Consider the following 71,695-nt stretch of genomic DNA (forward strand, 5'->3'; position numbering starts at 1 on the left):
TTACTATATATGTGTGGACGTTACAAACACACACATGCTCAAAAATAAAAGTACGTTTAAATTCTTGGATGTCAAAGTCTTCTTCCTCCTACATCCACCGACGACAAGTCGTGAGCATAGCTCGATGTCACCTATGGCCTTCCGCCTCGGCGGAGCAAACTGAGCAAACTTTTCAAACTCGGGAGTTGTAGAAGCGGCAGCCGTGAAGTCGTAGTCGATACAGACCATGAGACGCCGCCGACCAATCGAACTATTCCATTCCACTGTTGAATGACGGAAACAAAAGCTTTTTCTTACCGATGGACTGATCCTAGGAGTTCAGACTGACGATTAGATGGTTGTTCGGTTGTGTTCTTATTTTCCTTCCCCACTCAAAACAAGAGCAAATCGCCACCCCGGAGAAGATAACACCGATAGGGGGTGAGGGAGTCCTGAATTAGGGGGTGTCCGGATGGCCGGACTATACCTTCAGCCGGACTCCTGGACTATGAAGATACAAGATTGAAGACTTCGTCCCGTGTCCGGAAGGGACTTTCCTTGGCATGGAAGGCAAGCTTGGCGATACGGATATGTAGATCTCCTACCATTGTAACCGACTTTGTGTAACCCTAACCCTCTCCGGTGTCTATATAAACTGGAGGGTTTTAGTCCGTAGGACAACATACAGAACAACAATCATACCATAGGCTAGCTTCTAGGGTTTAGCCTCTCCGATCTCGTGGTAGATCTACTCTTGTACTACCATATCATCAATATTAATCAAGCAGGACGTAGGGTTTTACCTCCATCAAGAGGGCCCGAACCTGGGTAAAACTTCGTGTCCCTTGCCTCATGTTACCATCCGGCATAGACGCACCGTTCGGGACCCCCTACCCGAGATCCGCCGGTTTTGACACCGACATTGGTGCTTTCATTGAGAGTTCCTCTGTGTCGTCGCCATCAGGAAGGATGCCTCGCCCCGTCTTTAAAGACGGCACCGTTGCTAAGGGAGCTTTGGGTGTCGGCCAAACCCTCCGGCTAGGTGGTTTTCTTATGACCGCCTGTTCGGCTTTTGCGCCGACGATGACCTCTCGAGCCATCGAAAACAATCTTCATGTCAGCTCGGAACTCGCCGAGCAGTTAGATCCAATGGAGCTCTCCTCCATAAACGAGCTCTTGGATCACATCGCCGCCCTGGGAGTCGCTACAGATTATGACCATATTGGGCCTAAACCCGATCTGAGAGAGGTTAACTCTCCCCAAGTCACCCATCACGTTTCTGTGGTAGAGGGACAGTGCGGCGACCCTTCATCTATCTTAAGGATGAGCTACGTCCTGATTCCCGATCCCTCCAAGCCGGATACCCGCGGAGGGGAGGATATCACTCAAGACCTGAACTTAGAGTCGGGCGACGGGCTGGATTCATTGGACAACATCCAGGAATCCAAATTTTCGAGTTCGGAAATTCCTCGGCCTCTGAGCCTCAGATTGGGTGAGGCTTCGGATTTAATTCCACCCACCCACCCGAACATAAGCGATCCATCCCTAATCAGGCAAGAGCCCGATGAAACAGTACATCATTACTGGGCCAGATTCCTCCTGGTTAGGAACAGGATAAGGGACTGCTGCGAGGAAGACGCAATCTCAATCTTCTGCAATAATTGCACGGACAAGGGAATCCTCAATGCCATAAGTCGCCGTGATATTACACGCTTCGCTGACTTAGCGTCCATTGTACGAAAGTACTATGCGATGGAAAGCGCCTGGAAAACCGAAATAAAATTTTGGGACGATCCGGCCCTGAATACAAACTCAGTCCGAAATAAAAGGGTGCATCATTGCCAGACACCCGGGTCAAACACCAAAAAGCAAAAACCCTCTACAGGGCATGGAACCGTACTGGAAGGATGGCTTAATGGACCCTATAAAATTCACAGTACAGAGGATGCCACACCAACTCACAGCCTTAGAGCATGTTGGATACTCCGGCAGGTGGCCAAAATTGGCGAAGATCTCCTAATTCCGGAGGCCACAGAAAGCCACCCCATAGACACCAATACGGTATTAACAGTCTTCGAGACTTTCGCATCAAATAATATGCGAAAAAAGACACTCCGCAGCCTTGCCGAAGTCTACCAAGTAGCAACAATAAACCCATGGAGTGACACGGCTATTACCTTTAACGCCAGTGATGAACCTAAATTCCGAACAGCCCGAGCACCAGCTGCATTGGTCCTCAGTCCAATAGTGGACGGCTTTCGTCTTACCAAGGTACTCATGGAAGCTCAAGATGCCCGGGCCTAACGGGATCATCACTCTCGCTAGTGATCCGGACATAGCACTCCGCGCCGAAAACAAGACAGCCGCACTGGCCCTCGAGGCACTATCCGAAGCCCTAGCAGCTGAGGAACTGACTGCGCTGCGCTCCATGGTGAATAGGGACGATGTGGTACTCGACAAAAGATCCAAGTCCACCTCCTTTAAACCAGCGGACGAAATAGTCAAATTCCAGGTCCATCCAACGGACCCCAATAAAACAGCTTCCATCGGGGCACAGTTAAACCCTGATGTAGACGCCGCACTGCGAGAGTTCCTACGAGAGAACTGGGACATTTTTGCCTGGCACCCTTCAGACATGCCAGGAATCCCACACAGGCTGGCCAAGCACAGCTTAAATATCCTAAAAGGATTCAAACCTGTCAAACAAGCTCTTCAGCGTTTTCCGAACCTAAGAGACAGGCCATGGGAGAGGAGCTAGCAAAGCTATTGGAGGCCGGATTCATCAGAGATATAAAACATCCGGACTAGCTAGCAAACCTAGTGATGGTACCAAAGAAGGACAAATCATGGCGCCTGTGCGTTGATTTTAAAGACCTTAACAAGGCTTGCCCCAAGGATCCCTTCCCCCTCCCCCGCATCGATCAAATTATCGACGCTACCGCAGGACACGATTCATTGTGTTTCCTCGATGCATATTCCGGCTACCATCAAATCAAGATGGCAGAATCAGACCAAGCCGCAATGGCATTTATCACACCATACGGCCCATTCTGCTTCAACACAATGCCCTTCGGGCTCAAAAACGCCGACGCAACATATCAGCGCATGATTCAGACATGTCTGGCAAACCAGATCGGCAAAACAGTGGAGGCATATGTAGATGATGTGGTCGTCAAAATAAGACATGTCGAATCTCTAGTAGACGACTTGAGGCTCACATTTGATAACCTCCGAACATACGATATCAAGCTCAACCCGGAAAAATGCATTTTCGGCGTCCCAGCCGGAAAGCTCTTGGGCTTCATTGTATCCGGTAGAGGAATTGAAGCAAATCCAGCCAAGATCCGAGCTCTGTCACAATTGGATATCCCAAAGGACCTCAAACAAATACAAAAGTTAACCGGATGCGTGGCGGCTCTAAGCCGCTTTATCTCCCGCTTGGGAGAAAAGGCCCTACCCCTTTACCGCCTCCTTCGGTGCACTGAACACTTCGAATGGACGGATGCAGCCACCGCCGGACTCGACGAAATAAAAGCCATATTGGCAACAAACCCGGTCCTGGCCGCGCCAAACATTGGCGAACCAATGCTATTCTACATTGCAACAACACATCAGGTTGTAAGCGCAGTGCTCGTCGTCGAACGAGAAACGGACAGACACAAATTCCCCCTTCAAAAGCCGGTCTATTATGTGTCCACTGTCCTCACTCCGTGCAAATCACGGTACCCGCATTATCAAAAGATTGCTTAAGCGGTATTCATGTCATCCGGGAAGCTACGACACTACTTTCAAGAGTGTTCAATAACAGTAGCCTCGGAAGTACCACTTCACGATATTATAAACAACCGTGACGCAACGGGCCGGATTGCAAAATGGGCCATTGAGCTCCTCCCGTTCGACATAACTTATAAGCCACGGCGAGCCATCAAGTCGCAAGTTTTGGCCGACTTCGTCGCAGAATGGACGGAAGCTGAACTCCCTAAGGAGTACGGCACATATTCAAATTGGATCATGCATTTTGATGGCTCCAAGATGTTGGCCGGACTAGGGGTTGGCGTCGTTTTGACGTCCCCCACAGGAGACACAGTTCAATACGTACTCCAGATTATGTACACAGACTCCAACAATGCAGCCGAATAGGAGGCCCTTTTACATGGTCTCCGGATGGCAGTATCCATGGGCATTCAACGCCTAGAGGTGCGCGGGGACTCGAACCTCGCAATATCCCAAACAAATGGAGATTTCGATGCCAAGGATCCAAAAATGGCAGCTTACCGCAACGCCGTCCTAAAAATGTCGGCTCGGTTCGAAGGGCTTGAATTTCACCATATAGCCCGGGAAAATAATCAGGCGGCAGATGTCCTGGCACGCATCGGTGCAAAACGCGATGTAGTCCCCCCAACATCTTCTTGGAAAGGCTGTTCAAGCCATCCGTAGTATGGGAAGGGGAGCCGAACAATAACAGCCCAGACCCAACCGCACTGCCCGACACCGAACATTCTGACACAATCGGAGGCTCTGCCAATGAAATAACACCTTCAGCCCACGTAATAATGGTCGTCATCGCCCCGTGGACAGAATCATTCCTCGCCTACCTTACTAGGCAGGAACTCCCCGAGGACCAAAATGAGGCACGCTGCATAGTGCGGCGATCCAAAGCCTACAAAGTCCACGAGGGAGAGCTTTATAAGAAAAGCACTACCGGAGTCCTTCAAAGGTGCATCTCCGAAGAGGAAGGGCGGAACCTCCTGGATGAAATTCATGCCGGACTCGGCGGTCATCACGCTGCAGCTCAGTCCCTTGTAAGCAAGGCCTTCCGTACAGGCTTTTATTGGCCGACGGCCCAGGCAGACACCCAGGACTTAGTCCAACGATGCGTCGGTTGCCAGCTCTTTGCAAACCAAAGCCATATGCCACCCACCGCCCTCCAAACTATCCCCATCACTTGGCCCTTCGCGGTCTGGGGGCTTGACATGGTTGGACCCCTTAAAGGCGGAACCCACAAGCAAAAATACTTACTGGTCATGGTGGATAAGTTCACCAAATGGATAGAAGCCAAGCCTGTTAAGACGGCCGAATCCGGACCGGTGATAGACTATATAGCCGGGGTTGTACACCGTTACGGCGTCCCCCACAACATCATCACTGATAACGGCACGAACTTTACGGCCGACGAGGTAAAACTCTGGTGCAAAAACATGGGCATCAAGCTCGATTATGCTTCCGTCTATCACCCACAAACTAATGGCCAGGTCGAACGTGCAAATGGTCTTATCATGAGCGGCATCAAACCCAGATTAGTGCGGTCCCTCAAGGAATCTAACATGCACTGGGTAGAGGAGCTTGACTCCGTACTCTGGGGGTTGTGGACCACGCTGAATCGCACCACCGGATACACACCATTCTTTATGGTGTACGGCGCAGAGGCAGTTTTGCCTTGCGACATAATTCATGACTCACCTCGAGTGCGCATGTACGAAGAAAGAGAAGCCGAGCTCGATCGGCAGGACAGTTTGGACGCATTGGAGGAGGAGAATGACGTGGAAAAATCCCGTTCCGCATTCTATCAACAGCGGGCTCGAAGATACCAAAGCAGAGAAGTACGGGCCAAAAATTACAACATTGGCGAATTAGTTCTATGCCTGCCGGACAAGAAAAAAGACAAACTCAAGCCCAAGTGGGAAGGTCCCTTTATAATTGACCAAGTCCTGACTGGTGGAGCGTACCGCCTGCGAGATGCATCGGATAACCGACTCGAGCCGAACCCATCGAACGCAGCCCGTCTCCGAAGATTCTATGCCTAGCGCCGGACTCTGTGTTCGTCTCCTTCCTCTGTCCATTTTTTATATAATGTATGTCTTACATTTCTCTCCTTCTCCCCTTCCTTTCTCTCATAGCCTTTAAAGGCTCATCAAATGACGTGCTATTCGCACTCATTAAACCTGGGGGCTTCTTTTAACAGAAGCTTATTTATATGGGCTTCATGCCCAACACATGTGTTACACTTCCGCATGTACCTTTTATTTCACCATTATATGCATCGATATGACTTAAGTTTTGACCAAGCTGGGTTGCCTGGCTCCTGTGCTTACCCCTACGTTCCCGATTATTCGGCTAGGCGGTAAAGGGAGCACCTCTGCGATTGTTACTGCCGGATCAGCCGGATGTGTACCTCAGACTGGGTGAAGCCGAAAGCTAGCGTTCTTAAGGGAATATTCGGTCGGTGACCTAAAAGATGATCTTTTCACTTATTTATTTATGCGCCCCCAGATGCTTTTTCCCGCGTCTTTTTCGCAGAATGGGCATGCACTTTAGGGCATGCCTCCCAGGGAAAGGAACCCCTAACAGAACTATTCTCCCTGAAAGATGTTTCTTACTAACCATGTAATATAACATAACTAGTCGGGCACTTGTCTGTTCACGCACTAATGACCCCTACGCCTGGTCTCCATGCATTCCCCGGTTCTTATATAACCGCATGGGAATTCGGACACACTCCGGACCGTCAGGTCCCGAGGCTGAAGCGAAAAGGTCGGCCATGACAAATGATCTACAATCCGGCTAGAAGGCATTATAAATGTCAATTAAATTACATAGTCATTCTGACTGATTGTATTCCTCTTCAATACCATCTAACAGGCTGTCTAATTTACAGTCCTGCTGGGAATACTTTGCGGCCAATTCTACTTGGCCGTATACTAAGCTTACAGGGATCTCCTTCCCATCGGGCCCCACAGGACCGAGCTCGGCCATGTGGTTGGGGTCAGCCTTTGTGTACCGCGTCTTCACCATGGCCCAGGCCTCCCTAGCGCCTTGACGGCAGGCCGATATCTTCTACAATCGGAAGCGTCGTCGTGCTCCCTTTAGCTTCTCCGCAAGCTCTCCTAGACCTTCGGGCATGGAGATGGATGGCCACAAGGCCTGGGCGACGCCTAGCATCGCCTGCCAAACTCGCTCGAGCAGTTGCGAGAGCTCGGGAAGAAGGTCACCCGTAGAACCGGGCATTTCCTTTGCAGGACGACCTATTAGCACACCTACAGACATTACTCTGTTAGTCGACTTCCCCGCCAAACTTTTTTTCAAAGGTTCGTTCAAGCACTTACTAAATATGCCGCGCCGAAGCCGCTGATTCTCCTTAACGGAGTCTAACAGCTGGGCACGAACATATTTTAGGTCGACGCCCAGCTTGGTGTTGGCATCTTGGAGATTGTTCTTCTCCCGCCTCACCTTTGCCAGCACCTTCTCACCAGCCTTCAGCTGGCGTAGGAGTTGTTGCCTTTCCGGACTCAATCCAGCGCCATCTGCAATTTCATTTGTCAGATTCGCACCCATGCCGTGCTTCGCAAAATACTTATCTTTTGAAGTGTATATTACCAGAGGGGGTCTCCTTGGGCTCCCCTGCCGCGGCTAGTGCGGCCTCAAGTTGGGCTTTGCACTCTTCCAGCTCGTGGGACAGTAGGTAATTTTTTTCTGTAAGAACCTGCATAACAAATGATCCTTAAATCAGTTATTCTAACTGTTTCAAGTCTCGGGGGCTACTGGTATATATATATATATAATTACCAAAATTTTCTTACCAGTATGTCTTTTACATATTGCTCCGTGGCTCTGGTTAGACCCTTTTGAGCGGCACGGAGGTACGCATCTCCCGAATTGAAGGCATCTAATGCCTCTAGGGAGAAACAAGCGTCGCGAAGAATTGTCCGGCGACGCCTGTGGTTCATGGCACTCTCCACCTCAGAGTTGGTGGCAGACAACCTGTCCATATCCTCCGTCAGAGGAGTGTCCGGTGCGCGCCTTGTGTTCGCCTCCGCCTCCGGACCAGGCTTTGGAGCCTGGCTGGTGGAGGCGCGATTGGCAGCCTCTCCAGATATAGTCCGGCGAGGTCTCTTTGTCCTGAAGAGAGCACGAGTGTTAATATGCCTTGAAGGTATAACACCTAGGATAAGGGGGCGTGCCATACCTTTGCGCTGATGCCTCGGTCCGGACTGCACCTCTTTTCTGCCCACGGGGCCCTACGGCCCCTCGTTGGCTTGTCGCCGCAGGTTCGGCCTCCCGTCTCAAAAACCTCCCCTGCAAAGCTCGGTTGTAATCAGGAAACTGAAAACACGAGAGGGCGGACCCCTATTCGGGGTACTGGGACTTTGATCTCAGTTACCTGGGAAGCCGGGATTAGCCCTGGGTAATCGGCTGTAATGGCCACCAAGGCGTTGTCCTTGCTCAATTGATGGAACACTCCATCAATCAGCTCCACAGATAAGTCCGGATCCTCTTGAGAGGCCGGGTCGAGGGACCATCCTGGGTCCTCGGGTTGTGGAGGAGGGTTGTTTATTTCTTTAACAGCCCGGCGCAGTTCCTGCGTTGAAGTCGTTAGACTGAATATTTAACAATGGGAATATAAAACGGATGGGCAAGTAAATGTGACCACTTACCCAGCTTGGGGGATTGTACATAGAAAATCCACCTTGTGGGTTGACGCGGAGAAATTCCTCCTCTTCTCCCTTGTACAAAGCGGACAAGGTCTTTGTTAGGGCCGCAGCCGAATCCGGTCCCTTACGGCCTTAGCGGGTGGCGTCATCCTCCCCGTTGAAATCCCACATGGGGTAGCCTCTATACTGTAGCGGCTGCACCCCTTGCATGATGCATGCGGCCATGACCCCGATCATGGTCAGTCCGGAATGAGCTAACAATCTTATCCAGCCCATCAGGTAAAGGACGTCCTTGTCACTTTTGAAGGAAATATGCCCTAGAGGCAATAATAAAGTTATTATTTATTTCCTTATATCATGATAAATGTTTATTATTCATGCTAGAATTGTATTAACCGGAAACATAATACCTGTGTGAATACATAGACAAACGAAGTGTCACTAGTATGCCTCTACTTGACTAGCTCGTTAATCGAAGATGGTTATGTTTCCTAACCATAAACAAAAGAGTTGTTATTTGATTAACAGGATCACATCATTAGGAGAATGATGTGATTGACATGACCCATTCCATTAGCTTAGCACCTGATTGTTTAGTATGTTGCTATTGCTTTCTTCATGACTTATACATGTTCCTATGACTATGAGATTATGCAACTCCCGTTTGCCGGAGGAACACTTTGTGTGCTACCAAACGTCACAACGTAACTGGGTGATTATAAAGGAGCTCTACAGGTGTCTCCAAAGGTACATGTTGGGTTGGCGTATTTCGAGATTAGGATTTGTCACTCCGATTGTCGGAGAGGTATCTCTGAGCCCTCTCGGTAATGCACATCACATAAGCCTTGCAAGCATTGCAACTAATGAGTTAGTTGTGAGATGATGTATTACGGAACGAGTAAAGAGACTTGCCGGTAACGAGATTGAACTAGGTATTAAGATACCGACGATCGAATCTCGGGCAAGTAACATACCGATGACAAAGGGAACAACGTATGTTGTTATGCGGTCTGACCGATAAAGATCTTCATAGAATATGTGGGAGCCAATATGAGCATCCAGGTTCTGCTATTGGTTATTGACTGGAGACGTGTCTCGGTCATGTCTACATTGTTCTCGAACCCATAGGGTCCGCACGCTTAAGGTTTCAATGACAGTTATATTATGAGTTTATGAGTTTTGATGTACCGAAGGAGTTCGGAGTCCCGGATGAGATCGGGGACATGACGAGGAGTCTCAAAATGGTCGAGACGTAAAGATCGATATATTGGACGACTATATTCGGACATCGGAAAGGTTCCGAGTGATTCGGGTATTTTTTGGAGTACCGGAGAGTTACGGGAATACGTATTGGGCCTTATTGGGCCATACGGGAAAGAAGAAAAAGGGCCTCAAGGGTGGCCGCACCCCTTCCCTTGGTCTGGTCCGAATTGGACTAGGGAAGGGGGGCTCCCCCTTCCTTCCTTCTCCTTTTCCCTTCCTCTTTTCCTATTCCATATGGGAGGTGGAATCCTACTAGGACTAGGGAGTCCTAGTAGGACTCCACACTTGGCGCGCCCCCTCCTAGGGCCGGCCTCCTCCTCCCTTGCTCCTTTATATACGGGGGCAAAGGGGCACCTCTAGACACAAGTTGATCCACGTGATCATATTCTTAGCCGTGTGCGGTGCTCCCTTCCACGATAATCCTCGATAATATTGTAGCGGTGCTTAGGCGACGCCCTGCGACGGTAGTACATCAAGATCGTCACCACGCCGTCATGCTGACGGAACTCTTCCCTGACACTTTGCTGGATTGGAGTCCGGGGATCGTCAATGAGCTGAACGTGTGCTAAAACTCAGAGGTGTCGTAGTTTCGGTGCTTGATCGGTCGGGCCGTGAAGACGTACGACTACATCAACCGCGTTGTGCTAACGCTTCCGCTATCGGTCTACAAGGGTACGTAGATCACACTCTCCCCTCTCGTTGCTATGCATCACCATGATCTTGCGTGTGCGTAGGAAATTTTTTTGAAATTACTACGTTCCCCAATAGTGGTATCCGAGCCTAGGTTTTATATGTTGATGTTATATGCATGAGTAGAACACAAGTGAGTTGTGGACGATATAAGTCATACTGCTTACCAGCATGTCATACTTTGGTTCGGCGGTTTTGTTGGACGAAGCGGCCCGGACCAACATTACGCGTACGCTTACGCGAGACCGGTTCTCCCGACGTGCTTTGCACATAGGTGGCTTGCGGGTGACAGTTTCTCCAACTTTAGTTGAACCGAGTGTGGCTACGCCCGGTCCTTGCGAAGGTTAAAACAGCACCAACTTGACAAACTATCGTTGTGGTTTTGATGCGTAGGTAAGATTGGTTCTTGCTTAAGCCCGTAGCAGCCACGTAAAACTTGCAACAACAAAGTAGAGGACGTCTAACTTGTTTTTGCAGGGCATGTTGTGATGTTATATGGTCAAGACATGATGCTAAATTTTATTGTATGAGATGATCATGTTTTGTAACCGAGTTATCGGCAACTGGCAGGAGCCATATGGTTGTCGCTTTATTGTATGCAATGCAATCGCGTTGTAATGCTTTACTTTATCACTAAGCGGTAGCGATAGTCGTGGAAGCATAAGATTGGTGAGACGACAACGATGCTATGATGGAGATCAAGGTGTCGCGCTGGTGACGATGGTGATCATGACGGTGCTTCCAAGATGGAGATCATAAGCACAAGATGATGGTGGCCATATCATATCACTTATATTGATTGCATGTGATGTTTATCTTTTATGCATCTTATCTTGCTTTGATTGATGGTAGCATTATAAGATAATCTCTCACTAATTATCAAGAAGTGTTCTCCTGAGTATGCACCATTGCGAAAGTTCTTCGTGCTGAGACACCACGTGATGATCGGGTGTGATAGGCTCTACGTTCAAATACAATGGGTGCAAAACAGTTGCACACGCAGAATACTCAGGTTATACTTGACGAGCCAAGCATATACAGATATGGCCTCGGAACACGGAGACCGAAAGGTCGAGCGTGAATCATATAGCAGATATGATCAACATAGCGATGTTCACCAATGAAACTACTCCACCTCACGTCATGATCAGACATGGTTTAGTTGATTTGGATCACGTAATCACTTAGAGGATTAGAGGGATGTCTATCTAAGTGGGAGTTCTTAAGTAATATGATTAATTGAACTTAAATTTATCATGAACTTAGTCCTAGTAGTATTTTGCAAATTATGTTGTAGATCAATAGCTCGCGTTGTTGCTTCCCTGTGTTTATTTTGATATGTTCCTAGAGAAAATTGTGTTGAAAGATGTTAGTAGCAATGATGCGGATTGGATCCGTGATCTGAGGTTTATCCTCATTGCTGCACAGAAGAATTATGTCCTTGATGATCTGCTAGGTGACGGACCTATTGCAGGAGCAGATGCAGATGTTATGAATGTTTGGCTAGCTCAATATGATGACTACTTGATAGTTTAGTGCACCATGCTTAATGGCTTAGAATCGGGACTTCAAAGACGTTTTGAACATCATGGAGCATATGAGATGTTCCAGGAGTTGAAGTTAATATTTCAAGCAAATACCCGAGTTGAGAGATATGAAGTCTCCAACAAGTTCTATAGCTAAAAGATGGAGGAGAATCGCTCAACTAGTGAGCACGTGCTCAGATTGTCTGAGTACTACAATCGCTTGAATCAAGTGGGAGTTAATCTTCCAGATAAGATAGTGATTGACAGAATTCTCTAGTCACCATCACCAAGTTAGTAGAACTTCATGATGAACTATGATATGCAAGGGATAACGGAAACGATTCCCAAGCTCTTCGTAATGCGGAAATTGACGAAGGTAGAAATCGAGAAAAACATCAAGTTTTGATGGTAGACAAGACCACTAGTTTCAAGAAAAGGGCAGAGGGAAGAAGGGGAACTTCAAGAAGAACAACAAGCAAGTTGTTGCTCAAGTGAAGAAGCCCAAGTCTGGTCCTAAGCCTGAGACTAAGTGTTTCTACTGCAAAGGGACTGGTCACTGGAAGCGGAACTACCCCAAGTGATTGGCAGATAAGAAGGATGGCAAAGTGAACATAAGTATATTTGATATACATGTTATTGATGTGTACTTTACTAGTGTTTATAGCAACCCCTCAGTATTTGATACTAGTTCAGTTGCTAAGATTAGTAACTCGAAACGGGAGTTGCAGAATAAACAGAGACTAGTTAAGGGTGAATTGACGATGTGTGTTGGAAGTGGTTCCAAGATTGATATGATCATCATCGCACACTCCCTATACTTTCGAGATTAGTGTTGAACCTGAATAAGTGTTATTTGGTGTTTGCATTGAGCATGAATATGATTTGATCATGTTTATTGTAATACGGTTATTCATTTAAGTAAGAGAATAAATTGTTGTTCTACATGAATAAAACCTTATATGGTTACACACCCAATGAAAATAGTTCGTTGGACCTCGATCGTAGTGATACACATAATCATAATGTTGAAAGCAAAAGATGCAAAGTTAATAATGATAGTGCAACTTATTTGTGGCACTGGCGTTTAGGTCATATTGGTGTAAAGCGCATGAAGAAACTCCATGCTAATGGGTTTTTGGAATCACTTGATTATGAATCAGTCGATGCTTGTGAACCATGCCTCATGGGCAAGATGACTAAAACGCCGTTCTCCGGAACTATGGAGCGCGCAACTGACTTATTGGAAATAATACATACTGATGTATGAGATCCGATGAGTGTTAAGGCTCGCGGCGGGTATCATTATTTTCTGACCTTCACAGATGATTTGAGCAGATATGGGTATATCTACTTAATGAAACACAAGTCTGAAATATTTGAAAAGTTCAAAGAATTTCAGAGTGAAGTGGAGAATCATCGTAACAAGAAAATAAAAGTTTCTACGATATGATCGCAGAGGTAAAATATTTGAGTTACGAGTTTGGCCTTCAGTTAAAACAATGTGAAATAGTTTTACTACTCACGCCACCTGGAACACCACAGCATAATGGTGTGTCCGAACATTATAACCGCACTTTATTAGATATGGTGCGATCTATGATGTCTCTTATCGATCTACCACTATCGTTTTGGGGTTATGCATTAAAGACAGCTGCATTCACGTTTAAAAGGGCACCATCTAAGTCCGTTGAGACGACACAATCTGAACTGTGGTTTGGCAAGAAACCAAAGTTGTCATTTCTTAAAGTTTGGGATTGTGATGCTTATATGAAAACGTTTCATCCTGATAAGCTCAAACCCAAATCGGAGAAATATGTCTTCATAGGATACCCAAAGGAGACTGTTGGGTACACCTTCTATCACAAATCCGAAGGCAAGACTTTTGTTGCTAAATTTGGAGTTTTTCTAGAGAAGGAGTTTCTCTCGAAAGAAGTGAGTGGGAGGAAAGTAGAACTTGATGAGGTAACTGTACCTGCTCCCTTATTGGAAAGTAGTTCATCACAGAAATCTGTTCCTGTGACTACTACACCAATTAGTGAGGAAGCTAATGATGATGATCATGTAACTTCAGATCAAGTTACTACCGAATCTCGTAGGTAAACCAGAGTGAGATCCGCACCAGAGTGGTACAGTAATACTGTTCTGGAAGTCATGTTACTAGACCATGACGAACTTGTGAACTATGAGGAACCAATGATGAGCCCAGATTCCGCGAAATGGTTTGAGGCCATAAAATCTGAGATATGATCCATATATGAGAACAAAGTATGGACTTTGATGGATTTGCCCGATGATCGGCAAGCCATAGAAAATAAATGGATCTTCAAGAGGAAGACGGACGCTGATAGTAGTGTTACTATCTACAGAGCTAGAATTGTCGCAAAAGGTTTTCGACAAGTTCAAGGTGTTGACTACGCTGAGATTTTCTCACTCGTATGCTTAAGTCCGTCCGAATCATGTTAGCAATTGCCGCATTTTATGAAATATGGCAAATGGATAAACAAAACTGCATTCCTTAATGGATTTCTTAAAGAAGAGTTGTATAGGATGCAACCAGAAGGTTTTGTCAATCCTAAAGGTGTTAACATAATATGCAAGCTCCAACGATCCATCTATGGACTGGTACAAGCATCTCGGAGTTGGAATATACGCTTTGATAAGTTGATCAAAGCATATAGTTTTATACAGACTTACGGTGAAGCCTGTATTTACAAGAAAGTGAGTGGGAGCACTACAACATTTCTGATAAGTATATGTGAACAACATATTGTTGATCGGAAATAATGTATAATTTTCTGGAAAGCATAAAGGAATATTTGAAGGAGTTCTTCAAAGAAAGACCTCGGTGAAGCTGCTTACATATTGAGCATCAAGATCTAGAGAGATAGATCAAGACGCTTGATAAGTTTTTTCAATGAGTACATACCTTGACAAGATTTTGAAGTAGTTCAAAATGAAACAGTCAAAGAAAGAGTTCTTGCCTGTGTTGCAAGGTGTGAAATTGAGTAAGACTCAAAGCCCGACCACGGCAGAAGATAGAAATAGAATGAAAGTCATTCCCTATGCCTCAGCCATAAGTTCTATAAAGTATGCCATGCTGTGTACCAGATCTATTGTATACCCTACACTGTGTTAAGCAAGGGAGTACAATAGTGATCTAAGAGTAGATCACTGGACAGCGGTCAAAATTATCCTTAGTGGAATAAGGAAATATTTCTCAATTATGGAGGTGACAAAAAGGTTCGTTGTAAAAAGTTACATCGATGCAAGTTTTGACACAGATCTGGATGACTCTAAGTCTCAATCTAGATACATATTGAAAGTGGGATCAATAAGCTAGAGTAGCTCCGTGCAGAGCATTGTTGACATAGAAATTCGCAAAATACTTACGAATCCGAATATGACAGACCCGTTGACTAAAATTATCTCACAAGCAAAACATGATCACACCTTAGTACTCTTTGGGTGTTAATCACATAGCGATGTGAACTAGATTACTGACTCTAGTAAACCCTTTGGGTGTTGATCATATATCGATGTGAACTATGGGTGTTAATCACATGGTGATGTGAACTATTGCTATTAAATCACATGGCGATGTGAACTAGATTATTGACTCTAGTGCAAGTGGGAGACTGAAGGAAATATGCCCTAGATGCAATAATAAAGTTATTATTTATTTCCTTATATCATGATAAATGTTTATTATTCATGCTAGAATTGTATTAACCGGAAACATAATACTTGTGTGAATACATAGACAAACGAAGTGTCACTAGTATGCCTCTACTTGACTAGCTCGTTAATCGAAGATGGTTATGTTTCCTAACCATAAACTAAAGAGTTGTTATTTGATTAATGGGATCACATCATTAGGAGAATGATGTGATTGACCTGACCCATTCCATTAGCTTAGCACCTGATCGTTTAGTATGTTGCTATTGCTTTCTTCATGACTTATACATGTTCCTATGACTATGAGATTATGCAACTCCCGTTTGCCGGAGGAACACTTTGTGTGCTACCAAACGTCACAACGTAACTGGGTGATTATAAAGGAGCTCTACAGGTGTCTCCAAAGGTACATGTTGGGTTGGCATATTTCGAGATTAGGATTTGTCACTCCAATTGTCGGAGAGGTATCTCTGGGCCCTCTCGGTAATGCACATCACATAAGCCTTGCAAGCATTGCAACTAATGAGTTAGTTGTGAGATGATGTATTACGGAACGAGTAAAGAGACTTGCCGGTAACGAGATTGAACTAGGTATTAAGATACCGACGATCGAATCTCGGGCAAGTAACATACCGATGACAAAGGGAACAACGTATGTTGTTATGCGGTCTGATCGATAAAGATCTTCGTAGAATATGTGGGAGCCAAGATGAGCATCCAGGTTCCGCTATTGGTTATTGACTAGAGACGTGTCTCGGTCATGTCTACATTGTTCTCGAACCCGTAGGGTCCGCACGCTTAAGGTTTCAATGACAGTTATATTATGAGTTTATGAGTTTTGATGTACCGAAGGATTTAGGAGTCCTGGATGAGATCGGGGACATGACGAGGAGTCTCAAAATGGTCGAGACGTAAAGATCGATATATTGGAAGACAATATTCGGACATCGGAAAGGTTCCGAGTGATTCGGGTATTTTTTGGAGTACCGGAGAGTTACGGGAATACGTATTGGGCCTTATTGGGCCATACGGGAAAGAAGAAAAAGGGCCTCAAGGGTGGCCGCACCCCTTCCCTTGGTCTGGTCCGAATTGGACTAGGGAAGGGGGGCTCCCCCTTCCTTCCTTCTCCTTTTCCCTTCCTCTTTTCCTATTCCATATGGGAGGTGGAATCCTACTAGGACTAGGGAGTCCTAGTAGGACTCCACACTTGGCGCGCCCCCTCCTAGGGCCGGCCTCCTCCTCCCTTGCTCCTTTATATACGGGGGCAAGGGGGCACCTCTAGACACAAGTTGATCCACGTGATCATATTCTTAGCCGTGTGCGGTGCTCCCTTCCACGATAATCCTCGATAATATTGTAGCGGTGCTTAGGCGAAGCCCTGCGACGGTAGTACATCAAGATCGTCACCACGCCGTCGTGCTGACGGAACTCTTCCCCGACACGTTGCTGGATCGGAGTCCGGGGATCGTCATTGAGCTGAATGTGTGCTAAAACTCGGAGGTGCCGTAGTTTCGGTGCTTGATCGGTCGGGCCGTGAAGATGTACGACTACATCAACCGTGTTGTGCTAACGCTTCCGCTGTCGGTCTACAAGGGTACGTAGATCACACTCTCCCCTCTCGTTGCTATGCATCACCATGATCTTGCGTGTGCGTAGGAATTTTTTTTGAAATTACTACGTTCCCCAACAACTTTCCCTCTGAGGGCTCCGTGGACGCCAACTTAGGCGCTTCTTTAGTGGAGCACTGTCGAACTCAGGGAGGCCGATCCGGACAGGATCCGGCAGCGGGATGTCCTCTATGTAAAACCATTCCGAAGGCCAGTCCTCGGACGCCTTCTTTGGGGTTCCGGATAGATATCCGGTCCCGGCGATGCGCCACACTTCGACTTCGCCCACTTGATATATTGACCCCTTCTGAGAACGGGGCACAAGGCAGAATAGCTCTTTCCACAGCCCGAAATGAGCCTCAACACCCAAAAACAGCTCGTAGAGGGCTACGAAGCCCGCGATATGCAATACGGAGGCAGGCGTAAGATTGTGTAGCTGGAGGCCATGGAACTCCAGGAGCCCCCGGAGAAACGGATGGATTGGAAATCCGAGCCCTCTTATTAAATAAGGGATGAGGCATACCCGCTCTCCTTTGGAGGGATTAGGGGCACTCTCCGCTTGCTCTCCGCCATTATAGATGGCAAGACCGGCTCGAACCGGGACCATATTGGCCAGGGGAGAATTCCCTTGGTCTGGAGCATCACTAGCTCGCTATGCGGGGTGGAGCATCTCTCCCAATATCCAGGCTGAGGGCTGGAAGGGCGAAAGGAGGAGTTGCGACGGCTGGCCATGGTGGTATGGACTTTTGTCGGATGCGCTCTGATGAACACTCGCGAGGGGGAGAAGGTGTGGTTTGGATCTAAATCCTCGTCCCCTTAAATGGGCGGCTCATTTAGGCGGCTAGGGGTGTGGATGTAAAAACACTCAGACTTTTCATATTTGTTTGACACGTGGGAGACGGCCATTATTGGGCATAGAAGCCAAGGAGCGCAACATTTACAAGAAGCCGGACTTTATTCAACAGGTACACGGAATTTGGAGGAGAACCCGTCTTGCAATGCCGAAGACAATCTGCGCGCCGGACTCATCGTCATTGAAGCCTGGTTCGGGGGCTACTGAGGGAGTCCTGGATTAGGGGGTGTCCGGATGGCCGGACTATACCTTCAGCCGAACTCCTGGACTATGAAGATACAAGATTGAAGACTCCGTCCCGTGTCCGGAAGGGACTTTCCTTGGCATGGAAGGCAAGCTTGGTGATACGGATATGTAGATCTCCTACCATTGTAACCGACTTTGTGTAACCCTAACACTCTCCGGTGTCTATATAAACCGGAAGGTTTTAGTCCGTAGGACAACATACAGAACAACAATCATACCATAGGCTAGCTTCTAGGGTTTAGCCTCTCCGATCTCGTGGAAGTCTACTCTTGTACTACCCATATCATCAATATTAATCAAGCAGGACGTAGGGTTTTACCTCCATCAAGAGGGCCCGAACCTAGGTAAAACTTCGTGTCCCTTGCCTCCTGTTACCATCTGGCCTAGACGCACAGTTCGGGACCCCCTTCTCGAGATCTGCCGGTTCTAACACCGACAGGGGGGCTGTATAAACTCCCAAGACCACGAAAGCCAGCCGAATATATACTGGTCCACTGGAAACATGAACCAGCCCCCGGAAGACCCGCCGGAGATAGATCCACACACCCTCGGCTGGATATTCTACTAGTATACCTACCTACCCACCTACCCGGGGCTACCAGCTGGCCCGACTCACCTGGAACAAGAAACGGTTTTCATTCATCAGATTCTTTCTAGAAGAAGGTCAATGCCTCCCGGTTTCCATTCATCAGATTCTTTCTTCTTTTCTGTATGTACGCATAATCAGAATAAAACCAGAGTATACAAAACGGGTCCAAATTAGTTCTCTTAAATTTGTCTAGATACGAATTAACATAGCTAACACTGAAACGTGTCTACATAAGGATACAGATGTACCTAGACAAATCTCAGTCAACTAACTCGGGACCAAGGAATTACTAAAATCCTACTACTATATATGTGTAGACGTTACAAACACACACATGTTCAAAAATAAAATTACGTTTAAATTCTTGGATGTCCAAGTCTTCTTCCTCCTACATCCACCGACGGCAAGTCGTGAGCATAGCTCGATGTCACATATGGCCTTCCGCCTCGGCGGAGCAAACTGAGCAAACTTTTCAAACTAAGGAGCTTGTAGAAGAGGCAGCCGAGAAGTCGTAGTCGATACAGACCATGACACGCCGACGGCCAATCGAACTATTCCATTCCAGTGCCGAATGACGGAAACAAAAGCTTTTTCTTACCGATTGACTGATCCTGGGAGTTCAGACTGACGGTTAGATGGTTGTTCGGTTGTGTGCTTATTTTCCTTCCCCACTCAAAAACAAGAGCAAATCGCCACCCCAGAGAAGATAACACTGATAGGGGGGCTGTAAAAACTCCCAAGACCACGAAAGCCAGCCGAATATATACAGGTCCACTCAAAACGTGAACCGGCCCCCAGAGGACCCGCTGGAGACAGATCCACACACCCTCGGCTGGATATTCTACTAGTATACCTACCTACCCACCTAGGAGTACCCACATACCCGGGGCTGCCAGCTGGCCCGATTCACCCGGAAGAAGAAATGGCTTACATTCATCAGATTCTCTCTAGAAGAAGATCAATGCCTCCCGGATTCCATTCATTAGATTATTTCTTCTTTTCTGTACGTACGCATAACCAAAATAAAATCAGAGTATATAAAAAAGGGTCCAAATTAGTTCTCTTAGCTCAAAAATAAAAATATGTTTAAATTATTGGATGTCCAAGTCTTCTTCCTCCTACATCCACCGACGGCAAGTCATGAGCATAGCTCGATGTCACCTATGGCCTTCCGCCTCGGCGGAGCAAACTTTTCAAACTAAGGAGCTTGTAGAAGCGGCAGCCAAGAAGTCGTAGTCGATATAGACCATGAGACGCCGTCGGCCAATCGAACTATTCCATTCCACTGCCGAATGACGAAAACAAAAGCTTTTTCTTACCGATGGACTGATCCTGGGAGTTCAGACTGACGGTTAGATGGTTGTTCGGTTGTGTGCTTATTTTCCTTCCCCACTCAAAAACAAGAGCAAATCGTCACCCTGGAGAAGATAACACCGATAGGGGGGCTGTATAAACTCCCAAGACCACGAAAGCCAGCCGAATATACTCTGGTCCACTAGAAACGTGAACCAGCCCCCGGAAGACCCGCCGGACACAGATCCACACATCCTCGGCCGGATATTCTACTAATATACCTACCTACCCACCTAGGAGTACCCACCTACCCGGGGCTGCGAGCTGGCCTGACTCACCTGGAACAAGAAATGGCTTTCATTCATCAGATTAGAAGAAGATCAATACCTTCCGGATTCCATTCGTCAGATTCTTTCTTCTTTTCTGTACGCACGCACAATCAGAATAAAACCATAGTATACAAAACGGGTCCAAATTAGTTCTCTTACATTTGTCTAGATACGACTTGACGTATCTAACACAAAAACGTGTCTACATACGGATACGGATGTACCTAGACGAATCTCAGTCAACTAACTCGGGACCAACGAATTACTAAAATCCTACTAATATATATGTGTAGACGTTACAAACACACACATGCTCAAAAATAAAATTACGTTTAAATTCTTGGATGTCCAAGTCTTCTTCCTCCTACATCCACTGACGGCGAGTCGTGAGCATAGCTCGATGTCACCTATGGCCTTCCGCCTCGGCGGAGCAAGGTGAGCAAACTTTTCAAACTCAGGAGCTTATAGAAGTGGCAGCCGAGAAGTCGTAGTCGATACAGACCATGAGACGCCGCCGGCCAATCGAACTATTCCATTCCACTGCTGAATGACGGAAGCAAAAGCTTTTTCTTACCGATGGACTGATCCTGGGAGTTCAGACTGATGGTTAGATGGTTGTTCGGTTGTGTGCTTATTTTACTTCCCCAATCAAAAACAAGAGCAAATCGCCACCCCGTAGAAGATAACACCGATAGGGGGGCTGTATAAACTCTCAAGACCACGAAGGCCAGCCGAATATATACTGGTCCGCTGGAAACGTGAACCGGCCCCTGGAAGACCCGCCGGAGACAGAACCACACACCCTCGGCCGGATATTCTACTAGTATACCTAGCTACCCACCTAGGAGTACCCACCTACCCGGGGCTGCCAGCTGGCCCGACTCACCCGGAACAAGAAACGGCTTTCATTCATCAAATTCTTTCTAGAAGAAGATCAATGCCTCCCGGATTCCATTCATCAAATTCTTTCTTCTTTTCTGTACGTACGCATAATCAGAATAAAACCAGAGTATACAAAACGGGTCCAAATTAGCTCTCTTAGATTTGTCTAGATACGAATTGACGTATCTAACACTAAAACGTGTCTACATACGGATACAGATGTACCTAGACAAATCTCAGTCAACTAACTCGGGACCAAGGAATTACTAAAATCCTACTACTATATATGTGTAGACGTTACAAACACACATGCTCAAAAATAAAATTACGTTTAAATTCTTGGATGTCCAAGTCTTCTTCCTCATACATCCATCGACGACAAGTCGTGAGCATAGCTCGATGTCACCTATGGCCTTCCGCCTCGGTGGAGCAAACTGAGCAAACTTTTCAAACTCAGGAGCTTGTAGAAGCGGCAGCCGAGAAGTCGTAGTCGATACAGACCATGAGACACCGTCGGCCAATCGAACTATTCCATTCCACTGCCGAATGACGGAAACAAAAGCTTTTTCTTACCGATGGACTGATCCTAGGAGTTCAGACTGACGGTTAGATGGTTGTTCGGTTGTGTGCTTATTTTCCTTCCCCACTCAAAAACAAGAGCAAATGACCACCCCGGAGAAGATAACACCGATAGGGGGGCTGTATAAACTCCCAAGACCAGGAAAGCCAGCCGAATATATACTGGTCCACTCGAAACGTGAACCGGCCCCGGAAGACCCGCCGGAGACAGACCCACACACCCTCGGCCGGATATTGTACTAGTATACCTACCTACCCACCTAGGAGTACCCACCTACCCGGGGCTGCCAGCTGGCCCGACTCACCCGGAACAAGAAATGGCTTTCATTTATCAGATTCTTTCTAGAAGAAGATCAATACCTTCCATATTCCATTCGTCAGATTCTTTCTTCTTTTCTGTACGTACGCATAATTAGAATAAAACCAGAGTATACAAAACGGGTCCAAATTAGTTCTCTTAGATTTGTCTAGATACGAATTGACGTATCTAACACTAAAACGTGTCTACATACGGATGCATATGTACCTAGACGAATCTCAGTCAACTAACTCGGGACCAAGGAATTACTAAAATCCTACTATTATATATGTGTAGACGTTACAAACACACACATGCTCAAAAATAAAATTACGTCTAAATTCTTGGATGCCCAAGTCTTCTTCCTCCTACATCCACCGACGGCAAGTCGTGAGCATAGCTCGATGTCACCTATGGCCTTCCGCCTCGGCGGAGCAAACTGAGCAAACTTTTCAAACTCAGGAGCTTGTAGAAGCGGCAGCCGAGAAGTCGTAGTCGATACAGACCATGAGACACCACCGGCCAATCGAACTATTCCATTCCACAGCTGAATGACGGAAGCAAAACTTTTTCTTACCGATGGACTGATCCTGGGAGTTCAGATTGACGATTAGATGGTTGTTCATTTGTGCGCTTATTTTACTTCCCCATTCAAAAACAAGAGCAAATCGCCACCCCGGAGAAGATAACACCGATAGGGAGGCTGTATAAACTCCCAAGACCAGGAAAGCCAGCCGAATATATACAGGTCCGCTAGAAACGTGAACCGGCCCCCGGAAGACCCGCCGGAGACAGATCCACACACCCTCGGCCGGATATTCCACTAGTATACCTACCTACCCACCTAGGAGTACCCACCTACCCGGGACTGCCAGCTGGCCCGACTCACCCGGAACAAGAAATTGCTTTCATTCATCAGATTCTTTCTAGAAGAAGATCAATACCTTCCGGATTCCATTCGTCAGATTCTTTCTTCTTTTCTGTACGTACGCATAATTAGAATAAAACCAGAGTATACAAAACGGGTCCAAATTAGTTCTCTTAGATTTGTCTAGATACGAATTGACGTATCTAACACTAAAACGTGTCTACATTCGGATACAGATGTACCCAGAGAAATCTCAGTCAACTAACTCGGGACCAAGAAATTACTAAAATCCTACTACTATATATGTGTAGACGTTACAAACACACACATGCTCAAAAATAAAATTACGTTTAAATTCTTGGATGTCCAAGTCTTCTTCCTCCTAGATCCACCGACGGCAAGTCGTGAGCATAGCTCGATGTCACCTATGGCCTTCCGCCTCGGCGGAGCAAACTGAGCAAACTTTTCAAACTCAGGAGCTTGTAGAAACGGCGGCCGAGAAGTCGTAGTCGATACAAACCATGAGACGCCGCCGGCCAATCAAACTATTCCGTTCCACTGCTGAATGACGGAAACAAAAGCTTTTTCTTACTGATGGACTGATCTGGGAGTTCAGACTGACGGTTAGATGGTTGTTCGGTTGTGTGCTTATTTTCCTTCCCTACTCAAAAACAAGAGCAAATCGTCACCCTGAAGAAGATAACACCGATAGGGGGGTGTATAAACTCCCAAGACCACGAAAGCCAGCCGAATATATACCGGTCCACTGGAAACGTGAACCAGCCCCCAGAAGACCCGCCGGACACAGATCCACACACCCTCGGCCAGATATAAGCACACTAACGGAACGAGGAAAGAGCGGGGATAACATTATTACTGCACCGGAACAATACCGCCGCTTTGCCGCTTCAAGCCAAACTCAAAGACTCTCTAAAGAAAACCTGAAGAAATCAACGAAGCACTCCACGACATGTTGTGGTTTTGATGTTTTCTCACGCTAGGCCGGACTGCTTGTTGAAGATCGCAGAGCTGGGTCGCCAACGCTGTTGTCGAGCACCACCTAATGAAGACCACCACTCGAGCACACATCTCCTTTGCCATCCCGTAGCTGCCCTCCAATTCCTCCACAAGCAGTCCGCCCCCGATCAAGACCTCCCACCGCCACCGCCGCCGCACGGGCTTTGCCTGGCAACGTGCCTTGGCGGCAGCAAGAGGGGATTTCGGTCGCTAGCCTGGTCCTCTCCACGAAATGCTATTAGTATCACGTTAAGCCAAAATCCCACATGAGTTTCCTGCAATGAGTCAAGGTGCAATGGTCACAATAAAGAAACACCGGAATTTTAGAGGAGAGGGAGGGAGAGAGAGAAAGAGGGGGGGAGGGGGAGAGAGAGAGAGAGAGAGAGAGAGAGAGAGAGAGAGAGAGAGAGAAGGTGCATTGGACTTTGCAAAGTAAAAATACTACAAAAAGGTTTGAGCTCATGTGAAATCGTTACGGAATGAGGGGTATAGGTATGGATTCCATAGGACTTTGCAAAGTTGAAGATTTTATCATTATTCAGTAAAGAGGAGTTATGGTTGGTACCTGCAGGCTTAGGGATCTCAGGAACTTTCACCTTCCTGTTCTCTTGGGCTAGCTCCATCATGGTCTTCCCCCTTGCAGTCAAATCTTGTGCTCTGCCCAGTAGCTTGGACAGGGCTCCACTACTCTTTCAAAGCTGGTGGCATCTTCGGAGCCTCTGGGATAACTTCTTCTGGCTGCTCATCTTGTTGGTCTTCCCCCATAGGTTCTTCTATATCATAACAGAATTGTCCAGCATCATCAACCAGCTCCATCTCTCATCAAATAAAAGCACTGATTTTCATCAGGGTGGTCAGCTACAATCAAAAGCAGTTGAGTACATAGCTAGTCAATATTGCCAATCTCAAAATCAGGAGCTCAAAGTGTGGAATTGATATGCCATGTCACCACCGACGCGGATAGACACATCGGCTCCTGTCCAGATTCGACATGTTTGAAACTTGATTGATCAAATAACCAAATGTCGCAACAATTTGAGGTTTAGTTAGTATATTATTAATCATGAATATACATACATAGACGGCAAAAAGAAATCGAATAAACTGGGCATTATTTGCGCTTGTGCGACGTGACCACAAAGATACGCCTATGATCCACACGCTGGAATAGTTTCTTCTTGCTCATAAAAGCTAAGCCTACACTACACTTCTCAGTCCAAACTCCGAAGCCGAGTGCCGCAAAAAATTTCAAAGCGGCATCGTGCACGCAGGAAACATGAACCGCAGGTGTTCTATTCCCTATAAGCGATGAACTGTGCAATGTCGTGGATCCCAGCCTCTCTGTAGCAGTCGGCGATCCGATCCACGACTTCGTCCCAGTTGCCGTCGACCGTGGCCAGATCCATCAGAAACGCCGCCTCGTCAAGGACCACCTGCAGTTCGAGAAGCTCATGTGACAGGGTGCAGGGAAGCAACTGGGCATCTATGATGGAATGGTAGACGGTTTGTTGTTACAGACCTGCTCTGGAGCTTTTCCTTTCTTCAGATCATCTTGTTTGCCCTCTTCGGATACCTTTTCTCTTATGAACTCGATCTGCTCATCCTCCCACCCAGCTAGTTCAGCTGCCTCCTGTTGTAAGGAATGACGAAAAGAAAATAGGTAAAAGGTTGCTCAGCTGAAAAATAGAAGCAGAAAGTGAAAAGGAGAAGGTAACAGAAGAAACCATACTTCGTATCTACAGCCTAGTGTCCACCATGGTGACTTCAAAGCCACTCGAGCTGATTCTTTGGCTTCAGATGTACGCCCAATTCTGAAGAAAACAAGCAAAATTAGGAACCCTGATTCTTTACATGTACAGCACAGATTTTATATATATAGGACTAATTTTCTATACTCCCGGGAGTATGTACTCCCATCTTCAATATACCCTGTAGACGCATTAATTATACCTCTTTATCATTCTCAATATACTTCACTAAATATTCTAGGATACCCCAATACGAGTTTTGTGGAAAAAAATATCATTTTTGACGTACTTTTTGCAATATACCTTTTTCACATACGAACAAATCAGTGTATATGTAAACCTTTAAAAATATGTAGACTCACATAATTTTTTTCATGAAAATCATTTTAAGGTATCTAGTAGTTAATAATGAAGTATATTAAAAATAATAAAGAGGTATAAAAGATTCATCTATGTGGTATATGAGGAGCGGGAGTACGTACTCTCAGGAGTATACAACCATTTTCCTATATATATATATATATGACAGCACAGTTGCCAAACATTAGCATGTCATTGCTTTGTTATTTATTCACAACGTTAGTGTTGTCCTGCTAGTCCACAGCACTTGGAGAACTTCTTAGATCTCTATTCTTTTACGAAATTTACACCACAATCAGATAACTCTCAAATCAGAACTCAGTTTAAAGTACTATTAGCAATCTCATATCAATAGATATTTTTACCACAAACGAATTCTAGTCGATTCAGTCCAGCACAACCAAAGGTGCAGCAGAACAGCAAGATGCCATAATAACTGCTTGACACATATTTTGCTAGGGATCACCATTCACCAGCGCACACTGTGCTCATGCAAAGTGTAACTACACAGTGAGTGCCTAATTGATAGAACATCAATCACCCACCTAGTAGATGTTTCCGGTCAAAACCTACCTAGTACATACAACATCTGATGAAATAACATGTAATTATGCTATACAACTCACACATCAGTACCTTTTTTGAACTTCTGAGTTGAACACAAAGGGTCTTCCAAATCCAGGAAATTGATCTCTAGTATAGAATTCTGAAGTAATAAGAGCAGAGACCTAAAGAGCAAACGCAGCATACATTAAATCTCGTCAGATAAACATGAATAATGTATCTCCAGAGAAGGAAAGAGTTTTACATTATCTCCTTTTTCCAGGTGGCGTGATGCTTTCCTTTCTAGAATGTCTGGAAAGAGTCCAACCTACAGTAAGATATCAGTAAAGATAACCCTCCTCAAACTCAGTAGTTACAAACTGAGGTGTATCTCTCAACCTTCTTCAACAAATAGACATCAAGATCTGCCATCTGCGATTCTTTGAAATCACCTCTTTTGTAAATGTTTGGACCAGCTTCCCCTACAGCAGACCATAAATCTTCTCGAACAGCAGACCATAAATCATCACCACTCTCAGCTCTGCTGTCAGCCTCGACAAGTGTTCTATGAATATATTGATTGACCTGATAAATATGAGCAAAATTTGTAAATGGATTGCATGTGCACATGTAGTAAAATACTTCCTCCGTCCCAAAATAAGCGTACAAAGTTGTACTAAAGTTAAGACACTTATTTTGGGATGGAGGGAGTATAACATTACAAACACATAGCAATATAGACTTACGTTTTTAGCCAAAAGCCATAGCCCATGGCTACGCACTTCCACTACAGGCATTTCCATCCTGAAAGACAAGCAGATGTAGACACACCATTTAAATACCAGTTCCAGCTTCCAGAGGTGAAAACAATAAAAAATATATAACAGTATATGGAGGAGCAACTAACCCACTTGGAGCAGTCGGCCATCTCAGCAGGGATGTCAAGTTACCTACATTTTGACTAATAGTGTCAGGCCTTTGAGCTTACATCATAATGTCCATAATCACTGTCCAAGCGAATAATTCAGTCTAGACACATCCAAACCTTGTGGGCTTTCCGACAGGGGAACAACAAGTGGAATCAGCCCTCTTTTAGCTCCAGGAGAAACTATCTTCTCACCTGGCAAGTGCCAAATGTATTCTTGACATCAAGGTGAAGAGAGACAAGGAGCTACAATTTTAACACTATGCTTTCTCTAGCCGGTGCTATTCTAAGTTTCTGACCAGAGACCACCTATGCAGAACTGAAATTAAAACTTTAACTAGATTAAGAAAGACAATGAGATGGCAGTTGTTGATGCTGCTGAAACCCATTAAGCATTGCCCAATAATAGATACTCCCTCTGTAAAGAAATATTAGAGCGTTATATTTGTTTATAGAGGTAGTAGATGATTTCAGTTTGCATGACAAAGGGTCTGTTGGCACGACCAAAGAATCCATGGAAATGAAAGATCTTACTGAGATATGCGAAGTCGTACCTCGTGCATGAAGCACATTCAGTAAAGAGTTGAGATGCTCCGGGGGATCGGTCACGGCGACTTCCTTGACAAACGACACATGATCTGCAAAATTCAGCAGGAACTAAGAAGTGTCAGAAACCTCGGCTAGCAAAAGGAAAAGAAGCAGGGCAGAGTAATTGCATGGATGATGCAAGCAGCAGAGGCAGAAATGTGGTCTGTTAAGCTACAACTCCGCTGGAATCTGCTCAAACAGTCTACCTCTACTAGAGAGTAACCACGTTTCTGGAAAATGGTAGCTGAGCTCCGTTCCTATTCCCAAGAAGAAAGGATACGAGTCTATAACCACTATGACATTCTGTATCCAGCCGGCTCCACGAATCTAATGCCATAGCAGGAACCCATCAATGAATAACCATCTATGCTAGTAGTATGTATTTGTTAGATTCATTTGGATGGCAAACTAAGCCTAGGAATGAAGAATCCATCCCTCTGTAAGCAGCGCGTACTACTCGATTCCTCGAATCAACTGGCCGCAATCATCGGGAAGCCAGATAAAACGCCGGGAACGAACTAACATCCATAAGAAGGAGGAGGAGGAGGCCTCACCGTACGCAGTGGCGGCGGCGGCGACAGAGGAGGAGGAGGAGGCGCAGCGGGCGGCGACGAACGACACCCCTCCGAGCGCGCGGCGTGGCGCCTGCAGCACGGATGCGGCCGCGGCCGCCGCGGGCCTCATCTCGCCGTGGCCGGGGTGGGCGGGCGGCGGAGCGAGCGGCGCTGGGACTGGGAGGGCTGCGGCGACACGGGGCGCTGCTGGCCTCACGCTGGCTTCGTTTGGGTTGGGCCAAACAAACAAAGCTGTCCCGATCCGACGAGACGGGGACCGCGCTCCCACCTACGGCCCAGGAGAGAGCCGAGATGTCGATCCAATGGCTGCCGAATTCCGGCCCAGGATTTCCAGATTCCCTCCCTCACCCACCCACCCATCCACCCAAAAAAAAAACCAATCCGAGTGCCAGGAGGAGAGGAGAGGCTCCGCGGCTCGCGCGCGCCATCGTCTCCCCGCCACACTATTCTCCTTCCTCCCCCCGCCTCCCACCCACACCGACCAAACCAGAGCCTATCCCTCTCTCCCCTCCTCGACGTGCCGCTCCCCTCCCCGCCGGCGACAGCTCAATAGGAACGATCAAGCCAACAGCCCAGGTGATTAACATGTCTTTCTCTCCCGCCGTCTCCATGGATTGCTCGCCAGGCTTCAATCAAGCTCGGCCTCCGCATTGCTGCAGGAACCTGGGAGCGTGGGTGCGGTCAGGAGGTGCTTCTTCCACGTCCTACGCCTATGCTGCGGGATGGAGGAGCCTAGCTCTAGCATGGAAGGGCCCAGCAGCGGCCCGGCGCCGGCGCCCATCTCCCGCGTCAGCTCCGAGGACGCCGACTTCTTCGACACCCACCACCAAGAAGACGACGACGGCGACGGCGAGGGCGGCCCGGGGGCCTACACGGCCTCCGACATCGCCGACCGCTTCGTCCGCGTCATCGACTCCGCCGCGCCCGTCGACCCCGTCCGCGGCGCCGTCTCCAAGTTCGGCGGCATCCTCGACTGGAGAGAGGTCCCTCCCCTATGTCATCCGCTCCGTCGATCATGACTATCTGCTCCGTCCGTCCGTCTGTCTGTCGGTCTGTCTCACTGCTTTGCTTCCTTCGTGCAGCGGCGGCAGCAGGCCGAGGAGGAGCTCGTCGTGGTGCACGCGGAGGCCGCGGAGTACCAGCGCCGCACGCGGGAGGCGGACGCCGGCCGGGCGGAGGCGCAGCAGGACCTCATGGGCGCCACCGGCGAGATCGACGACCTCTGGCTCACCGTCAAGCGCGCGCAGATCGCCGAGGCGCAGGCGCGCAAGGACTCGGAGCTCGCCAAGCTCCGCCTGCGCAAGCTGGAGAAGGGCGCCCGGGAGCGCGCCGCCGCCAAGGCCGAGCTCGACTCCGTCCGGGGCCGCCACGCCGCCGCGCTCGCCGACCTGCGCGCGGCCAGGGCCGAGATGGACGCGCTCAGGAAGGAGCGGGACGCCGTCGCGGAGGAGGCCAGCGCCGCGGCGGCAAGGGTAAGGGACACTGCTGGCGGGGCGGCGCAGGCCGCCGAGGCCCTCAGGGAGGCCGCCGCGGAGTTCGATGTGCTCAGGGCCGAGCTGGAGTCCGCGCGCGCCGCCCACGACGCGGCGGAGGAGAAGAGGATGAGGCTGGCGTTGGCGTGGCGGGAGCACAAGGTGCGGTGGCAGAACCAGCTGGAGGAAGCTGAGATGGAGGTGCGGAGGCTGAGGGATGAGCTGGCCGCGGCCGGCGACCTCGAGTCCCAGCTGGCCGCGGCTTCCGAGCATCTCGCGACCCTCAGAGCCGAGCTGTTCGCGCGCGCGGTCCAAGGGGCCAGCGAGGAGGAGGATAAACAGACGCCGGGGATGGTGGGCAAGGCGAAGAAGGAGCTCGAGGAGGCGATGGAGAGCGTCGGGAAGGCCAAGGACGAGACCAAGATCCTGCACATCGCCGCCGCGTCGCTGCGCGCAGACCTGGAGAAGGAGAAGGCGGAGCTCGCCGCGCTACGGCAGAAGCAGAGCACGTCGTCGTCAGCGTCCATCCCGTCGCTGGAGGAGGAGCTGAGCCGGGTGACCACCGAGCTCGCCGCGGCGCAGGCAAGAGCGAGGGACAGGGACGAAAGGAGGAGCACGACGCCCGAACAGCTTGACGATGCACGGCGAGAGGCGGAGCGAGCCAAGGCTAGCGCACGGGCGACGCAGGAGGAAGTCGCCGCGGCCAGGGAAGACGCGCGCGTGGCCAGGGCCGCGGTCCAGGCCACGGAGGCGCGGCTGGAGGCCGTGCTGCGGGAGGTACTCGCCGCGAAGGCGTCGGCGGACGCGCTGCTGCAGCAGCAGGACGCCAGCCAGAGCGCGCAGACCCAAGTCCCCGAAGACTGCGTGGCGTTGACCACGGAGGAGTACGAGGAGCTGAGCCGGAGGGCGCGGGGGACGGAGGAGGCGGCCGGCGAGCGGGTGGCGGAGGCGCTGAGGCAGGTGAAGGAGGCCAAGGACGCGGAGGCGCGGAGCCAGCAGAAGGTGGCGAAGCTGGGGAGGGACACGGAGCTGAGGAGGCAGACGCTGCGGGCGGCGACGGAGGAGTGCGAGCAGGCCGAGTCGGCGAAGCTGGCGGCGGAGCGGCAGCTGCAGGCGGAGCTGCGGCGGCGCGCGGGCAGCGAGACGGCGTCGCCCCGCGCGGGGCTGGCGGAGATCTCGACGTTCGAGCGCGGCGACGGGCGCGGCGGGAACCCGCACATCCTGAGCCCGAGGGCCGGGTACATGCCGAGGGCGGACATGGCGGCGATGGCGGCGGCGGACGAGGCGGGGCAGAAGAAGCCCTTCTTCCCGCGCATGGTCATGTTCTTGGCCAAGAAGAGAGCGCAGACATGGAACGCCAAGTGATCGTCTTGTTGCTCGGCGCCGGATCAGCTCCGTTGCTGGCTGTGATGATAATACTGATACGCCATACATGTGTATTGATCAAAGAGGTGGATCATGAGATGAGATGATCATCGTATACAAGTGACTCTTTTTGTAAATGGTTTTTGGTCTAACAAAGATGATCATGAGAATTTTTTGGCTCGGTGCTGTGATGGCTACTTGCAAATGAAAGTTGATTTCTGTGGTGCAAATTTCAGTATGTAACATGACACATGCATGTTGTTGTCGGCGTGTCACAAGAGGTTTTGCTCGCTTATACATAGAATTAATTCAAAGTAATTCTAACAAGGCCCTTATAGCTCAGTGGTAGAGCGTCAGTCTTGTAAACTGAAGGTCCGTAGTTCGATCCTGCGTGAGGGCATTTGTTTTTTGTTTTTTGTTTTTTAATTTGATCCTTCCAATACAACGGCTTGGATCACCTTTTTTTTTTATCTCAACGGTACTTTTAAATGTCGACAAGGGTTCTCTTTTCCTTTTTGACTTAAAATGTCATTGCGGCGGATTATGTTAAATTAATACTTGTGGAAATAATGATACACTATCGGTCAATACATACATTAACTAAAAAAAACTTTCCAAACTCAAAGGTTACCTTTTATACGTACTGTCGGGTTATTACTGATTTAATTGTGAAACTAACGATACATCGTTCGCCAATACATTTGGATAGCTAGGAATGCTAGCTATAGAGCATGATGAAAGAGGACCAGCCATTTCCAACGTGGTTAAGTAGATCGTGTATGTGACCATTGATCCCTCCATCATAATCAATCATAATCAAGGAGAAGGTGTTGCTTCTGACCAAACCAGTTGCTCATTGGTCTTCGCCGGCTGAGGATTTTATGGAGGTTCATGTTCATCAAGTTTTGAGCAGTATACACATCACAAAGCCACGAGAGCTGGAGGTTGCGAGGACACGACGAAGCAGCTGGTTTGGGCTTAAGCCTTTTGTTATGAGCATGCATCAAATCCTTTGATGATGGAAGCTCTTAAGCCTCTTGTTATGAGCATGCATCAAATCCTTTGATGATGGAAGCTCTTAAGCCTCTTGTTATGAGCATGCATCAAATCCTTTGATGATGGAAGCTCTTAAGCCTCTTGTTATGAGCATGCATCAAATCATTTGATGATGGAAGCTTTTATTGTGAGGGATGGTAGTGGGTTAGCATGTGATACGACCATGATACTCTGAAACATAACTATTGAAACCGACGCCTAAGAAGTTGTCAATATCTGGAAACAAAAAGGAGGGGGAGATAAAAAAAACTACTAGCATCCTTCATGAAGTTGATGAAATTGGTAAAGGTTTTCATAGCTTCCAGCTGGTTTACGTTGGAAGGGAAGCTAATGAACGTGCACATATTTTGTGCTATGAGAGCTAGAAGTTAAGCTATCAGATGAACGAAGGCATGCACTCTTCTTTTAGCAAAAATTAATCGTCATGTTAAGCTATCAGATGGACGCCAGCATGACAGTCCATGTAGTTATGCCGTCCTACTCCGGTCCAAGACGTGTCCGATGTACACGAGGCTAGTGAGACAGTAGCTACAAATGTGCTCTTTTTAAAAAAAATAGGGCAACCCCTATTCGCCACCAGCCGCTGGCAAACAGAGGCCGCGATATTCGCTGAACATTTTTTTTGATATACAATGCATATACGCTGAACTTAATAAAAACACACATACGGAACAATTTTCTACATATATATGTATATACATATTATTTTCAGTGTCCCCGCAAAAAAAATATTTTTTTCAGTGGTTTTTTAGCTCCGTAGAAAGCAACATCAGTTTCTTTTTAGGAAAACCGACTAAAGGCCAAAGAGAAAAAAAACATAAAAAGCGCTCAAGGCAAAGTGGGCTGACGCATTCAAAATTTTCCAAGCCCCAAATGAAAAAAGAAAGGAAGAGAAAGCAAAGCCCAGACATCTCCCTCCCGTATTTCTTTGGGGCCACACTAGCAACGGCCCACAAGCCCAGCCGCTTCAGCGCGCACACCCGAGACCATCGACGCCCCGGTAGATCCAGACCGGCGGCGGCGCTTCCACGACTCCGGCGAGGCTGCCACCCCCTGTCTCGCTCTCCCTCCCGCCTCTCCGCTGCCGCTACGGGGTAGGGCTGCAAACGAGTCGAGCTCGAGCGAGTTGGAGTTGGCTCAACTCAACTTATATGAAAATTCGAGCGAGCTCAAACTAAGTGAAGCTCGTGATCGACCATAGAACATGACTCGTGCTCAGCTTGTAACGATCTTGAGTCGATCTCGAGTTAGTTTCGAGCTAAATGAGATGGTAAAAATTATAAACCTATGGATGAAAAACAAAAATATTAAGGTGAATATGTTGGGAACCTTTGCCACAAATATAGGATATTTAACACATAGTCGATCACGTGCCATAATTAGGCCTAAATCTTCTCTGCACTTATTTAAGTTTCCATGTTCCTTGGTAAATAAAATGGAGAAAAATTATGGACAACATATATGATAATAAATTATCTTATTTCCGTTTAATATATGGCATGATTATTTAACATAATGATATTCTGTCGAGCTATCGAGCTAAAATCAAGTGAGGCTCAAGATCGGCTCGTTTCTCCGCCGAGCTACATAAAGTGTTCAAACTCAGCTTATTTCTTTTTGAGTCAATCTCGAGTCGAGTCAAAAAACGAGTCGATCTCGAGCGGCTCACAAGCCTCGAGCTTTTCTTGCAGCCCTACTCCTGGGTGAGGCCACCCCCCCTGTCTCGCTCTCCCTCCCGCCTCTCCGCTGCCGCTCCGGGGTGAGGCCACCCCTCCTGAAAGAAATATGCCCTAGAGGCAATAATAAAGTTATTATTTATTTCCTTATATCATGATAAATCTTTATTATTCATGCTAGAATTGTATTAACTGGAAACATAATACATGTGTGAATACATAGACAAACAGAGTGTCACTAGTATGCCTCTACTTGACTAGCTCGTTAATCAAAGATTGTTATGTTTCCTAACCATGGACAAAGAGTTATTATTTGATTAACGGGATCACATCATTAGGTGAATGATCTAATTGACATGACCCATTCCATTAGCTTAGCACCCGATCGTTTAGTATGTTGCTATTGCTTTCTTCATGACTTATACATGTTCCTATGACTATGAGATTATGCAACTCTCGTTTGCCGGAGGAACACTTTGTGTGCTACCAAACGTCACAACGTAACTGGGTGATTATAAAGGTGCTCTACAGGTGTCTCCAAAGGTACATGTTGGGTTGGCGTATTTTGAGATTAGGATTTGTCACTCCGATTGTCGGAGAGGTATCTCTGGGCCCTCTCGGTAATGCACATCACTTAAGCCTTGCAAGCATTGCAACTAATGAGTTAGTTGCGGGATGATGTATTACGGAACGAGTAAAGAGACTTGCCGGTAACGAGATTGAACTAGGTATTGGATACCGACGATCGAATCTCGGGCAAGTAACATACCGATGACAAAGGGAACAACGTATGTTGTTATGCGGTCTGACCGATAAAAGATCTTCGTAGAATATGTAGGAACCAATATGGGCATCCAGGTCCCGCTATTGGTTATTGACCGGAGACGTGTCTCGGTCATGTCTACATTGTTCTCGAACCCGTAGGGTCCGCACGCTTAAGGTTTCGATGACAGTTATATTATGAGTTTATGAGTTTTGATGTACCGAAGGAGTTCGGAGTCCCGGATGAGATCGGGGACATGACGAGGAGTCTCGAAATGGTCGAGACGTAAAGATCGATATATTGGACGACTATATTCGGACATCGGAAAGGTTCCGAGTGATTCGGGTATTTTTCGGAGTACCAAAGAGTTACGGGAATTCGCCGGGAGAAGTATTGGGCCTTATTGGGCCATACGGGAAAGAGAGAGGGGCTGCCTAGGGCAGGCCGACCCCCCCCCCCCGCCCCCCCAAGGCCTAGTCCGAATTGGACTAGGGGGAGGGGATGCGCCCCTTCCTTGTTTCCTACTCCTACTACATGGAAGGACTCCTAGTTGGACTAGGAAAGGGGGAATCCTACTCCCGGTGGGAGTAGGACTCCCCTAGGGCGCGCCATAGAGAGGGCCGGCCCTCCCCTCCTCCACTCCTTTATATACGGGGGCAGGGGAACCCCATAGACACTCAAGTTGATCCACGTGGTCATATTCTTAGCCGTTTGCGGCGCCCCCTGCCACCATAGTCCTCGATAATATTGTTGCGGTGCTTAGGCGAAGCCCTGCGACAGTAGTACATCAAGATCGTCACTACGCCGTCGTGCTGACGGAACTCTTCCCCGACACTTTGCTGGATCGGAGTCCGGGGATCGTCATCGAGCTGAACGTGTGCTAAAACTCGGAGGTGCCGTAGTTTCGGTGCTTGATCGGTCGAGCCGTGAGGACGTACGACTACATCAACCAAACGCTTCCGTTGTCGATCTACAAGGGTACGTAGATCACACTCTCCCCTCGTTGCTATGCATCACCATGATCTTGCGTGTGCGTAGGAATTTTTTTGAAATTACTACGTTCCCCAACAGTGGCATCCGAGCCTAGGTTTTATGTGTTGATGTTATATGCACGAGTAGAACACAAGTGAGTTGTGGGCGATATAAGTCATACTGCTTACCGGCATGTCATACTTTGGTTCGGCGGTATTGTTGGACGAAGCGGCCCGGACCGACATTACGCGTACGCTTACGCGAGACCGGTTCTCCCGACGTGCTTTGCACAAAGGTGGCTAGCGGGTGACAGTTTCTCCAACTTTAGTTGAACCGAGTGTGGCTACGCCCAGTCCTTGCGAAGGTTAAAACAGCACCAACTTGACAAACTATCGTTGTGGTTTTAATGCGTAGGTAAAATTGGTTCTTGCTTAAGCCCACTAGCAGCCATGTAAAACTTGCAACAACAAAGTAGAGGACGTCTAACTTGTTTTTGCAGGGCATGTTGTGATGTGATATGGTCAAGACGTGATGAGATATAAGTTGTTGTATGAGATGATCATGTTTTGTTGAAGTTATCGCAACTGGCAAAATCCTTATGGTTGTCTCTCTATTGCATAAGATGCAAGTGCCCAATAATTGCTTTACTTTATCGCTATGCGATAGCAATAGTTGCAAGAGCAATTGTTGGCAAGACGACCATGTGATGACACATTGATATAGATCAAGATGATGGAGATCATGGTGTCATGCCGGTGACGATGGAGATCATGACAATGCTTTGGAGATGGAGATCAAAGGCACAAGATGATGATGGCCATATCATGTCACATATTATGATTGCATGTGATGTTAATCTTTTATACATCTTATTTTGCTTAGTTTGACGGTAGCATTTTAAGATGATCTCTCACTAATTATCAAGAAGTGTTCTCCCTGAGTATGCACCGTTGCGAAAGTTCTTCGTGCTGAGACACCACGTGATGATCGGGTGTGATAGGCTCTACGTTCAAATACAACGGGGGCAAAACAGTTGTACACGCGGAATACTCAGGTTATACTTGACGAGCCAAGCATATACAGATATGGCCTCGGAACACGGAGACCGAAAGGTCGAGCGTGAATCATATAGTAGATATGATCAACATAGTGATGTTCACTAATAAAACTACTCCATCTCACGTGATGATCGGACATGGTTTAGTTGATTTGGATCACGTGATCACTTAGAGGATTAGAGGGATGTCTATCTAAGTGGGAGTTCTTAAAGTAATATGATTAATTGAACTTGAATTTATCATGAACTTAGTCCTGGTAGTATTTTGTAAATCATATTGTAGATCAATAGCTCGCGTTGTTGCTTCCCTGTGTTTATTTTGATATGTTCCTAGAGAAAATTGTATTGAAAGATGTTAGTAGCAATGATGCAGATTGGATCCGTGATCTGAGGTTTATCCTCATTGCTGCACAGAAGAATTATGTCCTTGATGCACCGCTAGGTGACAGACCTATTGCAGGAGCAGATGCAGACGTTATGAACGTTTGGCTAGCTCAATATGATGACTACTTGATAGTTTAGTGCACCATGCTTAACGGCTTAGAATTGGGACTTCAAAGACATTTTGAACGTCATGGACCATATGAGATGTTCTAGGAGTTGAAGTTAATATTTCAAGAAAATACCCGAGTTGAGAAATATGAAGTCTCCAACAAGTTCTATAGCTAAAAGATGGAGGATAATAGCTCAAGCAGTGAGCATGTGCTCAGATTGTCTGGGTACTACAATCACTTGAATCAAGTGGAAGTTAATCTTTCAGATAAAATAGTGATTGACAAAATTCTCTAGTCACCATCACCAAGTTAGTAGAACTTCGTGATGAACTATAATATGCAAGGGATAACGGAAACAATTCCCAAGCTCTTCGTGATGCTGAAATCGACGAAGGTAGAAATCAAGAAAAACATCAAGTGTTGATGGTTAACAAGACCACTAGTTTCAAGAAAAGGGCAAAGGGAAGAAGGGGAACTTCAAGAAGAACAGAAAGCAAGTTGCTGCTCAAGTGAAGGAGCCCAAGTCTGGTCCTAAGCCTGAGACTAAGTGATTCTACTGCAAAGGAACTGGTCATTGGAAGCAGAACTGCCCCAAGTATTTGGCGGATAAGAAGGATGGCAAAGTGAACAAAAGTATATTTGATATACATGTTATTGATGTGTACTTTACTAGTGTTTATAGAAACCCCTCAGTATTTGATACTGGATCAGTTGCTAAGAGTAGTAACTCGAAACAGGAGTTGCAAAATAAACAGAGACTAGTTAAGGGTGAAGTGACGATGTGTGTTGGAAGTAGTTCCAAGATTGATATGATCATCATCGCACACTCCCCTATACTTTCGGGATTAGTGTTGAACCTAAATAAGTGTTATTTGGTTTTTGCGTTGAGCATGAATATGATTTGATCATGTTTATTGCAATACGGTTATTCATTAAAGTCAGAGAATAATTGTTGTTCTGTTTACATGAATAAAACCTTCGATGGTCATACACCCAATGAAAAAAGTTCACTGGATCTCGATCGTAGTGATACACACATTCATAATATTGAAACCAAAAGATGCAAAGTTAATAATGATAGTGCAACTTATTTGTGGCGCTGCCGTTTAAGTCATATTGGTGTAAAGCGCATGAAGAAACTCCATGATGATGGGCTTTTGGAATCACTTAATTATGAATCACCTGATGCTTGCGAACCATGCCTTACGGGCAAGATGACTAAAACGCCGTTCTCCAGAACAATGAAGCAAGCAACAGATTTGTTGGAAATCATACATACTGATGTATGTGGTCCGATGAATATTAAGGCTTGCAGCAGGTATCATTATTTTCTGACCTTCACAAATGATTTGAGCAGATATGGGGATATCTACTTGATGAAACATAAGTCTGAAACATTTGAACAGTTCAAAGAATTTCAGAGTGAAGTTGAAAATCATCGTGACAAGAAAATAAAAGTTTCTACGATATGATCGTAGAGGTAAAATATTTGAGTTACGAGTTTGGCCTTCAATTAAAACAATGTGAAATAGTTTCACTACTCACGCCACCTGGAACACCATCGTGTAATGGTGTGTCCGAACGTCATAACCGTACTTTATTAGATATAGTGCGATCTATGATGTTTCTTACCGATTTACCACTATCATTTTGGGGTTATGCATTAAAGACAACTGCATTCACGTTAAAAAGGGCACCATCTAAGTCCGTTGAGACGACACAATCTGAACTGTGGTTTGGCAAGAAACCAAAGTTGTCGTTGCTTAAAGTTTGGGGTTGCGATGCTTATATGAAAAAGTTTCATCCTGATAAGCTCAAACCCAATTCGAAGAAATGTGTCTTCATAGGATACCCAAAGGAGACAGTTGGGTACACCTTCTATCACAGATCCAAAGGCAAGACATTCCTTGCTAAGAATGGATCCTTTCTAGAGAAGGAGTTTTTCTCGAAAGAAGTGAGTGGGAGGAAAGTAGAACTTGATAAGGTAACTGTACCTGCTTCATAATTGGAAAGTAGTTCATCACAGAAATCTGTTCCTGTGACTCCTGCACCAATTAGTGAGGAAGATAATGATGATGATCATGTAACTTCAGATCAAGTTACTACCAAACCTCGTAGGTCAACCAGAGTGAGATCCGCACCGGAGTAGTACGGTAATCCTATTCTGGAGGTCATGTTACTTGACCATGACGAACCTACGAACTATGAGGAAGCGATGATGAGCCCAGATTCCGATAAATGGCTTGAGGCCATGAAATCTGAGATAGGATCCATGTATGAGAACAAAGTGTGGACTTTGGTGGACTTGCCCGATGATCGGCAAGCCATTGATAATAAATGGATCTTCAAGAGGAAGACGGACACTGATAGTAGTGTTACTATCTACAAAGCTAGAATTGTCGCAAAAGGTTTTCGACAAGTTCAAGGTGTTGACTACGATGAGAGTTTCTCACTCGTATCTATGCTTTAGTCTGTCCGAATCATGTTAGCAATTACCGCATTTTATGAAATCTGGCAAATGGATGAACAAAACTGCATTCCTTAATGGATTTATTAAAGAAGAGTTGTATGTGATGCAACAAGAAGGTTTTGTCAATCCTAAAGGTGGTAACAAAATATGCAAGCTCCAGCGTTCCATTTATGGACTGGTGCAAGCATCTCGGAGTTGGAATATACGCTTCGATAAGTTGATCAAAGCATATAGTTTTATACAGACTTACGGTGAAGCCTGTATTTACAAAAAAGTGAGTGGGAGCACTACATCATTTCTGATAAGTATATGTGAATGACATATTGTTGATCGGAAATAATGTAGAATTATTCTGCAAAGCATAAAGGAGTGTTTGAAAGGAGTTTTTCAAAGAAATACCTCGGTGAAGCTGCTTACATATTGAGCATCAAGATCTATAGAGATAGATCAAGACGCTTGATAAGTTTTTTCAATAAGTACAAACCTTGACAAGATTTTGAAGTAGTTTAAATGGAGCAGTCAAAGAAAGAGTTCTTGCATGTGTTACAAGGTTGAGTAAGACTCAGAGCCCGACCACGGCAGAAGATAGAAAGAGAATGAAAGTCATTCCCTATGCCTCAGTCATAGATTCTATAAAGTATGCCATGCTGTGTACCAGATCTATTGTATACCATACACTGTGTTAAGAGAGGGAGTACAATAGTGATCTAGGAGTAGATCAATGGACAACGGTCAAAATTATCCTTACTGGAATAAGGATATGTTTCTCGATTACGGAGGTGACAAAAGGTTCATCGTAAAGGGTTACGTCGATGCAAGTTTTGACACTGATCCAGATGACTCTAAGTCTCAATCTGGATACATATTGAAAGTGGGAGCAATTAGCTAGAGTAGCTCCATGCAGAGCATTGTTGACATAGAAATTTGCAAAATACATGCGGATCTGAATGTGGCAGACTCATTGACTAAACTTCTCTCACAAGCAAAACATGATCACTTTTTGGGTCTTAATCACATAGCGATGTGAACTAGATTATTGAATCTAGTAAACCCTTTGGGTGTTAGTCACATGGAGATGTGAACCAATCACATAAAGATGTGAACTATTGATGTTAAATCACATGGCGATGTGATCTAGATTATTGACTCTAGTGCAAGTGGGAGACTGAAGGAAATATGCCCTAGAGGCAATAATAAAGTTATTATTTATTTCCTTATATCATGATAAATGTTTATTATTCATGCTAGAATTGTATTAACCGGAAACATAATACATGTGTGAATACATAGACAAACAGAGTGTCACTAGTATGCCTCTACTTGACTAGATCGTTAATCAAAGATGGTTATGTTTCCTAACCATGGACAAAGAGTTATTATTTGATTAACGGGATCACATCATTAGGTGAATGATCTGATTGACATGACCCATTCCATTAGCTTAGCACCCGATCATTTAGTATGTTGCTATTGCTTTCTTCATGACTTATACATGTTCCTATGACTATGAGATTATGCAACTCCCGTTTGCCGGAGGAACACTTTGTGTGCTACCAAACGCCACAACGTAACTGGGTGATTATAAAGGTGCTCTACAGGTGTCTCCAAAGGTACATGTTGGGTTGGCGTATTTTGAGATTAGGATTTGTCACTCCGATTGTCGGAGAGGTATCTCTGGGCCCTCTCGGTAATGCACATCACTTAAGCCTTGCAAGCATTGCAACTAATGAGTTAGTTGCGGGATGATGTATTACGGAACGAGTAAAGAGACTTGCCGGTAACGAGATTGAACTAGGTATTGGATACCGACGATCGAATCTCGGGCAAGTAACATACCGATGACAAAGGGAACAACGTATGTTGTTATGCGGTCTGACCGATAAAAGATCTTCGTAGAATATGTAGGAACCAATATGGGCATCCAGGTCCCGCTATTGGTTATTGACCGGAGACGTGTCTCGGTCATGTCTACATTGTTCTCGAATCCGTAGGGTCCGCACGCTTAAGGTTTCGATGACAGTTATATTATGAGTTTATGAGTTTTGATGTACCGAAGGAGTTCGGAGTCCCGGATGAGATCAGGACATGACGAGGAGTCTCGAAATGGTCGAGACGTAAAGATCGATATATTGGACGACTATATTCGGACATCGGAAAGGTTCTGAGTGATTCGGGTATTTTTCGGAGTACCGGAGAGTTACGGGAATTCGCCGGGAGAAGTATTGGGCCTTATTGGGCCATACGGGAAAGAGAGAGGGGCTGCCTAGGGCAGCCCCCCCCCCCCCCAAGGCCTAGTCCGAATTGGACTAGGGGGAGGGGCTGTGCCCCTTCCTTGTTTCCTACTCCTACTACATGGAAGGACTCCTAGTTGGACTAGGAAAGGGGGAATCCTACTCCCGGTGGGAGTAGGACTCCCCTAGGGCGCGCCATAGAGAGGGCCGGCCCTCCCCTCCTCCACTCCTTTATATACGGGGGCAGGGGGCACCCCATAGACACGCAAGTTGATCCACGTGGTCATATTCTTAGCCGTGTGCGGCGCCCCCTGCCACCGTAGTCCTCGATAATATTGTTGCAGTGCTTAGGCGAAGCCCTACGACAGTAGTACATCAAGATCGTCACCACGTCGTCGTGCTGACGGAACTCTTTCCCGACACTTTGCTGGATCGGAGTCCGGGGATCGTCATCGAGCTGAAGGTGTGCTAAAACTCGGAGGTGCCGTAGTTTCGGTGCTTGATCGGTCGGGCCGTGAAGACGTACGACTACATCAACCAAACGCTTCCGTTGTCGATCTACAAGGGTACGTAGATCACACTCTCCCCTCGTTGCTATGCATCACCATGATCTTGCGTGTGCGTAGGAATTTTTTTAAAATTACTACGTTCCCCAACACCCCCCCCCCTCTCCCTCTCTATCTTCCGGTAGAAGTTTCATAATAACCTACTGGTTAAAATTCCTGTCTAATGGTGAGTGGTGTGCCTGTTAGGGTTAAGAAACCGGACCATGAGCGTGCCCCCCCCCCCTCGAATTCTCAGCATTGGACGTTGACTACCGAGCTGGTAGTATTGTATTGCTCCTCTAGCTGTTTTGGGGGTGTTTTTGAGGGAGCTTTTTTAGGGTACCCTGTAGTGAATAAGGACCGTCTATCCGCAAAAATCAAACGGCCATGACCGACCTGTACTACTGCAATCAGGCCAACAACATGGCGAGCAATATTAGTAGCACTGGTCGTTCTCGACCAACCAGTATACATGTTCTGAGGGCATTATGGGACTTCTACGATTCACCTCGCACCGACCCACCCCGCCCGTTGTTCTCATCTATGGACTCTGGTAGAGTTCCGGTGGCCACCACCGTGCCTCCTCTTTCTTCTCCAGCCCGCCTTCCCTCGCTCAAGAAGCCCGAGTCTTGTTCCTTCCCTGTGCATGGATCCGGCGCTCGACTGCGTGGCGTAGGCCTCGGCCCAGACCGTGCTCTTCTTCTCCAATAGGTCCGACAGGATGGCCATGAGGCGTTGGCTTGCGCTCCTCCCATGGCTGGCTGAGCGCTCGTTTTATCTTGGTTCACAACGGCAGCGAGGAAACCACTTGGCGCCGTTGTCCGTCAATGCGAAGGCTTGCCATGTGCAGAAGTTCGTCGTCCCGTCCATGACGACCAGGCAGGATGGAGGAGGGCGTTGAGGTAGCCGTGGTCGCCAAGTGTTGGTTCCATGTATGTATGTATGTGAGGAGAGCATGGCGGCGATGGGAGCAAGCAGGCGATGCCGATTACAAGCTATTACTACGAAATAGCCTGGCATCTTGGCCCATCAACAATCCCGTTTCAACGATGAGATTTAATTATACTGGTCCGCTCACGCCAAGCAGTATAGGGTACCATAAAAGAGCTCTTTTGAGGTGTAGATTTTTCCTCATCGTTGATTACTTTGGAGCGGATATATATTGGGGTATCAATCCTTGGCAATGGACCAGTGAGTTGTGAGGTGCACATTTTCTGTTCCTGGGGTCTCACTTTTTGGGGTGGCAGGTAGGCTTCGGCCTGCACCGGCATTTTGTTTATTGCTTATATTAGTATGAATACCGGTATGCATTTTCAGCTGCCCATTGTTAGGTATGTACTCCTTCCGTTTCTAAATACTTGTCTTTCTAGGCATTTCAACAAATGACTACATACAGAGCAAAATGAGTGAATCTACACTCTAAAATATGTCTACATACATCCGTATGTAGTAGTCATTTGAAATGTCTAAAAAGATAAGTATTTAGGAACGGAGGGAGTATTATGTTGCACTGGGTGTGTGTAGTCTGGCGCGACATTGCAGGGTGTATCTGTTAAGCTTGGTGAGCGTCGTTAGTTTACATGCATGTAGCTAGGATGTCATGGTGTTGTTGGCTGATGCTGGTTCTAGTGCAATGTGGGGTTGTGTCGGTGTGCCGGTATTTTTGTCCGGTGTATTCGTGGGTATGGACTTTTTAGACATGAATTGGACGTGCATATCGTTTTTGCTACAATGGTTCAGTAGAGCGACCGCTGTACATAGTGACTCCATTTGCAGTCCCCGGTGCAAATTACTGTTTCCTCAAGTGGCAAGGCATCACTCAAAACCTGAACCTGCCAGAATCGAACGGCACCATAAAAGACCGGCTGATAGAAGGACGACCACATGACAGCTCAAATCGAACACGCGACCAATCAGATCGCAGGAAATACAATGGATAGCAAGTTAAATGATTATTCTGCACAATGAGTTTTTCTCTCTAGAAGTAGACTTTTACAGTGGTTATTGAACCATTAGCTATCGACATCTTCTAACTGTACAACATACCTTTAGCAGTTTCATGATTTCCGTTACATGTGATGATCCAATAGTTACAGTTTCCTCTGCACATTTTTAAGTCTAGGTCATAATATCGTATTTACGCTTGTTCTCTTATCTGCTACAGCTTGATCTCTTATCTGCTACAGCCTTTATTTGTAACTTTTTCTAAGGATGTCTTTTCCTTTTATTTTAGGATAAGAGTTTGCTCTTTACTGTACTGCAGAGAGGGCAGGCAGAGGCTAACTGCATAAGAAAAAAGTACTCTGACAGACAGTAAGCTTATCCTTGTTTTCATTGTTCAGTATAGACTGTTTCCTTACTCATGGATTATATTTGATCTAATATCTGAACAATCTATTTAATGTAGGTGATCGTTGAGAAGGTTGGGAGAGTGATATCCCTAACATTGACAAGAAAAGGTTAGTTCTGCTCAAACACTCCATACTCTTTATGTAGAATGAGAGAGGCATGCCTGTAGTGGTGTGTGTGGCAGCGCATAGAGACAACCTCGTGCCTCTCTTTGTCTAGGTCGCCAGTCACTTGATCAAATGGGCCTCGGCCTCATGGGCCAATAGGGATGGGCCTCTCATACAACACTCTCCCTCAAGAGGGGTGATTGAGATCTATCGTTCCCATCTTGTCACAGGCTAAACTGCATTATCTGGTTACCAGTCCTTTAGTCAAGCAATCCGCAATTAATTGCCATGAATTTACATGCTCTATCTCTTGATAATCCCAGCATCCAACTTTCTTTGATAAAGAATCTGTCTATCTCCACATGTTTGGTCTATCATGTTGAATTGAGTCGTTTCTTATATTAATTTCTGACTTGCTATCACACCATACATTCATGCAGTTGGTCTTCAATATCTTCAGCTCTTCTAATAGATTCCTTGTCCATAAGACATGTTTATATATTCATCCTCTGGAGTTGATTTGGAAACAATATGTTGTTTCCAAATCACCCATGCACTAGATTTTCTCCTACGAAAACACATCAACATCGCAATAATTACTAGCTCGTATGGCGGTTGCGGATCTCCGCAGCGAAGTGGCCTGATGGCCAGCGTCGAATGCCGTTGTAAGGCGTCGAGCTCATCACTAGCCGCCGTCGTGTCCAATTACGCAATGGGCTGGCCCCACAGTGTCCAGCGCGAGCGCTAGTAGTACACTATTGGCATATGATTTAACTCCAACATGTTTGTCTGTTGTGGACTCAAATTTATATATCTTTATGGTCTAAAAGTAGTTGATATTTATGCATTAAAATTTTGTTGTATGTCATCATTATTTTCTAATATATGATTTAGACAGGACCAATGGCTGAAGTTATGGTTTTGGCGGTTTCTTGTGTGGGTGGAGCTATCGCGGCAGTAACTGGAGTCGTTTCAGTCTGGCAATCTTACCTAAGGCATAAAGCTAGACGTGAAAAAGAGGAAATCTGTCGTATCTGCGGAAAACCAGTCAAACTTCGACTATTAGGAGACCACTTTGAAAATCATGGGTATGGAATTGTAGTACAGATGTGTATACATGTTTGTTTTATTTTTTTCTCACCCTAATACTCAATGCAATGTAGAGATAAGAAGATGAATACATTGGCATCAATGGTGCTGATACTGCATTGTTTGCATAACATGGTAAGGCCTGATTTAAATCTTCTCAAATCAGTTCTTCAGAGCTTATTTATGGGGAATGCTTCTATGAATATACAATTATGTTTGATAGGTATGTCGATGATTTTGACATTCGTGTCGCAAGCAATACATATGCTTAAGATTTATAGTTTCACTGAAATAATTAATTTGCTACAAGACGCACTGAAACAAAACATGCGTTCTTACAAAGCACATGTGCCAAGGATGCTTGCATGATTATAACTTGTCCATGTCTTGCGTGGGCGTTGGAGATTTTTGATATGCAGAACTGGGCTGCGACTTGCATCCTTCTTCTAGATGCTATTTCCGAAAAAAAAAAAAGACAACCATTTCCGCAAGAAATTAAGATTTATCCAATTCAAAAAGTTCTTAGCCGCTGTTAGTAATGACATGGTAAAACAATGCTGGGTTAGTGATTAAACTAAAGAAGTATAGCAAGCATCGCCAAGGATAATGATGCCACTTGCTTAGCTTTTACTTACTATAAATAGGTAAAAGTTTAATGGACAGCGCATGCATGCTGAAATGACTTCGACTAATGATTGTTGGTAATTCATTTTTTCTACTTCGATTGTTATTAACCGGACATTGTTGTTGATGCTCACAGGTGGGTGCGAGGTGATGAGAGAAAGGGGTTTTTTGCCACTTGTGAAATCGCAAGGCGTCAGTTAGGTCATAACTTTGAAATAGCAAGAGGGTTTGAGGATAGTTAAGTTGATGTGGAGAACAAAAGCTTTCCTTTAGTAGTAAAATCCACTTGGGTGACTGTTTACAACGATCGTCCTGTGAGAGTCGTTGCAAGAATTCTTTGCTTTTGTGTTAGTGTGATGTTTCTTATTGCGCCAGCAGGAAGTTTATTCGACTGATTTTCTCAACTCTGGCTCGCCCCGATTGTTGGTACTGTATTAATTAGTCAAGTGTGTGTATACTTCAACTATTGATCAAGGGCAATTCGCTTTTCCTTTTTTATCATCTATATAAAACAACCTCTTTTTTTTAATTTATGAAGCAAGATCCTAAGGAGCGACTTAAAAAACTCGTTTTATGCTTCTTTAGAAGCTTTGCTGTCTGCTACCCATGGAGTGGGTGTACAGCGAATAGGGGTACTTGTGTGGTCAAATGGAGTTGAATAAGATGTTACTAAACCCAATATGCTATGCTCACATATTGGTTGTAATAACAACTTCGTATCATGGGACAGCAAAACAAGTAAACAACTTCTTTCTCCACCTTTATACCATATATTACCTCCGTCCCAAAATTCTTGTCTTTTTTTTTTGAAGTTCAAACCTCCCCTATTTATTCATAAAAGGCAGGTATCTCCGCCGAGATAATGTTCAGGATACATTCAGGTGGCTCATGTAGCCAAACCTTGCACAGAGTATTTCCTACACCTACCTTAGCTAAGCCATGAGTTGCACCATTTGCTGATCTCCTTACCCAACTCACCTTCCATCTTTGGCGTGACTCCAGTAGGTGTTTGACCTCCGCTATCAGCGTCGACAAGTCCCTGTCCTTTGGCGTGACTCCAGTAGGTGTTTGACCTCCGCTATCAGCGTCGACAAGTCCCTGTCCTGGGCTCCTGGCTTTGAATTTTTGCAACAACTTCTTTGCAATCCATCTCGATATGCAAGCTATCTATACACAGTCCCTACATATTTAGATTTATCTAGATACAGATGTATCTAAAACTAAAACGTGACTAGATACACCGTATTTAGACAAATCTAAGACAAGATTTTTGAGATGAAGGTAGTATGATACTAATACTGAATAAAAAGGACCTCTATAGATACGTGATGGAAAGGATGGCTTGGAAGGTTCTCACGTAAAGGAAATAAAGATATAAAACGGATCAATGGTTGCACAAGATGCAGGCAATGCACAATGTAATTGCAGCCTTCCGCAAATCACTGAATCATCTAAAAACAATCTACAAATTCTTGTTAGGGACATATGTGTACATGTATGTACTTAGGCTACCAAATGCCTCCCTGCTTTATATGGTGCTGAACATCCTCCCACCTGTCTTGAAGAGTAAAACTGTTGCTGCTCATTCGAAAAAGTGCTGCTTGAAATGAGTTGGATGCCATGTTACTTCAGAACCTTTATCTTCTTTCTTTACGTACAAATTTCAAACAGGGCTGTGTGGCGTTGCTTCATGCACTATGCAGAAACTAAAACTTGGACTAGTTTAATAAGTTGACTGTATATATCTCTTGCTATCACCTTTTCTATCAAACACGAGGAAGCATAAATTTAACCTTGTCCAAAGTGGTATTCGGAGACTGGCCATACTTCTGACAACTTCACGAATGGATGTGCCTAATAATAAAAGAAAGGAATTAGGGTCCAGCAAGTAAACCTGGGAATAGTTTGACATCCAAACTAAACCCAGCCCAAACCATATGACTATACCTCCAACAACCAAACCAAACCAAACCAAAATAATTAAGCTAGCATCCAAACCAAACCAAACTACATGCGTTTTCCACCCAGACCAATCCAAACCATATGCCATTTATGGATTTAACCCATAGTTTCAATCCATGGACAAGGAATAAGAATGGCAACCCAGTTTTACTAGGAAAAGGATAGCTTGCTGACTAACTAAGTAGCCGTTGGATGTTACAGCATGGGGTCTAAAATTATTACACAGAATGCTGGATGTTACACAATAACTCAGTTACAGAATGCATTTTACATAGTTGCTGGACATCCATCTCCCTTTCTGAATGGTTTCTTCTACCCCGGCTTTCTTCTTGATACCTGAGTATTATCAGGTACATCAGAATGATATATAGCAATCGCCGCACTTTAACACGAACCATATCTCACTAGTAGAACACAGATTTCTTCAATTCAAAAAAAATTGCAGGCTTAGAAGAATATCAATTCTATGGTTGCTACGCTCTGTTTTTATCTTCACATGGAAAGCAAGAATTCCCTATGGATGCTTCTAAAGAAACAAAGAAAAATTGGACGTCCATCACATCCCTGTCCCATAAACAGTACAGAAGGTAGTGCTCTAAATCGTTAATGTGGTAAGAAATAACTCCGAAACAATGGTGCTACAAGATATTAGGGACATTGATTCCTTTTTGCGTCACTACAGCTTACAAAAACAGAAATAGCCCTCAGCTTGCTGAAAGAATAATTCTCTTGTATGCTTAGTTTCTGAAGAATAACAGAGGACGCGCAACTTAGGAGCAGGTCTGCAACCACATGACTAAGATTCTGGAAAGTGTACAGCAAGGATGATAATTTTTGTTTGTGCCATAAGAATGTGCAGGTTAACGCACGTTGGTTATCCAATGCACTATATTTCAGCAACAAAAGAACACATTTGATAGAGTTACAACGGCATCCAGGAGGTCAGAGTGGCATAACCAGCAGAATCAGAGACTTGAAGCAATGCACTAACTTGCCCATTCCTCTACTTGGACCAAACCACAACATAAAACCACGTCTAATCGATTCAAGTAATCCGATGTTCCACAGATCACACAGAGTTCAACAGATTACAATACCATTTCTGAACAGAAAACCACAGGGAATATTTATTTACGCACAAATATTGCAATGGTCTTCTTGAACTGCTAATGTAAAATAATAGAGGAGGTCAGCAGTGTCATAACCACTTTATTAAAAACAGAGGAGGTGAGCAATGACAAAAGCAGAGATGCACAGCAGCACATGATTCATGTCCAAGATGAAAAATTTCACACAAGATTCAGTCCCCAAATCTCACACAATAGGTAACAGGCATCGATCAAATGTTTCAGAATCCAACCAACTTTTGCAGCCGTATCTTGAGTCACCGGCGGCGTCGTCTTGAGTTACCTGCAGAGACGAGTAAGGTTCAGAGAGAGAGAGAGAGAGAGAGAGAGAGAGAGAGAGGATGCACTGACCTGCCGAGCTCCAGCCAGCGGCAACTGCAGCGTCAGCCGGCGAGCCCTAACCGCAGCGGTGAGCGGCGGCCAAGCTCCAGCCAAGGGAGGGGAAGGCGGCGACCATGCTCCAGCCGGCGGCAACGACAGCGGCAGCAGAAGATCCCTCGATTTGGTCGGCGGCGGCAGCGGAAGATCCTACGAGTGGCGGGCGGCGGCCATCGCTCGCAGAGTACAGAGGCGCTCCTCACCTAGGTCACGATTTGGTCTATCGATTTGGTTTCAGACTATGGGTCGAGACGGTCTGGAACCGTTCGGTTTCGTGTCCAGACCAAACCAACTCAGTCCAACAATCGTTAAGGCCCGGACCAAACTAAATTGATTTAGGGACTTGGCCCATTTCATCCAATCTAAAGGCAACCCAGTACAAAAACTGACTGAAACTATGGATTCAGTCCAGACCGTTCCCAGGTCTACCAGCAAGTGCCTCCTCTGCTGCTTCCAACTGGGAATCTTTACTGAATAAAACGCTTGAGTATGATACCAACAATGCACACCTGAGGTTAGATAGTCCGAGGCTCCGAGCATTGAGTGGATATACAGAACAAAACCCCTGCCGCATCTATTTAGAAAGCCACCATTGGTAAGAGATGAGTGCCCCTTGTAGCTTGAGTGGTATCAAGGACTGTAACGAAAGTACAACATGTGTCAGAAGCAACCCTCAGAGACAGTGGCAAGGCAAATAAGGGTTAAAGTGATACCACTCATGCCAACCGGCAGTAAGAAACTACCACCTCCATCTCATAATATAAGACGCTTTTGCAAACTAAAATAGCTTGCAAAGACGTCTTATATTATGGGGCGGAGGGAGTAGGATCTGTCTCATTCTTGTTTAACAGTTGTTTCTTCTTTAGGCAGGCCCATTTTGCAGTTGTACCTGATTTGGCAGCCTCAGAGTATGCTCTGCACAGCTCAATGGTTTCATGGAGAAAAACAGGTGCCCTTACTGGCATGTGCTGCCGCTTCATTGATTTTCTGTCAAAAGATATCTGTCAGAGAGCATAGGCCATGACATATAGTTCTGCCATATTAGTTTGAGAAGAGCATCTACAGTCAGGAAGATTCAAAAATAAATTTAGCCCAGTTTGAAGGATGCATGTACTAATCAAGACTATGAAACTCTTAGTTTGGGGATGCATTTCCATTATATTCACAAAAAACGGGCGGCCCCTCCTGCTCTTCACCTTCGCCTCCTCCCTGGCAACGCACCACGGCGACGGCAGCTCCCGGATCAGGGGCACTGCACCGCCGCCGCACAGCTGCAGCATCCGTCACCGCCGGGAAGTACGGCAGCTGACATCCACCATCGGCGCGCCTGCGCGCCACACGTCGTCCATCCCTTCGCCGCCATCTGCTTCGGCGGCGACGAACACCGCTTCGCCACCCTCCGCCATCTTGGGCGGTGGCCGATGCTCGCGGGCTTCCTTGTCGGTTTCGGCACCTCCCAAGCCCGTCGGCGTTGGGCTTGCGGTAGCCACCATGGGCGCGCCGCGGGTGGACGGCCTGGAGCGGCTGCCGCCCTCGGTCTCGATGGCGGCGGGCGATGACTTGCGGTTGGCAACTCCGTTCAGGCCGGGGTTCCTTTCCGCATCCACGCCGGATATGCTTCGTCGCTGTCAAGTTGGGCCGTTCTCCCAGTTCTTGCGGACGCCAGGCGATGCTCTCCTTCACTACGCGCTGACGAACTTCTCCTCGCCGGTATGTTTCCCCATCGCTCCGGCGCCATCTTCGGCGACTCCGGAATCGATTTGGGTTCAAGTGTTGCTGCCTTCTCCGGCGCCGCACATGGACGCCATTGCTTTGTTGCTTAAGTCTTGGTTAGGCTCTGCTTTCGAAACTCCTTGTGTTCGTCAGTCCAGACCCTGCTTATTCTTGGTTTCAGTTGCTAGTAAGCGCATTGCTCAGTTTGTTTTATCTCTGGAAGGGATTAACTATAGCGGCATCGTGGTTACCTTCCACGCGGTACCTCCTGCTGACTCGGCTGTTCCAAAGCGTTTCTTCATTGCTCCTTGTCCCCTTGCTGTGAGCTCTACCTCCCCACATCAGCTTGCTGATGCTGATGCTGCATCTGCTGCAACCAATGCCGACTCTCCGATATCTGCTAGCTCCTCCACGCGCACTGCGGCACCTGCCCATGGTGACAGTCTCCTTGGCCCGGCATGCCGCCCGTGCTCATCGGCCTCCGTTCCGCTCGGCTCGGAGCGCCCTCCATGTCATTCTGACCTTGCTTCAGTTCGTACTAGGCCCCCCCGAGACGGCTCTCTCGTCCCTGGTCAATTAACCGATGTGCGGCCCGACGCGGCGTGCCTGATTCGCGCAGTAAAGCCTGCCTCGCGTGCTCGAGTTTTGGACGTGCTAGCTGCTGGAGTGCTGCCAAGGCCGGCAGGCCCGCTGCCTTGGCTTACCTACGATGCCATCACCCCCGACGTGCTAGCCTGCATGGCTCCCAGCATGCACCCAACCATCTGCGGCCACGTGCCCAAGCCCATCAAGCGCAGGAGATATCCCATATTAGATCTATTCGCCCCTGGAATCCTGCCAAAGCCCGCGGGCCCTTTGCAAGGGTCAACCTCAGCCTCCTCGCTGCCCCCCCTCCTCTGCGCGAATACGCCAAGCAATCGACTGCTCACGGGATGTGACTACGTCGAAATCGAAAACTTTTCATCGCTCTGCCGGCCGTCTCCTCGCCCACCGAGCGCTCTGCCCTCCCAGCCCACTGGCCCACCACAGGTTTCGTACGCTCGTGCCCTCGCCTCCCCTCCTTATAGCATGCAGGCTCCTCCTCGACCGCCATCACGCTCTATCTCTCCTCCAAAAAACCCTAACTTCATGAAACGCTGCCATCGATGTCTAGCTCTGGATCATCAGGTCAAGGACTGCAGAGATCCTATCCGCTGCCGCCGCTGCTGGCACTCGGGGCATACCCAACGCCATTGCCTCGCTATTTTAACCCCCCACCCCAACCCGAGCATCTCCTCATTCCACTCCCACAGCTCTCGCTCTCCCTCTCCCTTGAGCACCTCGCCCTCCTCTCCTACCCTTGCGCCTGCACCTCAACCTTTACCAATGGTGGATTTCATCCCCGTTCCCATCGTGATCTCCTCCTCTGAGGATGATGAAAACACGTCCCCCACCCAAAACTCCAACCCTGCCCGTGTTTTTGCCTTCCCGGAGCAAGTGGACGCAGCTGAAGTTGATGAAGATGAGGAGGAGGATCCTGAGGAGGTTGAGTTTGAATCAAGGGAGGAATCCACTGATTCGGATTCAATCCCTTCTATGTTTCCTCCTTCACCGCCAAGGCATCGTCGCGATTACTCCAATGTTTTCATGCCTTATGTCCCTCTTGAACACTTTCAAAACCTTACCCTAGCCTATGTCAACCCACCACACCCTTCCCCACAAGCCATGATCCGCAGGGCCTTGCAAACTGGGGGTGGAGACCCTCAAGTGGCTATTAGGGCTTCATCCCAAGGTGCGGGCCTAGTCATCTTTGGCTCGTCTTATGAAAGGGAACTCTCTGTCCTCTCTGCCCCCTTCCACTGCCCAATCAACTCTGTCCACCTGGTTCGCCATGATGAAACGGACAATCGCTTCCTTTTTCGCCTCGGCACTGTCTCTGCCTTGAACTTAGAGGATTTCCCCATCGAATATTGGTTCCCTGATACTATAACCAACTCCGTCGTCCCTTTCGCTTGCCCTATCCAGATTGATCTGGTGTGCCTTACGGGGGTTGACTACTCGGCCGTATTGATCTCTGTCAAAAGCCGCACCCTCACTGATGTCCCTCACTCTATCCCTGTTCACGGCTTCTCGGGCCTTGGTGCTATCGCCTCGGTGTTGGTCGTGCGCTCCGAGGAGCTGCCACCAGACCCGTCTTTCCCTGTCGCCACCGACGACGACGACAACTCCAACGGTGGCGGAGGGGACGACGACCACTATGGCGGTGGAGGGGGTGATTTCCCGGCCGGGATGGATGCGGACTTGGCGCCTCCACCGCCGCCGCCCACGGATATCCTCCATCCGGACCGCGTCGTGTAGCTTCCAGGTGGGGCGACCATGATGGCCAATCACAAGCCCCTGGTTGTCGCGATGCCGCTCGACGCCCGCCCCAAGTCCGTCGATGTCAAGCTGTTCGCTGGCTTCTACGACGTCCGCGTCACCGGCCAAAATGGCGAGAGGGGCTACTATCGCATCCCTATGCGTCCCGCTGGCTCACCTCGCCTTGTGGTGGCCAATCTTGCTTCATGCTCGATTGGCTATCTCAACAGGGTGGGCACGGTGGGCGAGGCGCGCAAGCCGATGATAGACGCTGACGTGTTCTGCTCGGACTGGCGTGGCCGCAGCTTCGGCCATGTCATCTCCGGAGAGGACAAGGTCATGGAGGCCATCGAGCTATTCGACTCCAGCGCCCCCCTGCTCCCTGTCGACGCCCCTGCTCCTGCCCTGCGGATTCAGGCGCCGCCGGAGCCTGCGGTCGCCGCACAGCCGCCTTCTGTGGTCACCTCCGAGCTGCCTCCTCCTGGCAAAACAACCATCGTCTACACCCGCCGGAGTGCTCGTCTTAAGGCTGCTGAACAGCCAACCCGTCTCACCATGCTTGAGAAAGCTACCCTGCGCAAGAAACAGAAGTTCGCTGACCACCCTTCGGCTCCTTCCAAGGGCCTGCTGCCGGCAACTGAGCTGCTGGAGCTGGCCGCGGAAGGAACCCCTCCTCTTCCGCGCAAGGACGTGCTGCAGTTTGCAGACGCTTGCGGCATCCCCGAGATCGACCTAAACAAGGTGGCCACGGAGTTTGACGATGTGTGACGGCCTCTCTCCTTGCGGCCAGACGCGGTGCTACTACTTCTGGCCATCTTCTCCTCGCAGCAGCGACTCCCCTTCCAATTTTAGTTTTAGTTTCAGCTACTTTACCTCCACCCTCTTTTTTATTTTATGCGGCTTAGACCCTGCTGTCGCTGCTTGTGTTGCTACTTTTTGTGTGGGTGCCTTGTACGCCTCTGGTCCGTATTTCCCTTCGTCCCTGTTTCTCAGTGTAACCGTGACTTTGAATGATCCCTGCTACCTTTCGAGTTACCTTAGGTTGTTCTCTCTTGTTTCCCATGAATAGTTCAATCAAAATCGCTTCATGGAATGTTCGAGGCTTAGGGAGGCCAAACAAGTGCACTGACATTGAAAAAGGCCTTCAATCAGCTTCGGCTTCGATTATTTGTTTACAGGAAACAAAACTTCAGGAAATCTCATCTTTCAAAGCAATCTCTTTCCTTCCTCTCGGTCTTCGAGCTTACCATTTTCTGCCTTCTATTGGCGCCTCTGGTGGGGTCCTAACTGCGTGGGATGATGCAAATCTTGAGTGCACTAAAGTTCAGATTGATCGCTATGCTATCTCTTGTTGGTTTTCCTTTCGTGCGAATGACACTTCCTTTGTGGTGACAAATGTGTACGGACCGTGTGACCATGCTTCTAAATCAGACTTTCTAGACTCTCTCATTCCGCTGTCTCAAATGATTAACTGTCCTTGGACGATTATGGGGGACTTTAACCTTGTCTTAAGACCGTCCGACAAATCTTCAGCTAATTTCAACGCTAATGAAGCCAGCATTTTCGCTTCTGCAATCAACTCCTTGCACCTTCAGGAAGTTCCTCTCTTGGATAGGCTCTACACTTGGTCCAATCAACAGGACAACCCGATCCTTGTTCGCTTAGACAGATCTTTTGTAAACTTATTGTGGACCAATCTGTTCCCGGACTCAACTCTCTCATCCCTTACACGCACTACCTCCGACCATGTTCCCATCCTTCTGACGGCCACCACCGATATCCCCAAGCCTTCAATTTTCCGTTTAAACAACCACCTTCTTTCAAACCCCTTGTTTGTTCAGCAAATCGCTTCAAATTGGACAAGTGTTGGACCAAATCATAGATCGTTGGGATCTGCAGGCCGTATCTGCCTGAAACTAAAACGTACTCGGAATATGGCAAAAAAGTGGGTAGTCAACGCTAAGGCGCCTAGGCAGCATGCTACAAACTGCACTACGATGATTTCCGTCCTTGACAAACTTGAGGAGGCTCGCCCTCTTTCCTCCCTAGAACTTAAACTGCGCATTGCAGTTAAAGTCGCCTTACATCGTCTTAACAAACTTCTGGCTGCGTACTGGCGCCAGCGAGCAAAAATAAGAGAGTGCACTCTTGGAGACGAAAATTCAGCTTACATGCATGTGTGTGCTTCTGTACGTTTTCGCAAAAATAAAATTCCCAGTTTGCATGTCAATGGGACGGACGTGACCTCCCATAATGGAAAAGCTGCCGTGCTGCACGACTACTTCACCTGTCTACTAGGAACTCAAGCTCCTTCTGTAATTAATTTTGATCTCGATAACCTCTTGCTTGGCTCTAAACTAACCACTTCTCAAGCTCTGTCGCTTACTAGGCCTTTCTCTCTGGACGAAATTAGATTAGCTATTCTGAGTATGAACGTAAATGCGAGCCCAGGGCCGGACGGCTTCGGGCCAGCCTTTTTTAAAGTTAATTGGGATCTTATCAAGCTTGACTTGCTCGACCTCATGAACGATTTTCATAAGGGCTGCGCGGAGTTAGCCAGGATCAACAAAGCCTTCATTGTGCTTCTTCCAAAAAAAGTTGGAGCTACGACCCCCGACAACTTCAGGCCGGTTTCCCTGCAAAATTGTGTCATCAAGATCAGCTCAAAGTGTCTAGCCACTAGAGCTCAACCTTTTATCTCCTCAATCATTCACCAGGACCAATCCGGTTTTATTAAGGGGAGAGGTATCGCTGATAATTTTCTATATGCTGCTGATATTGTTCAAACTTGCTTCAAACGAAAAAAATCGGCTATCGTTCTAAAACTAGACTTCCGCAAGACTTTTGACTCCGTGTCTTGGGCGGCCTTGTCTGCCATTATGAGAGCGAAGGGCTTCCCGCCGGTGTGGTGCGATTGGATTCATAATCTTAATCAGACTAGCCAATCGGCTGTGCTCCTTAATGGTAAACCTGGCCCATGGATCAATTGCAGACAGGGGCTTCGCCAAGGCGACTCGCTCTCTCCTTATCTCTTCATTATTGTCGCCGATGTGTTGCAACGTTTGATCCTTCAGGCATCCGCTAATGGCCTTCTATCTCACCCGATCGATCCGAGCATTCCTTGCCCGGTTCTACAGTATGCTGACGACACCCTTATCATTCTGCAAGCTGACCATGACCAACTTCAAACTCTAAAATCTATCCTTCTTGAATTCTCACACGCCACTGGTCTGGTGATTAATTTTCACAAAAGCACGTTTGCTCCCATCCATGTTGATCTGGATCTCGCATCCCAACTTGCAACTAGTTTTGGCTGCGCGGTTGCATCGTTCCCTCAATCCTACCTTGGCCTTCCCCTCTCCACCCACAAATTAAACATAAAAGATTTCTTCTTCATTATTGACAAGATTGATCGTCGTCTCGCGGGTTGGCGAGGTGTTCTCCTCACCCTAGCAGGCCGTGCTGTTCTGGTTAGGACAGTGCTTCGAGCCTTACCAATCTATGCCATGACCGCTCTCCGGCTTCCTATGGGTATTGTCCAGGAAATCGATAAACGTTGTCGGGCCTTCTTCTGGGCGGGTCAGGATAAAGTTTCGGGCGGACAGTGTAAAGTGGCTTGGGAATTTGTATCTGCGCCGTTCTCTCGAGGGGGTCTAGGTTTTTCTTCTCTACACCACTTAAACTCTTGCCTACTGCTTTCCCACCTAAATAAGCTTCACTCAACTTTTGCTTCTGGGGCTTCCTCCCACCTTGCTGTCAAGTATGGATGGTCAGATAGTCGGGACCTTGATACTCCTCACCCTTTTGAATCTAGCGTTTGGCATGATATGGCCAAGGGGCTTCAATTTTTTCGTTCAGTAACGAAGGTGCAGGTTGGCAATGGTATGACCACCGCCTTTTGGCTGGACCTTTGGGTTCAAAACTCCACCCAAAATCTCGCAGCAATTTTCCCTGCTCTCTTCTCCCATTCGCTCCGACCTTCGGCCACTGTTGCCCGGGTACTAAGCATTCCTACTTTTAATCTGGATTTGGCACCGCGCCTTTCTCATGTCGCTGAGTTGGAACTAGAAAACCTACGCGCTATGCTGGCAACTGTCTCCTTGAATGTCCAGGTACTTGACAAACGAATTGGACGTATCGACGGCAAGCCGCTGGCTTGCAACTCGGCTTACAAGGCTATTTGGAGCGACAAGCCAATCGACCACTTCGCTCCGGCCATTTGGAAAAATTATGCACCCAACAAATGCAGAATTTTTCTATGGCTCGTAAGTAAAAATCGACTCTTCACCAACGAAAGACGCTTCAACAGGGGCATATCTGACTCCAACTGCTGCCCGTTCTGCCCAGCCTCTGAATCAACGAGTCACCTATTCCTTCAATGCCCCGATCTTCGCCCTCTTTGGCAGGAACTGAGCTCTATTGCTGCGTCAATACCGTCGGACTTTCAACATCTTTGGGGCATGGACCTGGCCAACAGACCACGATCAACGGTCATCATTGCTATTCTCTGGAATATCTGGAAAAGAAGAAATGCAAAAGTTTTTCGGCAGGATTTGCAACCTATCCACCTCATCGCCCGCTCAGCTGCAGACGACCTCATGCTTTGGTCCAATAGATGCTCCAATGAGCAGGCCGTGAACCTTCTGCGTGATTGGTGTACTATGTTGTTCCACTTATCTATGAGATTGTAACCCATCTATTTTTGTAATCTCTCCCTCCCCCAACTTCAACCTTTGTAAATGTACTCTATCTTATAATGAAATGGTTCAGGCCGGCGTAAGCCCGCCGTAGGCCCGTCAAAAAAGAATATTCACAAAAAACAACCAATTTTATGTAGCCAGCAAGCATGTAAGTAATTTGAATCTTGAATCTAGGTAGGTACCAGTGCCATCAGGTGAAAGCTCGCACCTTTACTGTCATAAGCATAACATCTTTCATGAGAGGGAGGATAACTTAGGAAGGTAACATACATAAAGGCAACCAAAGTGACTGTAACAGCAAATGGAAGTTATTTCTTTCTAAGAAAATGTAGATTTCTCTTAGGCAGGGGTTACATCACATACAACTCTTGCCACGGCCCCTGCCAATTTAAAAAGCTAGTGCAACCATTCAAGAACATATGAAGGTTACTTGCCTACTAGTCTGATTTCCATTAGAGCTGGAAACTCTGAAATAAAATGGCCACAAGTACACACCAGATATACAGTAAAGCACAATACAAAGGAGCATGATAGAGATATTTAAGTTCAATGAAATTGTCTGCAGTTCAATAAATAAAAACAAACAATCACTTGTACGTCACGGCAGGCAGCACAAACCTGTTTGACAACAACACCCATTATTGCAGAATCAACAGAAAATAATGTATCCGATCGCCCCATTGATGACATGATTATGGAGCAACTGCTAATGCAAACTTGCAAAGAATTGGCTTCGAGTTTGTTGATGTAATATCATCAGGGATCGACATAGGAAAAAGTAACAATTTGTAAAAAAAAACTAACAAGTAACAAAAGAAAAGAAAACATATGGGTGTCGAGTGCCCGCATTTACACAGAAAAAAATTATGAAAATAAATATACATATACGTTGTATAAATATATGAATGGTATTAATTTTTTGTGTGCCCAAATTTCTCATTTGTAACCCGTATACAAAAATAACAGAAGGATACCAAAGACTATCACTATCCAAATAACTATGTGCATACCTTTCTCTTTTTTTGTATATATTACAAATGGATATTTTTTACCCAAAAATTCAAAACTACTCACACATTTACATAATCTAGATACATATATAATTCTTTTCAAAATTTTTGGAAGTGTAAACAAGAGTTTTTGTCAACGGGTTCATGGGGTCCATGTGCACAAAACCAGCACTCAACAACACTTCCAAAAATATACTACCTTAAAAAACATTCTTTTTGATAAGTATTCTTTAAAAAATGTTTGGCCTCTTGATCAACTCGCTTGGGTGACAGCGAGAGACTCCAGAACCCCGCACAAGACGTGTTCACCATTGGCGATCGTCACACGCCTCATTAATGAAGTTGTGGATGCTGCCGGAGTCTAACAAGGAAATGAGTTTGCACTCTCTGACGGTGAGGAGGGACACCGGAAGCTGACCAGCGGTTGGGTATTCATCCCTAAAGTCATCCTCATCAGCGACCTCGATGTAAAAGAGGTACGGGCAGTGATGCCTGTGAGTTGGTTGGGCTGGGCCAACAACCTGGGACATGACCGATGCCAAGTGCTCATAGGAGACTGTCCCGTCCATTGCATCCTCGAGTGTGGCTGGCTTGAGCAACTCAACCTGCATTTTGAGAGGTTCCACAATACCGTTGGTGTAGATATTGCGCCCTTCATCATTTGGGATGTACTTGACGTGCGTGAGGAGCTCAAGCAAGTGTTTGGTGTAGTCAGCCACCATGTCAGTACAGCAAAGGGAGATGAGTTCTCAAAAGGGATTGGCACACGAGGGCAGGGGATGAGAAATTGAGATTATTCTAGCTTGCCCTTATTGATCAACTAGGGATATATATCCCAGTTACAACTTGGTGGCTAAGAATACAAACGCCTAACAGATTTGCAGATAGTGGGGAAAACCTTATACGGAACCAAAAAAAACATTTCCACATCCAAATCCCCTTTCCTAACGGCTGTTAGTACATTCTCCTACTGCAGTTGCCTTGGGTCTCCTACGCTAGTAAGTGAGCTCCCACCTAACAAGATCATGAAGGTTCCATCATCCATGGGTTCTTTATCTTAGTGTTGGTGGGCGGCGATTGTGCAGTGTCAACAAGGTGACATCAAAAGCAAGGAAACATGAATGCAGATCACCCAGAGCAAACATGCATTACAAGCATTTGTGATGATCATTCTATGCAAACATGAATTATAATGGGTGAAAATCGACATAATAATAAAATGAAAATAAATTTTCCACATCTTATAATGTACTCTTACAGCTAACTTGGCGGGAAGATCCATGTTGACCAGCAGGAATCGATGCTTCTCTCTACCGGGAGGCATTGAGTTTGGGATTTTACGCTGAACACCTCACCCGTATCGATAAAATACATAGCATCCTCCTCTATCCCTCCAGATGCAGAAACAGACTTGCTGAAGCGTTTACTGATGAAAAGTGCCTGGTCACCTAGCCCAGCTGACACCGGCAACCAGGCGCGTTCACTTAAATCTGCCTCGAAAACCTCCAGCTTACGAGTAAATTTGCTATAACAACATTTAGGCCATTGCAATTGCCGCTTCACCATGATTAGCTTTCCACACGACTCAAGCAAGTACCAAAATGTGGCGAGGTTATCGTTGGGTGCGTAAGGCAACTCGTCACAGAGGATGCCATCAATGATCATGTTGTCTCCAGTCCTCAAGTCATACAAGTTGCGCTGGTGCCGCCCCTTTTTGTGCTCATTATGGTCTTGGGCCTCATCTACGTCGCTCTCAACATTGGGATCAGCATCACCTGATCTGATGTGGTGCTTGATATTGGTAACCATGGGTACGCCACTGGCACTAAAGCTTATATTGAAGGAGAAGAGGTCCTCCGCCATGGAGATCCCATAGAGTCTGTTTCCAACGAGCACGATGTCAATGATGTCAACGAAGGGGGTTGTTTGTGGCTTCGGTAGCCACACACCCTTCCCCGGCCGGATTAAGATGATTGGATAATTCCAGTTGTTGGTCATGATAATGACGAGCTGGTCATCAGGGGGCGACCGAATGAGCACCTTGCGGATCTGAAATAACTTGGAACTATTACCAACGATGGCATCCAGCTCTGGTAGCAACACAACTTCTTTAGAGAAAGGATTGTGCAAGAAATAGGTATGAATTTTTCTCCGATCGTCAGTGTAGTCGAGGACGAGCCAGCTATCCGTGGAGCCAATGCACCGCAAGTTGTCGGGGAAGGAGGGGTTGCTATTCCGGCGTCTGAACGCGATGCACTCCTGGTCGTCATCGGCGGACCTAGGAGGAGAATCATCCGGTGTACATCAGATCGAAATTTTACATATTTAAGCTGGAATTAGCCATGGAGATAGGAAAAATTACCGATTTCGTCTGCACCCTCCAGGGTGAGTGCGGGCGCGCCCGTGCTTATTGTAGAAGCCGCCATGTAGCGCAATCCAAGGTGTCCGCCGCTGCGGCGAACGACGGCACACCGCGTGGATCCAATTCCATGGCCGTCGCGGCGGAGGCGGGGAGAAAACTGATTGCCAGGAAAGAATTACCGCTTGCATCCACGGCAGCTGCGGCAGCGGAGAGGAAGCCGGTGAGCGCCAGGAGCGGCACACCGCTTGGAAGCGGGCGCGATCTGCCAGGTGGGGCATTTGATGATAACCCCCCCAGTTCGTGTGTTATTCCCTGCCAGGTTAGGGGCATTTGATGATAACCCCCCAGTTCGTGTGCCTTTGATCATAAGCCCCCGTTTGTGTCACTGACATGTGGGACCGGACCCCACATGTCAGTGACACAAAGGGGGGCTTATGATCAAAGGCACACGAACTGGGGGGGGGGGGGTTATCATCGGGAGGCCATGGCACGAGACCCAGGATCTCCTCTGGGAGCTCCGACCACGGCGAGGAAAATGGCTGGGAAGCAACGGAGTGCTAGCTGGAACAGCACGCCCCATGGAGCACGGCGGCGAAGAGACCCAAGAGGTCGTCGGACTCGGACCACGGCGGCGGCGATGCCATTGGTGCTGCTTGTTTACTTTTTTTTCGAAGAAATATCTGGATTGTGATTAGATGAGGAAAACATGGGGCGCATCTAGGGGAGGGAGACTGCCTCTCCAATTGTATAAACATCCCTGTTAAAACACAAAATAACAAAACTGTACGACTAACTCCCTACACAAAGCGGTAAACGAAGGGGACCCGCGTCTAACCCTTGCCGACGTAGCGGGTCTCTAGTCCTTCCCTCCCCCCGTCACCGCCAGAGCGCACTGGAGAGTGAAGCCCGGCCGACGTCGACGGCGACGGGGCTGTGTGTCACGCACGGACCAATCCTAGTGCTCACTTAAGAAGATCAACACATAAAGTGGAAAGAAATCGAAGATGATTGTGAGTAATTTAGCCCACTTTAGGATACACCTATATGGCCATCGAGGACATGGTGGCTAGGGTTTCATCCTAGGTATAAGAGATGGGCTCGAGGGCTCCAGATACACGGCCTTATAGCCATTACAACTTGGTAAAAGTGTTGGAAATATGCCCTAGAGGCAATAATAAATTAGTTATTATTATATTTCCTTGTTCATGATAATCGTTTATTATCCATGCTAGAATTGTATTGATAGGAAACTCAGATACATGTGTGGATACATAGACAACACCATGTCCCTAGTAAGCCTCTAGTTGACTAGCTCGTTGATCAATAGATGGTTACGGTTTCCTGACCATGGACATTGGATGTCATTCATAACGGGATCACATCATTAGGAGAATGATGTGATGGACAAAGACCCAATCCTAAGCCTAGCACAAGATCATGTAGTTCGTATGCTAAAGCTTTTCTAATGTCAAGTATCATTTCCTTAGACCATGAGATTGTGCAACTCCCGGATACCGTAGGAGTGCTTTGGGTGTGCCAAACGTCACAACGTAACTGGGTGGCTATAAAGGTACACTACAGGTATCTCCGAAAGTGTCTGTTGGGTTGGCACGAATCGAGACTGGGATTTGTCACTCCGTGTAAACGGAGAGGTATCTCTGCGCCCACTCGGTAGGACATCATCATAATGTGCACAATGTGATCAAGGAGTTGGTCACGGGATGATGTGTTACGAAACGAGTAAAGAGACTTGCCAGTAACGAGATTGAACAAGGTATCGGGATACCGACGATCGAATCTCGGGCAAGTATCGTACCGCTAGACAAAGGGAATTGTATACGGGATTGATTAAGTCCTTGACATTGTGTTTCATCTGATGAGATCATCGTGGAACATGTGGGAGCCAACATGGGTATCCAGATCCAGCTGATGGTTATTGACCGGAGAGTCATCTCGGTCATGTCTGCATGTCTCCTGAACCCGTAGGGTCTACACACTTAAGGTTCGATGACGCTAGGGTTATAGAGATATTAGTATGCGGTAACCCGAAAGTTGTTCGGAGTCCCGGATGAGATCCCGGACGTCACGAGGAGTTCCGGAATGGTCCGGAGGTAAAGAATTATATAGGAAGTGCTATTTCGGCCATCGGGACAAGTTTCGGGGTTACAGGTATTGTACCGGGACCACCGGAAGGGTCCCGGGGGTCCACCGGGTGGGCCACCTACCCCGGGGGGCCACATGGGCTGTAGGGGTGTGCGCCTTGGCCTGTATGGGCCAAGGGCACCAGCCCCAAGAGGCCCATGCGCCAAGAGATAAGGAAAGGAAGAGTCCTAAAAGGGGAAGGCACCTCCGAGGTGCCTTGGGGAGGATGGACTCCTCCCTGGCCGCACCCTTCCTTGGAGGAAGGGCCAAGGCTGCGCCCCCCCCCTCTCCCTTGGCCCTATATATAGTGGGGGGGAGGGAGGGCAACCATACCTAAGCCCTGGCGCCTCCCTCTCCCTCTCATGACACATCTCCCTCCTCCCGCAGCGCTTGGCGAAGCCCTGTTGGAATCCCGCTACTTCCACCACCACGCCGTCGTGCTGCTGGATCTCCATCAACCTCTCCTCCCCCCTTGCTGGATCAAGAAGGAGGAGACGTCGCTGCTCCGTACGTGTGTTGAACGCGGAGGTGCCGTCCGTTCGGCGCTAGGATCATCGGTGATTTGGATCACGACGAGTACGACTCCATCAACCCCGTTCTCTTGAACGCTTCCGCGCGCGATCTACAAGGGTATGTAGATCCACTCCTCCCTCGTTGCTAGATGACTCCATAGATTGATCTTGGTGATACGTAGAAAATTTTGAATTATTGCTACGTTCCCCAACAGTGGCATCATGAGCTAGGTCTATGCGTAGTTACTATGCACGAGTAGAACACAAAGTAGTTGTGGGCGTTGATTTTGTTCAATATGCTTACCGTTACTAGTCCAATCTTGATTCAACGGCATTGTGGGATGAAGCGGCCGGGACCGACCTTACACGTACTCTTACGTGAGACTGGTTCCACCGACTGACATGCACTAGTTGCATAAGGTGGCTAGCGGGTGTCTGTCTCTCCCACTTTAGTCGGATCGGATTCGATGAAAAGGGTCCTTATGAAGGGTAAATAGAAATTGGCATATCACATTGTGGTTTTTGCGTAGGTAAGAAACGTTCTTGCTAGAAACCCATAGCAGCCACATAAAACATGCAAACAACAATTAGAGGACGTCTAACTTGTTTTTGCAGGGTATGCTATGTGATGTGATATGGCCAAGAAGAATGTGATGAATGATATGTGATGTATGAGATTGATCATGTTCTTGTAATAGGAATCACGACTTGCATGTCGATGAGTATGACAACCGGCAGGAGCCATAGGAGTTGTCTTTATTTATTATATGACCTGCGTGTCATTGAACAACGCCATGTAATTACTTTACTTTATTGCTAACCGTTAGCTGTAGTAGTAGAAGTAATAGTTGGCGAGACAACTTCATGAAGACACGATGATGGAGATCATGATGATGGAGATCATGGTTTCATGCCGGTGACGATGATGATCATGGAGCCCCGAAGATGGAGATCAAAAGGAGCATAGTGATGATGGCCATATCATGTCACTATTTGATTGCATGTGATGTTTATCATGTTTATATATCTTATTTGCTTAGAACGACGGTAGTAAATAAGATGATCCCTCATTAAAATTTCAAGAAAGTGTTCCCCCTAACTGTGCACCGTTGCGAAAGTTCATCGTTTCGAAGCACCACGTGATGATCGGGTGTGATAGATTCTTACGTTCGAATACAACGGGTGTTGACGAGCCTAGCATGTACAGACTGAAGGAAATATGCCCTAGTGGCAATAATAAAGTTATTATTTATTTCCTTATATCATGATAAATGTTTATTATTCATGCTAGAATTGTATTAACCGGAAACATAATACATGTGTGAATACATAGACAAACTTAGTGTCACTAGTATGCCTCTACTTGACTAGCTCGTTAATCAAAGATGGTTATGTTTCCTAACCATGAACAAAGAGTTGTTATTTGATTAACGAGGTCACATCATTAGTTGAATGATCTGATTGACATGACCCATTCCATTAGCTTAGCACCCGATCGTTTAGTATGTTGCTATTGCTTTTCTTCATGACTTATACATGTTCCTATGACTATGAGATTATGCAACTCCCGTTTACCGGAGGAACACTTTGTGTGCTACCAAATGTCACAACGTAAATGGGAGATTATAAAGGAGCTCTACAGGTGTCTCCAAAGGTAGATGTTGGGTTGGCGTATTTCGAAATTAGGATTTGTCACTCCGATTGTCGGAGAGGTATCTCTGGGCCCTCTCGGTAATGCACATCACATAAGCCTTGCAAGCATTGCAACTAATGAGTTAGTTGTGAGATGATGTATTACGGAACGAGTAAAGAGACTTGCCGGCACCGAGATTGAACTAGGTATTGGATACCGACGATCGAATCTCGGGCAAGTAACATACCGATGACAAAGGGAACAACGTATGTTGTTATGCGGTCTGACCGATAAAGATCTTCGTAGAATATGTAGGAGCCAATATGGGCATCCAGGTCCCGCTATTGGTTATTGACCGGAGACGTGTCTCGGTCATGTCTACATTGTTCTCGAACCCGTAGGGTCCGCACGCTTAAGGTTACGATGACAGTTATATTAAGAGTTTATGCATTTTGATGTACCGAAGGTTGTTCGGAGTCCCGGATGTGATCACGGACATGACGAGGAGTCTCGAAATGGTCGAGACATAAAGATTGATATATTGGAAGCCTATGTTTGGATATCGGAAGTGTTCCGGGTGAAATCGGGATTTTACCGGAGTACCGGGAAGGTTACCGGAATCCCCCGGGAGCCATATGGGCCTTCATGGGCCTTAAGTGGAAAGGAGAAAGGGGCAGCCCAAGGTGGCCGCGCGCCTCCCCCCTCCCCTAGACCTATTAGGACTAGGAGAGGTAGCCGCCCCCCCCTCTCTCTTTCCCCCCTTGAGGATTCCTATTCCAACTAGGATTGGGGGGAATCCTACTCCCAGAGGGAGTAGGACTCCTCCTGGCACGCCCCAAGGCTGGCCGCACCTCTCCCCCCTTGCTCCTTTATATACAGGGGCAGGGGGCACCTCTAGACACACAATTGATCCCCGTGATCGTTCCATAGCCGTGCGCGGTGCCCCCTGCCACCATATTCCACCTCGATCATATTGTAGCGGTGCTTAGGCGAAGCCCTGCGACGGTAGAACATCAAGATCGTCACCACGCCGTCGTGCTGACGGAACTCTTCCCCGACGCTTTGCTGGATCGGAGCCCGGGGATCGTCATCGAGCTGTGCGTGTGCTAAGAACTCGGAGGTGCCGGAGTAACGGTGCTTGGATCGGTCGGATCGGGAAAACGTACGACTACTTCCTCTATGTTGTGTGATCTCTTCCGCAGTCGGTCTGCGTTGGTACGTAGACAACACTCTCCCCTCTCGTTGCTGTGCATCACCATGATCTTGCATGTGCGTAGGAATTTTTTTGAAATTACTACGAAACCCAACAGTGGCATCAGAGCCTAGGTTTTATGGTTTGATGTTATTTGCACGAGTAGAAGACAAGTGAGTTGTGGGCGATATAAGTCATACTGCCTACCAGCATGTCATACTTTGGTTCGGCGGTATTGTTGGACGAGACGACCCGGACCAACATTACGCGTAAGCTTACGCGAGACCGGTTCCCCCGACGTGCTTTGCACACAAGTGGCTTGCGGGCGACTGTCTCTCCAACTTTAGTTGAACCAAGTGTGGCTACGCCCGGTCCTTGCGAAGGTTAAAACGGAGTCTATTTGACAAACTATCGTTATGGTTTTGATGTGTAGGTGAGATTGGTTCTTGCTTAAGCCCGTAGCAGCCACGTAAAACTTGCAACAACAAAGTAGAGGACGTCTAACTTGTTTTTGCAGGGCATGTTGTGATGTGATATGGTCAAGGCATGATGCTGAATTTTATTGTATGAGATGATCATGTTTTGTAACCGAGTTATCGGCAACTGGCAGGAGCCATATGGTTGTCGCTTTATTGTATGCAATGCAATCGCGATGTAATGCTTTACTTTATCACTAAGCGGTAGCGATAGTCGTGGAAGCATAAGATTGGCGAGACGACAACGATGCTACGATGGAGATCAAGGTGTCGCGCCGGTGACGATGGTGATCATAACGGTGCTTCGGAGATGGAGATCACAAGCACAAGATGATGATGGCCATATCATATCACTTATATTGATTGCATGAGATGTTTATCCTTTTATGCATCTTATCTTGCTTTGATTGACGGTAGCATTATAAGATGATCTCTCACTAAATTATCAAGAAGTGTTCTCCCTGAGTATGCACCGTTGCCAAAGTTCGTCGTGCCCAGACACCACGTGATGATCGGGTGTGATAAGCTCTACGTCCATCTACAACGGGTGCAAGCCAATTTTGCACACGTAGAATACTCAGGTTAAACTTGACGAGCCTAGCATATGCAGATATGGCCTCGGAACACGGAGACCGAAAGGTCGAGCGTGAATCATATAGTAGATATGATCAACATAACGATGTTCACCATTGAAAACTACTCCATCTCACGTGATGATCGGTTATGGTTTAGTTGATTTGGATCACGTAATCACTTAGAAGATTAGAGGGATGTCTATCTAAGTGGGAGTTCTTAAGTAATTTAATTAATTGAACTTAAACTTATCATGAACTTAGTACCTGATAGTATCTTGCTTGTTTATGTTGATTGTAGATAGATGGCTCGTGCTGTTGTTCCGTTGAATTTTAATGCGTTCCTTGAGAAAGAAAAGTTGGAAGATGATGGTAGCAATTATACGGACTGGGTCCGTAACTTGAGGATTATCCTCATTGCTGCTCAGAAGAATTACGTCCTGGAAGCACCGCTGGGTGCCAGGCCTGCTGCTGGAGCAACACCAGATGTTATGAACGTCTGGCAGAGCAAAGCTGATGACTACTCGATAGTTCAGTGTGCCATGCTTTACGGCTTAGAATCGGGACTTCAACCACGTTTTGAACGTCATGGAGCATATGAGATGTTCCAGGAGTTGAAGTTAATATTTCAAGCAAATGCCCGGATTGAGAGATATGAAGTCTCCAATAAGTTCTATAGCTGCAAGATGGAGGAGAACAATTCTGTCAGTGAGCATATACTCAAAATGTCTGGGTATAATAATCACTTGATTCAATTGGGAGTTAATCTTCCGGATGATTGCGTCATTGACAGAATTCTCCAATCACTGCCACCAAGCTACAAGAGCTTCATGATGAACTATAATATGCAAGGGATGAACAAGACTATTCCCGAGCTCTTCGCAATGCTGAAAGCTGCGGAGGTAGAAATCAAGAAGGAGCATCAAGTGTTGATGGTTAACAAGACCACTAGTTTCAAGAAAAAGGGCAAAGGGAAGAAGAAGGGGAACTTCAAAAAGAACAGCAAGCAAGTTGCTGCTCAGGAGAAGAAACCCAAGTCTGGACCTAAGCCTGAAACTGAGTGCTTCTACTGCAAGCAGACTGGTCACTGGAAGCGGAACTGCCCCAAGTATTTGGCGGATAAGAAGGATGGCAAGGTGAACAAAGGTATATGTGATATACATGTTATTGATGTGTACCTTACTAGAGCTCGCAGTAGCACCTGGGTATTTGATACTAGTTCTGTTGCTAATATTTGCAACTCGAAATAGGGACTACGGAATAAGCGGGCACTGGCAAAGGACGAGGTGACGATGCGCGTGGGAAACGGTTCCAAAGTCGATGTGATCGCGGTCGGCACGCTACCTCTACATCTACCTTCGGGATTAATATTAGACCTAAATAATTATTATTTGGTGCCAGCGTTGAGCATGAACATTATATCTGGATCTTGTTTGATGCGAGACGGTTATTCATTTAAATCAGAGAATAATGGTTGTTCTATTTATATGAGTAATATCTTTTATGGTCATGCACCTTTGAAGAGTGGTCTATTTTTGATGAATCTCGATAGTAGTGATATACATATTCATAATGTTGAAGCCAAAAGATGCAGAGTTGATAATGAAAGTGCAACTTATTTGTGGCACTGTCGTTTAGGTCATATCGGTGTAAAGCGCATGAAGAAACTCCATACTGATGGACTTCTGGAACCACTTGATTATGAATCACTTGGTACTTGCGAACCGTGCCTCATGGGCAAGATGACTAAAACACCGTTCTCCGGTACTATGGAGAGAGCAACAGATTTGTTGGAAATCATACATACCGATGTATGTGGTCCGATGAATATTGAGGCTCGTGGCGGATATCGTTATTTTCTCACCTTCACAGATGACTTAAGCAGATATGGGTATATCTACTTAATGAAACATAAGTCTGAAACATTTGAAAAGTTCAAAGAATTTCAGAGTGAAGTTGAAAATCATCGTAACAAGAAAATAAAGTTTCTATGATCTGATCGTGGAGGAGAATATTTGAGTTACGAGTTTGGTGTACATTTGAAAAAATTGTGGAATAGTTTCGCAACTCACGCCACCCGGAACACCACAGCATAATGGTGTGTCCGAACGTCATAATCGTACTTTACTAGATATGGTGCGATCTATGATGTCTCTTACTGATATCGTTTTGGGGTTATGCTTTAGAGACGGCCGCATTCACGTTAAATAGGGCACCATCAAAATCCGTTGAGACGACGCCTTATGAACCGAGGTTTGGCAAGAAACCAAAGTTGTCGTTTCTTAAAGTTTGGGGCTGCGATGCTTATGTGAAAAAGCTTCAACCTGATAAGCTCGAACCCAAATTGGAGAAATGTGTCTTCATAGGATACCCAAAGGAGACTGTTGGGTACACCTTCTATCACAGATCCGAAGGCAAGACATTCATTGCTAAGAATGGATCCTTTC

At 46.8% G+C, this 71,695-nt stretch overlaps 3 protein-coding genes, 1 long non-coding RNA gene and 1 other non-coding gene across 5 annotated transcripts; 3 read left to right on the top strand and 2 right to left on the bottom strand.

The window, feature by feature from the left end:
* Window positions 1-25,100: 25,100 nt before the first annotated feature.
* LOC123106170 (protein IN CHLOROPLAST ATPASE BIOGENESIS, chloroplastic) lies at window positions 25,101-29,109 on the bottom strand. The gene is made up of 11 exons (XM_044528395.1): window positions 28,842-29,109; window positions 28,254-28,337; window positions 27,820-27,894; window positions 27,682-27,724; window positions 27,521-27,578; window positions 27,174-27,359; window positions 27,040-27,102; window positions 26,868-26,959; window positions 25,853-25,934; window positions 25,643-25,753; window positions 25,101-25,556 (listed from the first exon to the last, which is right to left on the bottom strand). The coding sequence occupies exons 1-11, from the start codon at window positions 28,969-28,971 to the stop codon at window positions 25,416-25,418; spliced, it is 1,065 nt and encodes a 354-aa protein (XP_044384330.1). The 5' UTR covers window positions 28,972-29,109; the 3' UTR covers window positions 25,101-25,415.
* A 44-nt stretch (window positions 29,110-29,153) lies between these two features.
* Window positions 29,154-31,869, top strand: LOC123101859 (protein WEAK CHLOROPLAST MOVEMENT UNDER BLUE LIGHT 1). The gene is made up of 3 exons (XM_044523122.1): window positions 29,154-29,438; window positions 29,522-29,845; window positions 29,945-31,869. Exons 1-3 carry the CDS (start codon window positions 29,154-29,156, stop codon window positions 31,697-31,699), a joined length of 2,364 nt encoding a protein of 787 aa, XP_044379057.1. The 3' UTR covers window positions 31,700-31,869.
* Window positions 31,870-32,027: 158 nt separating this feature from the next.
* TRNAT-UGU (transfer RNA threonine (anticodon UGU)) lies at window positions 32,028-32,099 on the top strand. The gene has a single exon. It is a non-coding gene; the product is annotated as a tRNA-Thr (tRNA).
* Window positions 32,100-34,463: 2,364 nt separating this feature from the next.
* On the top strand, window positions 34,464-46,376 carry LOC123108561 (uncharacterized). The gene is made up of 4 exons (XR_006451925.1): window positions 34,464-34,514; window positions 45,197-45,276; window positions 45,371-45,422; window positions 46,314-46,376. It is a non-coding gene; the product is annotated as an uncharacterized lncRNA (long non-coding RNA).
* A 13,348-nt stretch (window positions 46,377-59,724) lies between these two features.
* Window positions 59,725-62,999, bottom strand: LOC123101860 (uncharacterized). Its single transcript, XM_044523123.1, has 3 exons — window positions 62,722-62,999; window positions 61,618-62,637; window positions 59,725-60,065 (listed from the first exon to the last, which is right to left on the bottom strand). The coding sequence occupies exons 1-2, from the start codon at window positions 62,997-62,999 to the stop codon at window positions 61,620-61,622; spliced, it is 1,296 nt and encodes a 431-aa protein (XP_044379058.1). The 3' UTR covers window positions 59,725-60,065; window positions 61,618-61,619.
* Window positions 63,000-71,695: the final 8,696 nt, after the last annotated feature.

Source organism: Triticum aestivum, chromosome 5A, assembly GCF_018294505.1.
Source record: "Triticum aestivum cultivar Chinese Spring chromosome 5A, IWGSC CS RefSeq v2.1, whole genome shotgun sequence".
Lineage (NCBI taxonomy): Eukaryota > Viridiplantae > Streptophyta > Magnoliopsida > Poales > Poaceae > Triticum > Triticum aestivum.

What these genes read in the sequence shown, in the direction of transcription:
- LOC123106170 (XM_044528395.1), bottom strand. Translation starts at nt 28,971, where the DNA reads ATGAGGCCCGCGGCGGCCGCGGCCGCATCCGTGCTGCAGGCGCCACGC. An exon ending in CGCCGCCGCCACTGCGTACG is followed by an intron (nt 28,338 to 28,841) that starts GTGAGGCCTCCT and finishes TGAATTTTGCAG; the next exon opens with ATCATGTGTCGTTTGTCAAG. An exon ending in TATGGCTTTTGGCTAAAAAC is followed by an intron (nt 27,360 to 27,520) that starts GTAAGTCTATAT and finishes CATATTTATCAG; the next exon opens with GTCAATCAATATATTCATAG.
- LOC123101859 (XM_044523122.1), top strand. Translation starts at nt 29,154, where the DNA reads ATGTCGATCCAATGGCTGCCGAATTCCGGCCCAGGATTTCCAGATTCC. An exon ending in CGATCAAGCCAACAGCCCAG is followed by an intron (nt 29,439 to 29,521) that starts GTGATTAACATG and finishes GCATTGCTGCAG; the next exon opens with GAACCTGGGAGCGTGGGTGC. An exon ending in GCATCCTCGACTGGAGAGAG is followed by an intron (nt 29,846 to 29,944) that starts GTCCCTCCCCTA and finishes TCCTTCGTGCAG; the next exon opens with CGGCGGCAGCAGGCCGAGGA.
- LOC123101860 (XM_044523123.1), bottom strand. Translation starts at nt 62,999, where the DNA reads ATGCCCCACCTGGCAGATCGCGCCCGCTTCCAAGCGGTGTGCCGCTCC. An exon ending in GGAGGGTGCAGACGAAATCG is followed by an intron (nt 62,638 to 62,721) that starts GTAATTTTTCCT and finishes TTCTCCTCCTAG; the next exon opens with GTCCGCCGATGACGACCAGG.